This window comes from Populus trichocarpa, chromosome 5 (genome assembly GCF_000002775.5).
Source record: "Populus trichocarpa isolate Nisqually-1 chromosome 5, P.trichocarpa_v4.1, whole genome shotgun sequence".
Taxonomy (NCBI): domain Eukaryota; kingdom Viridiplantae; phylum Streptophyta; class Magnoliopsida; order Malpighiales; family Salicaceae; genus Populus; species Populus trichocarpa.
The window spans coordinates 20,407,619-20,469,942 of record NC_037289.2 but is presented as its reverse complement, the minus strand read 5'-3'; the positions used below and the strand labels follow the sequence as shown (position 1 = coordinate 20,469,942).

General features: G+C 33.3%; 7 protein-coding genes across 10 annotated transcripts; 4 read left to right on the top strand and 3 right to left on the bottom strand.

Moving 5' to 3' along the window:
* The first annotated feature begins 5,367 nt into the window (after positions 1 to 5,367).
* Positions 5,368 to 9,985, top strand: LOC7492493 (uncharacterized). The gene is made up of 3 exons (XM_002307488.4): positions 5,368 to 5,819; positions 6,563 to 6,727; positions 9,717 to 9,985. Exons 1-3 carry the CDS (start codon positions 5,520 to 5,522, stop codon positions 9,813 to 9,815), a joined length of 564 nt encoding a protein of 187 aa, XP_002307524.3. The 5' UTR covers positions 5,368 to 5,519; the 3' UTR covers positions 9,816 to 9,985.
* Positions 9,986 to 11,433: 1,448 nt separating this feature from the next.
* LOC7464782 (DEAD-box ATP-dependent RNA helicase 39) lies at positions 11,434 to 16,245 on the top strand. Its single transcript, XM_006383584.3, has 9 exons — positions 11,434 to 12,147; positions 12,509 to 12,604; positions 12,692 to 12,880; positions 13,061 to 13,201; positions 14,072 to 14,212; positions 14,303 to 14,445; positions 14,808 to 14,937; positions 15,165 to 15,213; positions 15,480 to 16,245. The coding sequence occupies exons 1-9, from the start codon at positions 11,608 to 11,610 to the stop codon at positions 16,001 to 16,003; spliced, it is 1,953 nt and encodes a 650-aa protein (XP_006383646.2). The 5' UTR covers positions 11,434 to 11,607; the 3' UTR covers positions 16,004 to 16,245.
* LOC7492492 (uncharacterized) lies at positions 16,185 to 16,988 on the bottom strand. The gene has a single exon (XM_002306688.4). The coding sequence runs from the start codon at positions 16,719 to 16,721 to the stop codon at positions 16,320 to 16,322; it is 402 nt and encodes a 133-aa protein (XP_002306724.2). The 5' UTR covers positions 16,722 to 16,988; the 3' UTR covers positions 16,185 to 16,319.
* Positions 16,989 to 20,813: 3,825 nt separating this feature from the next.
* On the top strand, positions 20,814 to 22,112 carry LOC7464781 (embryogenesis-like protein). 2 transcript variants are annotated; one of them, XM_052452763.1, is made up of 2 exons: positions 20,814 to 21,460; positions 21,827 to 22,112. In XM_052452763.1, exon 1 carries the CDS (start codon positions 20,911 to 20,913, stop codon positions 21,454 to 21,456), a length of 546 nt encoding a protein of 181 aa, XP_052308723.1. In that variant the 5' UTR covers positions 20,814 to 20,910; the 3' UTR covers positions 21,457 to 21,460; positions 21,827 to 22,112. The 2 variants fall into 2 exon arrangements, with proteins under 2 accessions (XP_052308723.1, XP_024456789.2); XM_024601021.2 differs by lacking the exon at positions 21,827 to 22,112 and adding an exon at positions 21,571 to 21,743.
* Positions 22,113 to 26,020: 3,908 nt separating this feature from the next.
* On the bottom strand, positions 26,021 to 30,337 carry LOC18099634 (LRR receptor-like serine/threonine-protein kinase RGI5). The gene is made up of 2 exons (XM_006383583.3): positions 26,935 to 30,337; positions 26,021 to 26,755 (listed from the first exon to the last, which is right to left on the bottom strand). The coding sequence occupies exons 1-2, from the start codon at positions 29,798 to 29,800 to the stop codon at positions 26,391 to 26,393; spliced, it is 3,231 nt and encodes a 1,076-aa protein (XP_006383645.3). The 5' UTR covers positions 29,801 to 30,337; the 3' UTR covers positions 26,021 to 26,390.
* Positions 30,338 to 35,922: 5,585 nt separating this feature from the next.
* On the bottom strand, positions 35,923 to 40,276 carry LOC7492491 (protein PIGMENT DEFECTIVE 338, chloroplastic). Of its 3 annotated transcripts, none has more exons than XM_052453370.1 (8): positions 39,281 to 40,276; positions 38,889 to 38,963; positions 38,734 to 38,805; positions 37,994 to 38,074; positions 37,785 to 37,882; positions 37,549 to 37,674; positions 36,695 to 36,745; positions 35,923 to 36,597 (listed from the first exon to the last, which is right to left on the bottom strand). In XM_052453370.1, the coding sequence occupies exons 1-8, from the start codon at positions 40,175 to 40,177 to the stop codon at positions 36,522 to 36,524; spliced, it is 1,476 nt and encodes a 491-aa protein (XP_052309330.1). In that variant the 5' UTR covers positions 40,178 to 40,276; the 3' UTR covers positions 35,923 to 36,521. The 3 variants fall into 3 exon arrangements, with proteins under 3 accessions (XP_052309330.1, XP_024456047.2, XP_024456049.2); XM_024600279.2 differs by having other exon boundaries at positions 35,923 to 36,594; positions 36,697 to 36,745; positions 39,281 to 40,275; XM_024600281.2 differs by lacking the exon at positions 35,923 to 36,597 and having other exon boundaries at positions 36,699 to 36,805.
* A 12,265-nt stretch (positions 40,277 to 52,541) lies between these two features.
* LOC7492490 (type IV inositol polyphosphate 5-phosphatase 3) lies at positions 52,542 to 61,516 on the top strand. Its single transcript, XM_024601598.2, has 11 exons — positions 52,542 to 53,948; positions 54,026 to 54,191; positions 54,289 to 54,348; positions 55,222 to 55,294; positions 55,482 to 55,586; positions 56,139 to 56,991; positions 57,647 to 57,831; positions 58,016 to 58,124; positions 58,407 to 58,549; positions 59,512 to 59,746; positions 61,145 to 61,516. The coding sequence occupies exons 1-11, from the start codon at positions 53,919 to 53,921 to the stop codon at positions 61,160 to 61,162; spliced, it is 1,977 nt and encodes a 658-aa protein (XP_024457366.2). The 5' UTR covers positions 52,542 to 53,918; the 3' UTR covers positions 61,163 to 61,516.
* The last annotated feature ends 808 nt before the right edge of the window (positions 61,517 to 62,324 follow it).

Sequence of the window (62,324 nt, the reverse complement as noted above, 5' to 3'; positions counted from 1 at the left end):
ATTATGATAGCTATGGCCTGAAATTATTTGATTGATTATGAACACATTTGAAGACTCTTCTTCCAGTTAAAAGGATAACGAGGAAACTAATTTTATTAATAATGGCGGCTATTGTTTTGAATAATTAAAAGTGTTTTTAAAATAACATTTAACATAAATAGTACTCTGTTTTCGTCCTTGCAAATCATCCCACGTAAGTATCCGGTCATCCAATGCATATAGTAACCTGAGCTGCACCTTCGAACATTTGTTTTTTAAGGTGTTTTTATTTTAATTTATTAAAATAATATTTTTTTATTTATTTAAATTTATTTTTAATATTAACTTATCAAAAAAATAAAAAAATTATTTAATAAAAAAATAAAATTTAATAAAAAATTAGATCAACCATTACCCCCAAACAAATCCATTATCTCACTATTACAAAATCATCAACTATTCACTAAATTATTTTTTTTATTATTTTAAATGGAAAATACTTTTTAGAAATTCAGAAAAACTAAAAAATATATTATTATTTGTTTATTATATCAAATTTAGTTCTTAATATTTTGTTTTGAATTTTTTTATTTTTTTCTTAATTTCATCCCTTAAAATTTAATTTGATTTGATTTTTATATTAATTTTGGTTCTTATTATTTTTATTGATATTTTTTTTCTCCTAGTATTTTTTTAATTGAAATTCTTTATATATCAGATTTGGTTCTTGTTATTTTTATTATTATTCATTTTATTTAAAATAATTTATGAAATCAATTTTTTTTTTCAATTTCATCATCTTTCAATTTTTTTTATCGTATTTGATCATTATTCTTTTAATAAACTTGGAATAATAATTAAAACATTAACAAGTTATTTTTCAGCTTATTTTTCATGACATAGATAAATACCGAAAATTATTTTTCAACTCATTTACCATAACACAACTAAACATTGAGAAATAATTTACTTTTTAAGAATTTATTTTACATGAAAATTATCAAAAAAAAAAAACTAGATAAAATGCAATTTCTTATCTCAGCTATGTACGTAATTGTATCTGTCAGAAAGACAGATTATAAGAAGAATGAACGAGGGAGAAGAGGTGAGACTTGAAGAATGAACTAGGGTGTGCCAGTACAGAAATACTAAAGGAAATAAATTTTAGTGCATTTTTTAAAATAAACCAAAAGATTTGAAAAAAAAAAAAGTAACAGTATTGTACTAACCCATTGTATTTTTTAATTAAAAATTTATTAAAATGATATTTTTATTTATTTTTTACATCAACTCATTAAAAATCATTTAAAAATACCCTAAAAAACATCAATTTAATATTTTTTTAGAAAAAAAATATTTTAAAAAATACACAATGTTAAATAAGTACCATGAATTGCACTATTTCCCTGAAGAGGGCTCTCTCCCTCTCTCTATCTCTCCCTCCCCTTCCAGTTTGGTCATCTAACTTTATTTATTGTCTCATCTTTTCAAGTTATATTGGGGTGATTTATGTGCCAAGTTTTTTCTCGTGGTATGTTTTCACGTATGAGAAGTGTCAAAAAATTATTTTAATATTAAATTAAAGATTGAGTTTTTTGGAATAAAATATTAGGTTGAAGTTAAAAAAAGAAAAAAAAGGCCCCACTTTCATTTTTTAAAAAAAAACTTAAATTTGGTCCATGAAGTCTAAGTTTATATATTTATTTTGTCATTGAAGTTTTAATATGTAATGTTTTGATCCTAAACTTTTATTTTTTTCATGTTTCAATTTTTTGAATGTTGAGGGAGGTGAGAGAAAATTGTTGAAAAATATTAGTGAGAGAGAAAGTGCTTGGATTACCATATTCCAATCACCAAAAAAACCGATCTTGGTGTCATTGAGTTCATCTTTACGAGGAGAGTTCAATGAATATGGTGTTAATTTTTAACAATGTTAGAAAAGTTATATCAAGGTGGTCCATAAAGTTTTTTTTAATTAATTTATTTCTCATTTCTTAAAGTCATTAGAGGGTGTTTTGAGGTTGGAAATTAATTTATTAAGGTTTATAGGGTGTTTTTTAAATTTTTTCCAAATAAAAACAAGTTAAAAATAATTTTTTGAGTAAAAACAAACTTGGACCTCGATTTTATGATCACTAGAGGTGACCGAGAAAATATTTAGCCAACAACAAGTCATCTATAAAAAGAAGAAGCGCATGACATGTTCTTTCAGAAAACAAAAAAAAAAAAAAAACCAACTAGGCGTACAAACATAGCCTACCGAGTCTAGTAGCTTTTGGTCTTTTTCTACTTTTTATTATTTTCATTTATTCAAATTTTACTTAATACCCTTTCTTTTATTTTTTAAATTACCTACTACTTTAAAAAAAGTAATTAATCATTTTTATTTTTATTTCGTAATATTTCAAATATTACTGTAATTGTTTTCCTTTTAAATGAAAATCCTTTGTTCTTAGGAACCATAATTAACTTCTAAAATAAAATAAAAAATAGTATGAGTATAATATTTGCACATACATCTATTTTTTGTTTTTTTTTTATTATAAAGATAAATTGATTTTAGTATTTAACTAGCTAGTTGCCCTGCACTCTATTGTGGGCCAAATAAGTTTTTTTTCTAGCAGAAAAAAAAAAAAGGTGTAACCATTAGCAATGTGTTTTTATAATTTTTTTCAATGCAATTATTTTTTTTTATCACGAGCCAAAGCCATTGTGGAGGGCTTAAAAAAATAACGTTTATAAAAAATAATTCCATAAAATTTCATGTAAAAAAATAAAATAATGATCAATATTTAATTAAACAACATAAAAAGGTGTAGCAATAGAAAAAAATATGGAAAAAAGTAATCATAAACGGATGTCTTAAAAATAGCGCTCGCTAATATATATATATATATAAACAATGATTTCATGAAAAAATAAAAAGGAATTTCAGTGGTATCCAATAAAAAAAATCAAATTATTTTCTAGTCAATGGACTAGAATGTAAAATGTAGAGAAAAGAAAAAAAATTAAAAAGTAAAGAGAAAACCAAAAAAAAAGGTTAGGTGCGTGTGTAGGATTTCATGCTTAACCCATCCAAAAAAAGCTTGGCTTACATGCCAGGTTTCTTTAATTTTTTTACATTAAAGTATGGATGACGCGTGGTTTGTTCCTTATTAAAAAAAAAAACAATATAGATGACCCGCCATTTATTGGCTTAGTTTCTAATGACTCTTTGGTTGCTAGAAAGTCGGCCCTAGTTTTTTTGCTAAAAAAATTAATTTTAGCATGTTTTTATTCAAAACATCTAGAAACACCATAAAAACCTTGATAAATTCACTTTTGGCCTTATATGAAATAAAAATCACCTAAAAAAATAAAATCAACCCCAAATAATAATAAAAATTCTCAAGCTTGGATATACCATCTTAGATGATGGGGGGGAACATATGGTGAAACTCTTCTCATTAAATGAAACTCGTTGATATCAAAATTAATATTTTTTGTGGTTAAAATTGGTGTCAGCCAAGATTTTCTCTCTACAACTGGAATTTGACTACTTTCTATCTTATCTCTCAAGCAAGAAACTCAAAATAAAAAAAATAAAGTTGTGTATCAAAATTAGAATTTTAAAAATATTGAGGGACGAAAAATATATCATTTAGAAAGTTGAAGGAACAAAATGAACTTTTCACCCTAATTTTGAAACGATCCACCTATTTTCTTCACTCTTTATATTTTGATATCCTGACTTTAAATTATATCATTTCATAACAAATTAACTTAAATTAGACATCGGATATAAAAGGGCAAATGTTTTTTTAAAAAATTGGTTTAGGGAGGAAAAAAAAGACATCGTGGTAATCTACAGTGTCTTGTGTCTCTGTGTATGACTATAATGATTTGCTCATGCTTTTTAGTATTTTCTATAATTACTTGTAATGATATTTTTTTATTTATTTTATTAAGTATAAACTCTATCTTTTATTAAAAAAATCATGATATGAAAACATATCCATAAAATCAATGGTTTTTTTCTTTTATATTAAAAATTAATTTAAAATCTTATCTATATCGTAATGTGGATTAGAGTACTTGACAATAACAAAAATCAGTAAAAAGTGTTTTGACAAAAAAATGACTTGAATCAACAAGTTATAGATTTCGGGTTGTGAACATGAGATGGAGAGCTCATTTGGTATGTGGCAACAATTGTTTTTCAAGATGTCTTTTGTTTAGAAATATATCAAAATATTTTTTAAAAAATTTATTTTCGACATTAGCACATTAAAACAATTTAAAACACCTAAAACAATTATTTTAGAGAAAAATAAATAAATAAAAATGTTTTTTTTTAAAAAAACACTTTTAAAATACAAAAACAAACATACTCAGAATCTTGTATGTCATTTAAAAAAAACATAGGATACCCTTAACATACTAGTTAGACCATCTTTCATGTTTTTTTTTGGGTTTGGTCAAAGGGCAAAGTTGCCAAAAGAATAAAAACTTTTTTATTTTATAATTGCGAATATGATTATGAATTAGGATTTTTTTTTTGTAAAAGCTGGCGAATTGACATAGGTTCAAAAAAAATTAACGAAATAACACAGTTTGATCATGTTGCGCTTCAGAAACGCGACATGGTCAAACTCCAATCTTCTACCTTAATCGGTCGACCAGTTGGATCCAATTGTATTAAACAGTCGACCATTTTATACAAAAACCATAATTTTATAAAAAATTTCTTCCAAATATGTTTTGAGTCAAAATATACATATTTGTCCAACTTCTTGACTAAAAAATAAACTCCAATTAAAAACTAAAAAAGTTATTGTTCAAACAATAGTGAGTGATTATGAGCAGTCAAATGTGAATCTATCATAATTAAATGAGGATATGCTCCAAACAGATTGCATGGATGACCTAGCAGATGCATTTATAGATCGGTGAAATAAGTTTAGGCTTGAGAGGAGGTATGATCCTGCCAGACCAAAATAACAGCTTAAAAAGACCATAACTTTTGATTCGATCTCTGGATTGTGCTCGAATTTTTACAAGAGTTTTCGAAGGCTATTTTCTCTATAGTAGCCACTGCATCACTACGTGTATTGTCAGATATTTAGATATAAAAAATCTTCTCAAAACCCCATAATTTTAACAATTTTAAGATTTTTCTTGTTATTTTTAAAATCAATTAACCGATTTCACTAACTGTTATGAACTGATTCCACAGTTTAACCATCTCGCATTTTAAAAATACAATAACTATGTTATCATGCTTAAGAATAATATATCTAAACGCAACATTGTCTAACTACACTAATTACTAATATTTTTAATTTACTGTCCTAATTGGCAAATTTATTCCCTGAATTGGGAAAAAACGCAACCCAAGCAAACACCCGTCTCTATTAATCTCTACACAACTCTAAAAGTGGAGAGGGAGGGGGAGAGAGAGAGAGAGAGAGAGAGACCTTCGGCTTTGGCCAACATCGCCAAAACCCAACAGTCAAAACTCTTATCCCTCATCCCTCTCCGCCCCCATCACCGCAGCTATGTCTTTGGACTCTCACATAGAAAAGGTCCTATGGACCAAGTTCCAAATCTCAAAACGAGTCACCGAACTCGCCTCTCAAATCACCTCCGATTTTTCCTCTGTTTCTCCCCCTCCACTCGTTGTGGGCGTGGCCACTGGCGCTTTCTTGTTCTTGGCTGACTTGGTCAGGCAAATCCAACTCCCCATTTCCGTTGATTTCATTCGTGCCGAATCATACGGTTCTGGCACTGAGTCCAGCGGAGCTCCCCGTATTTCCCTCGACTTGAAGCTCGATGTTAAAGAGAAACACGTCATTCTGGTACCTCTCCTCCTTCGACTCGTACAACTTACTATTCCTCACGTCTCGAGGTTTTTTTTTTTTTGATATTCTTAGCAATAAATTAATGTATTGGATGTTAATTTTGACCACAGTCGTGTAGGATTTCATTTCTGAACGGATATTCCGCCTAACCCCCAAAATTATTGTTCTACAAGTATTCAACTGGTAGAAAATCAAGTTGAAAAGGAATCGGAATTGAGTTTAATGAGACTAAAAGAATTAACACCATGGATTAAACCTTGGAAGAGATATTTTATCAAATGAAGCGTTATCATGATCTTTCCAAGAAAGTATGGTTCTTTTGAATTAATTGATTCAATCACATGGTATGGAAAGTGATCCTCTCATGTCTTAACTCCGGAACAGATTGGCTTTATTAAAATCAAGTTGCAGGATGTTTTCTCTTGGTGGACATGTGCAATGATCCATGTTTTAGATTAATCACTGCTGTTCAATGACACATTGTTTCTGTGAAAAAAAAAAAAACACTCAGGATATGGGATGTTCTCATTTCCCTCCATACGCATATGACTGATCTGTAGTTAGACAAAACATGAATAGTAAATGACACGTATATTTTAATGGAAAAATTATTAAAATCATTTTACATTTCCAAGATTTTTTCATTAATGATTTTTTTTCCTGTTATAATTTATCAGGGATTGTTGATTAAGGCAATGCTGTTTTCTGCTACTTAAAGCTTTACTATGTTGTTGTCTCAGGTTGAGGACATTGTAGACACAGGAAACACTTTATCTTGTCTCATTAAACACTTGGAATCCAAGGGAGCATCTGCTGTATCAGTGTGTACTTTCCTTGATAAACCAACCAGAAGGAAGGTGCATTTTGAACTATTGGGTGATGGAAAATATTACCAAGGATTTGAGGTACTCTCCCCTGTGTGTTATATAGATTAATGAAGATTAATGAGTAAAGATATTTAGTTTATCATCACAAAAACATTCTAGAGTTTATATATATTTAAAATTATAAGCACGTAGAAGTATAACTAATGACAAATATGCTTTCAACACAAAAATAATAATATAATACTAGCATACATATTAATTATATATTCAAACTTGCAATTAATATAAAATAAAAAATCCTAGCATGCATACTAATAATAAAACTAACTATGCTTAAATTAAAACAAGAATGATACTTACTTGTTGAAGCACTTTAAAGCAATGAATCTTTTGTTGTTGTCAAGAATAAATCATTTGTCCTTAAGGTTTTCTTGCTCCTTACTTGTGCAACTAGGATGTTTGCAATATGTTTTTCAAGATTTCAACATCACTACCTTGATTTATATGTATTTGTAAACAAGGTCTTTGAATTAAAGATTATGTAACTCAAATATCTCTCAACAAGATGAACCTAACCTCTAGATCTGGGAGGAAAATCAAAGCATAAAAGGAGAAGAAAAATACTAAAAATGAGGTGAGGAAGAATGTCTAAAATCTAAAAAATTCAAGTTAAAAACTCTTCATTCACCCTTTTTTTATAGTAAATTTTGGAAGCTAAAAGGTTGAAGAATTAATAAGAAATAATTCTCGCCATTATCAACATTTGATTAGTCACCATAAATCAATAATTAAATCTAGAAAAACCAAGGGTTATTTCAGATTAATTTCTCATTCACCCATAATTTGTTTAAATCATGTTAATTAAAACAAATTTTCAATAATTCTTCACATGAATGAAAATTGTTTCACCAGTTTAAAAATGACTCAAAGACATATTGAAGATACTGATTTGATAGATTACTACATTAGGATAAGTAACTTTTGACTTTGAACATTTCTTAGTGAAATACTATCGGATTTACTCGGCTAAATAGTGAACGCAATCTTGAACTATTTAATATTTTTGTGTAAACCAAGACAATAATACTCACATAGTTCTCTACCTAGAGATTTTCTTTGGTTCTCACCGTTGTGTTTATTTTGATATTGAACAACTCTTGGATTTATGAATGCTTTAAAGAATTTAGCCTTTATCGAAATTCTTAAAGAAACAACCACATTTTTCACTCATATAGGTGATTTTTTATTAAAAATATTTTATTATACTCCACTTGGTGTACCAATATATGAAAATCATTAAGAACCCAACTCATCATTTATCACGCGCTAAAACTTATTTTATCATAGAAATAAGCAGGAAATAATAATTTTCTAGTGTTACCGAGAATGTTATATGACTTAGTTTTTCATTTGAACCTAGATCTTGAAATCTTTAACTAGGTATGATTACCATCATTACATTTTCATCTTTTAAAGGCTTTAAACTCATTCCCCTCGATGAATTATATACAAGTTCTCTCGATAAATCTTTGGTTTGCAGATCCACACTATTTTTCTTTGACTATACATAGTCAATGAAAATAATTTTATTCGATAGCAAGTGCATAACAATATTATGTCTATGACGTATATGTTCTAGACTTCCCCTTGTACTTTGTGCCCTTCCAATTGTTGACTAACTATTGCAATGAACACAAATAACTAACACTGGTTTTGACCAACATAAAATATCCTTTAAGAAATTTTGAATCCATTTGACTTCCTAACCAACTTTATCAAGAGCAATAGATCCTAATCTATCGTGGATCTAGCGATTCACATTTGTTTGGAGGATCTTCATGACACAACTGCTCCACTAAGTATGAAGACATCCATTTGTGGATTCAAATCCTTGGTGTCAGATATCCAATTAGCATCACTACTCATTTTGGTTTAGATGCACTTCTAAAAAAGGTTTTTGAACCAAAGATTATATAACTCAAATATCTCTAAAAAAGATGATCTTAAGCTCTAGATTTACAAGGAAAATCAAAGCATAAAAAGAAAAAGAAAAATACTTAAAATGAGGCGAGGAAGAGTGTAAAACATGAAAAAAATTCAAGTTAGAAACTCTTCCTTCACCCCACCTCCTATTTTTATAGTGAATTTTAGAAGCTAAAATATTGAAGGATTAATAAGAATTAATTCTCACAATTATCAACCTATGATTTACCACTCTAAATCAAGAATTAAATCTAGAAAAATCAATGATTCTTCGAGTGGGAAAACCAAGGGTTCATTGAGATTAAATTTTTATTTATCTATAATTTATCTATTCATGTTAATTACAACAAATTTCCAACACCCCTCTTTCTTATGTGGTTCCATTGAACAAATTTTTCTTTGCTAGATTAGGTGGAAGGAAACACCTCCAACCCCTTGATGTAATCCTTATTGATGACATTTGATATTGAATGTTGAGAAGTATTTTTGAATATTTAGTTGTGACACCTATTTCACTGTTCCATAATCGGAACTCCTCAACCTGATTGTTCTCGTTTCTCCATTAGTTGCAAAAACCACGAGTTGCTTTTGAAATATGCTTGTTCTGTATCAATTTTTTTTCCTTCATCTTGTATTTCCATTGGAACAATTTCTCAATACTTTCATTTTAATTTGCTGTGTCAGAGCTTTCTATTCTAAACAATGTCTTTCACATATGGGAGCAATTGTAACTGTAAATATATCTACTCTGCTTGGATAGAAGTGGAACTATTCGCTGTTGGATGAGTGGCATTTAGAAACTGTGCCTGGATCCAGTGCTGGATTAACAGTCTGACTCTTAGATTAATTCTCATGTTTCAAATTACTTCTCATGTTTCAAATTACTTCCTGAAACCGGGAATGCCTTCCATTAGAAACCAATGTTAGCAGGGACTGTAGCTGGCTCATCATCAAAATACTAGTTGTTTAGTCTGCATATTAATGTTACATTAGCGTTGGTATCAACTGCCGCATAAGCTTAATCTTACATCCCTTCTATTTGTATTGAGTTGGAAATGATTTTTTCCCTGGTTTCTTTTTGCAGTGTCCAGATTACTTTGTCGTGGGTTACGGAATGGACTTTGCTGAACTATACAGGAATTTGCCTTATGTTGGTGTCTTGAAGCCTGAATATTACAATTGAGTTGATTCATCGTCAACAATGGTGGTATAGAATTCTGGAGGTCAACGGTTTTACTCTGCAAAATGTATGCTAAATACTTGCAGATATTGTTAATTTTTGAAATTACAGAGCTATAATTTCTTGAATAAAAGGTGAAGTTTGCAGGATTGTACAAATTCTTGCACCTGCTATTTTGGGCTTTTGGCTAATTTTCATAATTTTTTATTACTCTCACATTTTATCCTTGTACGCACTATTGAGCTCATGGTAAGCAAAGTTACTGAGCTGGAGTTTCCAGAACTTGATTTAGTAATGTACGAGCGATGATAACATGAATCAAACATTGGATAATTTGATTAATTTGTGACTGGAGATAGAAGATTGTATAATTTTATAGGAAAAAAATTAAAAATCACAAAGTTTAAGGTCCCATAAACTAATATTAAAAAATAAAAAAAATCAATTAAAAAAAATATTAAAGAAAAAAAACTTGAGTATTTGACTAATCTATTATATGTGAAATTAGATTAATATTGAAAAGCTAATTTTTTTTAAAAAAATAGTAAAAAGTTCAAGACTAATAATTCAATACTAAAATATAAAAGTAAAAATAAAAAGAAAGTCAAGAATTTTTTTTTTAATCAACCAGGATTAACTAAGGACGTATTTAAATCGAATTAATATTTAAAATTAGTTACATAAGTTATGAAATTGATATTAGTTTATAGAAGATAAATACAAAAAAAGGAACCAAAATTCTAAATTATAAAAAAATAAAAAACAAAATAAATAGCAATTAAATAGCATGTTTAATATTTTATTTTTTAAAAATATTTTAGTTTTTTATTTATTTTTTAAAAAGTAAAAAGACCATAAAGCCTTTATTAACTAGACAAGTTTTTCTTTTTAATTATAAGAATAATTAGTAAATTTATTGTGCAATAAAAATATAGCAAAACCGATTTGCCATTGTTTAATATGAAATCCCGGTTAAAAAATTATTTTATCTTTCTTCTTCAGCTGTCACCATGAAAGACAAAAACATCATTATACTACACACGTCTTGTTCCACAGTACAACACCGAGTCTCTTTAGGTTTTTTTTTGTTGTTGATAATGTAGTAATCTGATGCTGATGAGCCCGAATTGATTCAGCGCTGCTTTAGCAGTGCCTTCAGCTGTGTAAATAAAGATACTTTGTGGCTGGTGATCCTTTGCTTGAATCATACAAGGAAGAACGGGAAGGAATCAAACTTTGGTAACGTGCTAAATCAAGGGTTTTTAGAAGTTGTTGAAAGGCTCGGGCATCTGAACACAATCTTTAGCATTTTGAAGTATATTCTCAATTTGGTAGGGGAGAGCCAAAATGTTCTTAATCCAGAGAGTAACACCGTCTAGCTTGATCAGTTTAAAATTGGGCATGCTCTTACTCGTCAAGTTACCGGCCTCCACATACACACAGATTGAGAAGAATACTCTGTTTCTTGAACCCTAATTCAGTGAAAATCACAGTAACCAGTAACGATCGTTTTAGTTTTTATGCAAATACAACATTACTCCAAGGGCAAAAACGAGAAAAAAGAAAAGGAGAGGCCTTTTTAAAGTTCAAGGGCTGCTGGAAACTTTGATTACTAGCAAACAGCCTGTGGCCACCATACGACCTGTCGTGTACATCCTCAAGGGCCAAGTAGACATTTCCGTCAGACCCACTCTATCCGTTTATCAAAATCCATTGTCAAGGAGGCGAAGGAAAAACCTCAAAAGCAAACACATAAAAACCTCAAACCAAAAACCCACAGAAAATCCAAAACAAAATGCAAAGAACCATGGCAGCTGCAAGCTCTTCAAGAACTCTACTAAACCTCTCTCTGTCTTCTTCGACCAAACTCTATCATACCTTTCTAAAACTCCCTAAAAAACCCTCTAGGGTTTTACTAGGGTTTAACTTTAGACCCTTGTGTACTTTGTCATCAACAACAGCAGCAACTGAACGGGATGAAGTAAAACACTCAATCCTACTAGAGAGACTGAGACTTAGACACCTTAAAGGCTCTAAAAAACCCCAACTAACCGACACTCAAACACAAACCGCACTAAAACCAGTTGTTCTTATCGAGGGTGAAGAAGAAGAAGATGGGTTTAAGAAGTCTAAGAAAGGGAAAAAGATTGCGGGTAGTTTTGAGGAGTTGGGATTGAGTGAGGAGGTTATGGGGGCTGTTAAAGAGATGGGGATTGAGGTTCCTACTGAGATTCAATGTATTGGTATTCCTGCTATTTTGGATAGTAGAACTGTTGTCTTGGGTTCCCATACTGGGTCTGGAAAGACTCTGGCTTACATGTTGCCTCTTGTTCAGGTGTGTTTTTATCTCCATTTTTCATTGATTGATTTGCTTGTTGCTTTGATTAAGATTTTGGGTTTTACTTTTTTTTCTTTTTCACTTCTGGGTGCATTGAATTTTGGGAAGGTTTGGAGGTTTGGTCGTGTTTTTGGAATTGCATTGTGGTTCAATGCATATTGAAATTGTTGAAATATGGATTTTGTGTGTTTTCTTGTCTATTATTTTAACATTTATAGTTCACTAACATTCATTCTTGGCGTCGACTACTTCGTATGCTTGTGTTCAGAAATGGTAAACATAAAATCGTGTGAATTATGTTAGTCTTTTAGGTGTTAAATCAAAAAGAAAATTTCTGTTTATTTTGTTTGTCTTATAGTTGCTGAGACGGGATGAGGCCTTGTTGGGTAGGCTAATGAAGCCCAGGCGTCCACGAGCTGTTGTTCTATGTCCCACAAGAGAACTATCTGAGCAGGTTTATTTTCCATGCTTTCAGTTGCATTTGGACCTTTCTCAACCTCGGGCTTTGCCTTTGCAATTCATAACAATAAATGGGTTTTAGGTTTTTCGAGTGGCAAAATCTATTGGTCATCATGCACGTTTCAGGTCTACTATGGTCAGTGGGGGTGGCCGTATGAGACCCCAGGAGGATTCATTGAATAATCCAATTGACATGGTAGTGGGAACCCCTGGTAGGGTTCTTCAACATATTCAGGATGGGAACATGGTTTATGGTGACATAAAATACTTGGTGAGTATCTAAATCCTTTCATTTATTTTCACTTTTCTAGAACAAGTGATTGTGTTTCAAAATTTTCAATATAGTTGTTTGGACCACTGCTTGAAGATACAGTGAAGAACTCGCTTATGGCAGCTTCTTCTTGCTGCAATGACTTTGTTGCATTTTATGATGTTGCTAATCTTTTAGTAGGTGTTGGATGAGGCAGACACCATGTTTGATCGTGGCTTTGGTCCTGACATTCACAAGTTTTTAGGCCCACTGAAAAATCGCACATCAAAATCTGATGGTCAAGGGTTTCAAACTATTTTAGTCACTGCAACAATGACAAAGGTATGCAAACTTGGACGATCATCTTATTGAATGAATGGAAATCCGTGTGCTGTTTTCATAACCTAAAATAATTTTGCTTTCCGTTGCTTTTACAATGAGTGCACAGAGACACAGACACACACACATGTTTTGAGACTTATCTGAATAAGCAGGTCTTGTGGATGCTGGCATGCTAACACATCAACAAATTTTCCTATATTTGTCGTTCCCATATGCAGCGGGAATGAGAATGGGCATTACTTCTTTGTGGTGTATCTAAATGGCTTGTTAACATGAGAAGTTGCTTAAGGGTGACTCCTGTCTTGTTCTGCTAGATATCTACCTAGACCTTTTGACTAATTACTACTTACATGTGTTGCTTCTGCTGTATTAAAACTAGGGAAATGCTACAGCAAAGGATTACATTTACTTTACTGAATTCTATTTTTTCTCTCTCTTCTGGACCTGATGGGGATGGATGAATTTTCTCAAGCTACTTCTGGAATTTCCCAACATTTTGAATGTTTTCCTCATTTTATTCTTAGCTTCCACAAATCCTTACTTTGTTCCAAGTCAGCATAATTTAAGGATGTAGCATCTTATCACCTTGATCCTCTTATGCGATTAAAGTGGGTTGATCAAGCTCTTGATAAATCCTTGAAATTTTCAGGCTTCTAGCTTTTATCAACAATCTGTTTTATATAAACAAATCCATATATCAATGGGCATGTGTGTTTAGGAGCACACACTCAGTTGTCTATATGTGCTATCAACATCCACCTTCAGTTTGGTGAATGGTTATTTATTTGTTAGCTGAAAATCATTGAGCTTGATTGTGTACATAACTTTCTATTCAAGGAATTGGATAGTTGATCTTTAGAGGTTTTGCAGGCAGTTCAAAAGCTGATTGATGAGGAGTTTCAAGGAATAGAGCATCTGCGCACGTCAACACTCCATAAAAAGATAGCATCTGCTCGTCATGATTTCATAAAGCTTTCAGGTTCTGAAAACAAGCTGGAAGCATTGTTGCAGGTCAGCTGTTCTTGTTCGCTGCTGTTTTTTCCTACCAGATATTCTTATACACAATTGGTGATGTTTAGTTAGGATGCCATGTGATTGCAGGTTCTTGAGCCAAGTTTAGCGAAAGGAAATAGAGTGATGGTGTTCTGTAACACTTTGAATTCCAGCCGTGCTGCAGATCACTTTCTTGCTGAAAATCAGATCTCCACTGTCAATTACCATGGAGAGGTGCCAGCAGAACAGAGGTGAGATGATCTAAAATGTTTTTTTGTCCCCCTTCTTGTATCTGCAATCTAACTTATGCGTATGATACAATAGATGCTGATTTTTATAAAAGCACTTGACTTGCCTGTTTTTCATCCAAAGAGGAAAAAAGAATGCGCTAGGTATTGCGCATTCATCTCCATCTATCTGCATACATGTAATAACAAATTTTTACATGTTTACTTGATTGTCTACCTTCTATGAAGACTTTCAATAATGACTGTTTACAAATATTTCCAACCATCAAATCTAGATATTTGATACTTTCACTGCATCATTGGTGTGCATGCAGGAATGTTAGCCTGTAGTACTTAACAAACTGTGTTTTTCCTTGTGAACTCAGGGTTGAGAATCTGAATAAGTTTAAGAGCGATGATGGAGATTGCCCCACATTGGTCTGCACAGACTTGGCTGCTAGAGGACTTGATTTAGATGTGGACCATGTCATCATGTTTGATTTCCCCTTGAACTCTGTAAGTAACTTTTTTTTCAGTGTCAGTTGCTAACAATTGAAAGTCCAATCCCTATGGATGCCAAGTAACAGTTTTTATTACATTTATCGGGGTTGAATCTTGTTAAATCCCAGAGGATGTTTGGAGGAGGGGAAGGACTGCCCCTATGGTGGTGCATCGATTATTACACTGAAAAGTAAAAAATAAACAAGTCTAATCCATGCATTTTTTTTCTTTGACCATTTTAGATTGATTACCTACATCGCACAGGAAGAACTGCTCGAATGGGTGCAAAAGGTATGTGTCCTGCAATTTGCTGAAGCAATGTGGTATACTCTTTAAATGTTGAAAAGAAATTTGAAACTGGCACATTAAGATCTAGTTGTGCAAAAAAAAAAAAAAAAAACAAACTTATGAGCCAAAACTTATTTTTCACAATTAATTGTCATCTCATTTGAATTTGCAAGTGGAAATATGAACCCCACCCTTAAAGAAATTCTGTAAATTTGTGGCAATCACCTTTTTCTGGTTTTAGATTTGGATGTGTCTTCTTGGTGTTACAGGGAAAGTGACAAGCTTGGTGGCTAGAAAGGATCAACAGTTAGCTGCTCGGATTGAAGAGGCAATGAGGAAGAATGAGAGCTTGGAATCCCTCACTGTAGATAATGTTAGAAGAGACATTGCTAGGGCTCGAATAACCGAACAGCAGGGGAAGAGTGCAAAATTGATTAAAGCATCCAATCAGAAGAGCAATAATAAGTCAGCAACTGATAAACCTCCCAGTGCGCGGACCAAGGCTACATCTTCGGTGATGAAATCTGGAAAACCATCCACCAGTGCACGGACCAAGGCATCCACCAGTGTGCGGACCAAGGCTACATCTTCGGTGAAGAAATATGGAAAAGCATCCACTCCAGCAAAATCTGTCAAGGCTGTTAAGGTTGCAAAACGAGTCAAATCCTCCAGTGCAAGCTACTCTAGAAAAACATCTCCAGGTGTGAAGAAGCAAGTGGGGAAGCTAAGAGTTGTGGCATTTAGGGGGCGGTCTTCTTCATCTAACAAGAAAGAATCATTGAGGCCCAGTTGATTCTTGTTAAAATAAAAATCAATTCATATCAAGCGCTAGTGTTCTGGTTTGCTTTCCCTTCCGCTAGTCTCATATTTGTGATGATTATTATGAGGGAATATGTTGGCTTTTTCTCCCCCATCTTTCCAGGGAGCACTGTTCTATTTTTGCCTTGCAGCTGTTGAACAATGCAATCACTGAGTACATAAACCGTAATTTACTTTCTTATTTATAGAAAACTTTCTGCGGACATATTAATTGAAGCAATTGTGTAAAATTACAAACACTTCGGACAATTCAAATATCAATGCCCAGTTTTCAAAGCCCACAATTTTTTTCACTTCCAGGTGAGGAGTGGGCGAGGATTTTTGGCAGGGGTGACAACGTTTCCATCTGAGTCATAAATGATGACGCCTGAAAAATCAGGTAGCTGACACTTCCAGCCCATGAGTATGTTCTTCCTCCAGACTGAAACTACTTGTTCACCACTGAACATGCTGTCATCACGACTGCCTGCATGGATGCCATGTTCTCCTGTGCCCAACATCGTATCTACAGTGTTGAGTTGTATAACAGGATCGTGGTCACTGGGCCCATAACAAGCACTCCAACGACGCCATTTACGAGAATGAGAAGCGCACATGAACAAGGCAAATGCACACAAGAGAAGAGTCACTGCAGGCAGGCCAAGTCCTGATGAGCTTAGCGGTATTTGTTTCAAGAGAAGCTGGCGTGCCATGGGATCGAATGTTTTGATGCTTGGTTCTACGTGATTGTGTGAGAGTTTATAAAGGCTGATTTTTGCCAAATGGGGTAGTTGGATTTGAAGGATTTGTTAGGGTTTAGATTGAGACAATTGACCAGAAAGTGGTGTGTGGTTTTGGTGACCTTTTACCTTTGACCTCCACCATTCCATGCTAATCAAACCCTGCAAACATGTCACATTATTCTTGCATACCTGCCAAGAACAAAACAAAAAATATAGCCCAGGTCCCATTTAGGGTTTTTTTTTTGTCATGGATTTATTCATGGGCCATTGTGACATTCACAAGGCCCAAAGATCCACGCCTTTTCAATATTTACTAGCTTTGGTACCCGCGCGATGCCGCGGGTCATTTTTTTTGCATAAAAAATATTAAAAAACAATAAAAATTTAAAAATCTTGGGTTTTTCTGCAAAGTTATACCCAATAAGTTTAAGTGAGTCTGGCTGTAACACCGGATCCAAAAATACTGGATGTGGGTCTGGCTATAAGGTCGTGTCATAAAAGTGTGATAATTAAATAGATTAATTAAAAAAACAAAGAAAAAAAATCAACATGAAGTAAAAAACTAATGAAAAAAAAAACATTGAATTAATTGGGTCAACCTTTTAAACCAGGTTATTCCGTAAAACCTGAAATTTGCGTCATGAAAGTTTGATAACTAAATAGAAAAAAAATGACGGGTTTACCTAGAATTAACCGGGTTAACCCATCAAACCAAGTTAACCCGTCAAGCCCAGGATACGTGTCATGAAAGTAAGAAAGTCTGATAATTAAATAGAAAGAAAATTAAATAACTCGTCAAATCAGGTTAACCCATCAAACCCGAGATTCGTATCATGAAAATCTGATAACTAAACAAAAAAATTTTAACATTAACAAACTAAATCAAACAAAAAAAATTCATTAAAAAAATAAAAAGAAAAAACAAAAGAAAAAAAACAGTTATATAATATAATACAATATAATAATAATTATAATAATTATAATTATAATGAAAAAACGCGGGGAAAATTTAAAAAAAAAAAAGTGGGGAAAGCTAAAGCTAAAGCTAAATTCTCAACCAACTCAATATTGAAAAAATAAATTTAACAAAGATAATTTTTAAAAAAAAAACATGTGGGGGAAACACTGTAACCAAACAAAAACCATGTAAGGAAAATACTATAGTAATTCATAGTATGATAACTAAATAGAAAAAAAAAATTAATTAAAAATAATAATAAAAAAAAACAAACAAAAGACATAAGCCTGTTACTAATGAGGAAAAAGAAAAAAAATCTGAATCAACTGAGTTAACCCGTCAAATCAGGTTAACCCGTCAAACCTGAGATTCGCATCATGAAAGTTTGATAACTAAATAGAAAAAAAAAATCGATGGGTCAAACAAAAACAAATTAACAAACTAAACAAAACGAAAAAAATTATTAAAAAGGAAAAAAACAAAAAAAAATTCAGGTCAACTCGTTAAACCAGGTTAACCCGTCAAACCCGAGATCCATGTCATGAAAGTATGATAACTAAATAAAATTAATTAAACGAAAAAAAAAAGTGAACATTAACAACCTAAACTAAACGAAAAAAATTAATTAAAAAAAAAACAAAAACAAACAAAAGACATAAGCATATTACCAATGAGGAAAAAGAAAAAAAATCTGAATCAACTGAGTTAACCCGTCAAACCCGGGATTCGCGTCATGAAAGTTTGATAACTAAATAGAAAAAAAAAAATCGATGGGTCAAACGAAAAAAATTGATTAAAAAGGAAAAAAACAAAAAATTTCAAACTAAATTAACAAACTAAATTAAAACAAAAAAAGTTCATTAAAGAGAAATGCAAAAAAAAAAACCATAGGCGGAAAAAAAAAAAGGAAAACAAAAACGATAAAAAAAAAAAAGAAAAAGTCAAGTGTATCACTGTGTGCACAGTGATACATTTCACTGTGCACTGTGTGCACAGTTAAAAAACAAAAGCAACAAAAGCGAAAAAAAAAAACTGCTGCTACAGTGAAAAACCCACGCGTTTTAGAGTATTCTACTAGCTTTGATACCCGCGCGATGCCGCGGGTTATTTTTTTTTATAAAAAATATTTTAAAAAATAAAAATTGAAAAATCTTGGATTTTTCTGCAAAGTTATACCCAAGAATCTTGGGTGGCTGCAACGTCTGACCTAAGAGTAATATTTATAATATTAATAATAAAATTAAACTTATATGACCCAGTAACACCAGACCCAAGAATATTGGATGTGGGTCTGGCTATAAGGTCGTGTAATAAAAGTGTGATAATTAAATAGAGTAATTAAAAAAAACAAAGAAAAAAAATCAACAGAAAGAAAAAAACTAATGAAGAAAAAGAAAAAAAATTGAATTAATTGGGTTAACCCTTTAAACCAGGTTACCCCGTAAAACCTGAGATTTGCGTCATTAAAGTTTGATAACTAAATAGAAAAAAAAATAACGGGTTTACCCAAAATTAACCGGGTTAACCCATCAAACCAAGTTAACCCGTCAAGCCCAGGATACATGTCATGAAAATCTAATAATTAAATAGAAAGAAAATTAACTTTAACAAACTAAACTAAATGAAAAAAAATAACTCGTTAAATCAGGTTAACCTATCAAACCCGAGATTCGTATCATGAAAATATGATAATTAAATAAAAAAAAAATTAACATTAACAAAACAAATTCATTAAAAAAATTAAAAAGAAAAAACAAAAGAAAAAAACAGTCATATAATATAATACAATATAATAATAATTATAATGAAAAAACGTGGGGAAAGCTAAAGCTAAAGCTAAATTTTCAACCAACTCAATATTAAAAAAATAAATTTAACAAAGATAATTTAAAAAATAAACATTTGGGGGAAACACTGCAGTCAAACAAAAATCATGCAAGGAAAACACTATAGTAATCCATAGTATTTTTTTTTCTTTTTGAAAAAAGCTACAAAGTTAAGTTCTCAACCAACTTAATATAGAAAAAAAAACCGAGATCTGTGTAATAAAAGTATGATAACTAAATTAAAAAAAAAAATTCACATTAACAAACTAAATTAAACAAAAAAAATTCATTAAAAGAAAAAAAAACACAAAGAAAAAAGCAAAAAAAAAAAAAAACCCCATAGGCAAAACGAAAAAAAAAAAGAAAAAAAAAAATCAAGTGTTTCACTGTGTGCACAGCGACACATTATATGTAAAAAATAGAAGAAACAAAAGCGAGGGAAAAAAAAATAAAACTGCTATAGTGAAAAACCCACGCGTTAAAAAAAAAACATGTAAAAAAAACAAAAACAAAAAAAAGGAAAAACTGCTACAGAAAAACAAAACCAAAAACGAAAAAAAAATGCAACAGAAAAAAAAAACGAAAAAAAAATTGCAAAAAAAAAATGAAAAATAAAATAAAAAAATAAACATGTGGGGGAAACATTGCAACCAAACAAAAATCATGCAAGGGAAAGACTGTAGTAATCCATAATATTTTTTTTTTCTTTTTGAAAAAAGCTACAAAGTTAAGTTTTCAACCAGCTTAATATAGAAAAAAAACTGAGATTCGTGTAATGAAAATATGATAACTAAATTAAAATTTTTTTTTACATTAACAAACTAAATTAAACAAAAAAAAATTCATTGAAAGAAAAAAAACACAAAGAAAAAGGCAAAAAAAAAAAAACTCATAGGGAAAATGAAAAAAAAGAAAAAAGAAAAAAAAACACAACAAAAAAATCAAGTATTTCACTGTGTGCACAGCGATACATTATATGTAAAAAAACAAAAGAAACAAAAGCGAGGAAAAAAAAAACTGCTACAGTGAAAAACCTATGCGTTAAAAAAAATATAAAAAAAACAAAAAGAAAAAAACTGCTATAGAAAAACAAAATCAAAAACAAAAAAAAAGCAAAAAAAAAACGAAAAAAAACTGAAAAAAAAATGGAAAAAAAAAACTTAAAAAAAAACGAAAAAACACTGTCCCTAAAAAAAAAAAAAAAAAAAAAAAAAAACGCTTTAGCTACAGTGAATTTCCTACGCGTTTTAGTATATTACTTAATAATATAATATAGCCTAGGCCCAGTCTATACCACTGGGATTTGAGAGTTTAGTATTTACCAGTTCTTCTCTGTGTCTGCTCCCTTGCTCAGTGAAAATCTCGAGAGCAAAAAATGCAGAAACAATTACAGATTTCTCTGTTCAAATTGCTTTTGACACACCCTTTTGAACATTCTCCAAAACCCACAAATACACTTTCCCACAAATATCTCACGCTGATTTCATCTCAACTCGTTCCCAACTCAGTCGAATCTCCTAACCCCAAATTTCTCCACGCCCCCATCTCAAATCTCCACACTTTCACACACCCTTTTAGACTGAGCCGCCGAAATCGGTCCCCAACTGGCCACACTCGAAGACGGCACAGTACTGAATCTGGAAGTGGGTCGGTGCCCGAGTTAGATGTAAACAAAGAAGTTGACATGATAAACCTCAAGTTTGCAGAGGCAAGAGAGGAGATAGAGATGGCTATGGAGTCGAAAGAAACTGTCTATTTTGATGAAGAGGCAGAGTGTGCAAGGGCTGCAGTGAAGGAAGTTATGGACATGTTTGAAGGGCTATTAGGGAAATTGCAAGAGAGTAAAAAGGCGGCTTTGCAAAGGTCGATGGGGCTCAAGATGGAGCAGTTAAAGGCCGAGCTTCAACAGTTAAATGATTAACGAGGTTGGTGACCACGGGGTTTTAGCTTAAATTCTGTTTGGAACGTTCCATTTTCTGGGGTTTTGTAATGAATTATGTTCTCATTGAGAATAAATTTGATATTGATGTTACAGGATGAAGGGCTTTGTTATGGTAGATTGGATTTTTTTTATGGTGGGGAGTAGAGATGCTTTTGAATAATGGATTAGTTCTTCAAATCTAATGATGTTAATGGTGCTAATAGCAAAACTCTGTTACCTTCTGACTTCGAAGATTTTTTTACGCAACTTAGAATCAGTTTTGACAAGATGAGGCCTATACAATGAATGGTCATGTGCTTCTCATAGCTTGTTTAAGTAAGTTATATTTCTCTTATTATGGATTTTACAGATTTTATTCTGAGCTGGTGAGATATTGCTGGTGTTGAGCTTTGAATGCACCGATGCAGTTGATGCTATTACATGTATCCAAATTCCATAGAGTAGCTTCTTGCTCTTAAGAACCTGCCGAAGATTAGGATGGAACGTAAGCATAAAGATTAGGAGAAGATGTTATGTTTGTCATCCCTCAAGCTATTTGCGGTTTTCGTGACAACGAGCCAACTTCACACGTAATTGATTAGTTAGTTGGTGGTTAAGATTTTTATTTATAAATAATCTTTTTAAAATAAAATATATCTGACGATTATAAATATTATCCGAGGCATCTAGATAAACAAATTTTTAATTTCTAATTTTTTAAGATAAAAAATATATGAATTTTAAAGTATTAATTAATTTAAAATTTAAAAATAAATATCTTTGTCTCTTGATTTTTTTTTAATTATTTATTACTTTAAGTTATTTTATATTTTTCTTATAAATATACTAATTTTATATTAGATAGTTTTTAAATTTTCTGATTATAATTGTTTTTACAAATATTCAAGTTTCAATTATTAACTTAGTTCTTAGATTAAAAAAATAAATTAAATACTTAAATATATTAATTAACTATTATCGTAAGCACTCAATAATCTTTAGCCGTCGGAGTGCTCTGAAATTCCCAAGAAATACTTTCCGCACCATTAAAGTTCTGTTACGACTCTCCTGGATTAACAGGCGCTAAAGATGCGTTTTTTTTACTTGTTCTACAGAAGACTGTGAAACACTGAATTCTTGGAATTTTCTTCAGGCCTGACTACCTGAGGTCAACGGCTCGCGTTATTCTTTTTGCACTATCCCTGCCTCTTTGTCCCAGTTGTCTTCCACTTGTAGTTTTGACAATCCCCTGCTGTTGTAGTATGTTTATAGGAGAATACTAAATTTCAAACAAAATGGATCTAGACCCCCTTGCCATGCAGAAGTCCCTAAAAAGAGAGTGAGTTTTTGGCAGGGACTCAACAAGTGGGCTTATATCTCTAAATGTTCAACGAATATGGCAGACTATAAGCCACAATTCCTTTTGAAGGATTAGGAAGGTCTTCAACCGTCCTCTGTCCTCTTTTCTATGTTGCAAACCAGGAAAGCTTGTAGAACTTAATCTGTCGAAGCCCAAAAATATGGGTGATTAAGATGAAAAAATGCAACTTGTAAGCATGCATGCTCCTGAAGCCCTTTACAATTTCATGCAATAATAGCAAGAAGATATGTTTAAATCTCTCTTTGATGGGTCATAGACTGCTCAATAGCTGTATTTATGTTTTCGTTTCGAGGCAGGTGGATCCATACGGGTGTTTCTAAAGCTTTTGATACATCGGCGTGGAGTAAATTTAGTTCATGAATGGGGCCTTGTTTTATTAAGAGTGATAGATATTGCCAGCAACATTAAAACTCTTTCAATTTCCCTTGCGCTTTCCTTCGCCAACACCTGACTTGTTCGAGGAACTAGAGGCTTCATCTCTTTACTGCATTTTTCATGTTATTGATTTCCTAGTTGATGCTGAAAGGACTTGCTTACAGCTGATACACAGTGACCTCCTGATGCTTTCACACAATCATGTTATGGAGTATATGTTTACCGTTATCATTCTCTGTACTTTTAATACTGGTTAAAGTTGAGATGTAGAGGGGAAAGAATGAAGACCTCAATTTTTGGAAGTCAGCAATGCCATTGTTGTTTTGACGAAGGACTTTGTCTGGTAGATTGGCGTGGCATAATATATAGTAGGTTTCTTTAGTTATCTGGCATTACAGTGTTGTGTCACTTTGAAATTTAGAATGTTCTTCTGGAACTAGGTCCACGGACTAGTAAGTAATTCGTAAGTTGTTCTTTGGTCAGTGACTAGAAGTTTCTCTTCCTGGAAAGTATATCTAATTCATGATACAGTATAGTGTGCCCTGGAAACTCCAGTTCAACACAATAACGGATATCCACTTTCTTTTCTTCCTTACAAAGATAGTGGCTCCTATAGATAGAAATTGACTTGACCTTCTAATATCTACATCTCAGTGATGTGAAGTTGAAAATACAGTGTGGGGATCATCTTATATTGTTGGATATTCGAGTGAACAAACATACAATGGAATACGTTGGTTTTATGATGACATTTCATAGTTTAGACTTCTTACAAATACTCCATTGCGTCAAAGGAAGAAAAGAAATTGGAGAAATGTGGAGCTAAAATCTCATTGCATTATAAAAGTACTTTTCAACATGCTTCCCCTACTTCTAATTAGTGTTCATGGCAATTCCTGTGTTGTCTCTCTGTAAGCTACCTGTGTCTTCTGTTTCTTTCTTCTAGAACACAGCTTCATAATAGAACTCGTCATTTTTTTTCCTCCTTCTAGAACTCAGTTTCATAATAGAAACTAGGAGAGCAGAAAACGTGAATGCAGGTTTGAGATTTTTGTCTTGAATGTGTATGTTGCTCTCATCTGTTCCTATTAGCTTGAATTTGGCATTACAGAGTTTTAAATAATAAGAGGGTTTGAAACAAATCCATTGACAGGTCTTGATGACCTTGTTGAAACCGATTAAGAGTACTTGCAAAATGCGATCCTGGAATGGCTCACCTCACAAGCATTTAATCAGGAGATCGCATGCTGTGAAACCTCAGGGAGGGCTGGCTATTCTGAAGAGTGAATAATGTCTCGTGGCATGTTATGGGAATTTGTTGAATGTATTGTTAAGGCTATCTATCATGGTGCAATCTGACGATGTAACGTGGTGCATACGAGGAGAAGAAAGTGGGTGGGGGGGGGGGGAAAATGGCGTTGGAAACAAATAAAATTCATGTGAAGAAAAGAAATTCCATTAGGGAACATTGGCAAATGGAATAATATGGCTTTTTGGGACAAGCTTAGTGGTTTAAAAAGAAGGCACTGCGAAATTGAACTCATATTGGAAGGTTCTTAGTTCTAACTTCTTTATGATATTTCTTTGATTGCTATGTTTCAGGACAGCTTTTGGCTAGTATGGAAAGTAGCAAGTTCTGCAACTCGATGGCACCGGAGGCCAAGTCCAAGTCGAGAAAAGCACCAAATGGAACCACGATCGGATAAGTAGCTAAGTTCCTTTTATTTAAGAACTAAAACCGATTATCATGGTTTGTAATGGGCCAAAGAAGACGCCAAAGGCGCGGTTGCGGCCATTTTGACAAGGGGATTTTTTTCCCATTTCTTGTCAAGAAAAGGACATTGATTATCATGTGGAGAGCATGGGAATGATTGTCTTGTCCACCTTTTTTCCCCTTTGGAACAATTATATTAGGTTCACTTCCCATTGCAGAGGTTCCAATGCAAATGCACGATGAATGTGGTCTGCCTTCATCATTCTCTTTCGGATTGCTCTGGTCCATATTATATGGGGTTGTAGAGATTGACTTGAGTGAAAAGAAACAAAAAGGGAAGCTTATTGAACTAATCATGGATCTTTTTATTTCTTTATTCCCGTCACATCAAGGTACTAACATGTTAAGGTTCTGAATTTAAGTTAAACAACGGATTCTTCTCTCTTTACCAGAAAAAGAAAATAATCAAAAGGGGCATTGAGCAAGAGGGATATGGGGATGTTGTTGTGATGAGTTGCTGATTATATCTTATTCGATCTTTTTTTTTACCAGTACTTTTGAAACATGGGAAAGGGGTGTGGACCAAGTGAAGAATAGTGAGATGGGAGAGACAAATTCTTTTGCCTGTTGAGGCACGAGAAGGAAGAGGAAAGCATGGCCTGTTGCGCCTGTTGAGGCACGAGAAGGAAGAAGAAAGCATGGCCTGTTGCTGTCTGTCTGCTTTTATCTGCATCATAAGCCCTACATTAAAAAATATGCATGGGGTCCTTCCGAGCCGAGTAGCTATTCCACTACTCGTAATAGGTAACGGTTCTCTTTTCCTAACTCGAACAGTAGAGGTACGGGCCAGACACGATCCTATCACCTGTCCCACTTTTGGACATCCTTGAATGTTCATATGATTCTGAAGATCTATTTTGCATTTACTTCTGTATCAAGTTCTCTTGCTGTTACGTGAATCCTGCTACTTAAATATGTCAGAACTTGCTGTCAAACTAAGATTGAAAGTAAATCTGCTTAAATATTTGTAAGCTGCCAGCTGAAATTTCTTTGTATAGTGTAGTCTTTAACTCCCAGCTGCCAGAGGGCAAACGTTGGATTGAAGAATACTTCTAATTCTATGGAGGGCAGAAGCTCCAGATTACATTTCACAGAAATTCAGGAACATGAGTAACATTAATCAGGGCAAAAAGGAAATGCATAGAGTTGCATGTAAATAAAAAAATTGTTAATCGGAAAAAGCAAAGGATGAAGCAAATTCAACCACATTGCTGTTTCTACCACTGTACAAGAAACCCCAGGACCACCAGCTAAATGCAATAACACTACCCAAAAGCTCTATTTTCAATTTTCCCAGTAACTCTCCTCTTTTGTCTTCTTGGGATTGAAAAGAGAACCAATCATTGATGTCCTTGGAAGCCAAGAAAAACACAAGGACAAATTATTTCAACTTTGATTTGATGACTATTTTATTAGAGGTTGAGAAGTCTTTCCCCATTCTTCTGGTGGACTCTTTACTTCCATTAACAATGCCACCACTTCCTTCATGGTTGGCCGCTCTGCTGGCGAAGAGTTCACACAGAACATTGCAATCCCTAGTGTTTGCAGCATTTCCTGCACCATTTGGTCTGGCAAACCTTGAAGCTTCGCATCTAGTATTGATACTGCTTGTTCAAAGCTTCCCATCTTTTTCTTCACCCACTCAACTATGTGTAATCCATCTCCTACTTGAGGCTCAACAGCGCTGCGACCACTTATGATCTCTAGCAAAACCACTCCATAACTGTAAACATCACTCTTTTCTGTGATGTTCATGGTGTATCCATACTCTGAAATGATCATGGAAATTTGTAATTAGCAAATGAAATAAAAATTCTACATAGAAACGCACACCACAAATTTCCTTTAGCATATTAATCCATGAGGTTAGAAGACAGATTCTGTGTTTCAGACAACGCAACTAAACAAAACATACACATATGGGTTCTGGGAAATCAGGGGTACTTGCCTGGGGCTATATAACCATAGGAACCAGCAACTCTGGACATGGCATGATGATAATTTGGAGAGTTCATCAGTTTGGCCAGGCCAAAATCTGCTAAATAAGCCTCATACTTGGAATCCAGAAGTATGTTATTGCACTTCACATCTCTGTGAAGAATTGCTGGCACACAATCATGATGAAGATAAGCTAAACCCTGAGCTGAACCAACAGCTATCTTGTACCTTGTTTCCCAATCCAGATTCCTATTCCCCTGCAGCAGCTGCTGCAAATTGCCATTTGAAATGTAGTTGTACAGAAGGAGCTTGACACTCCTATTCGAAGCATAACCTAAAAGCTTCACAATATTCCGATGTCGAATGTGTCCAAGAATTTGAATTTCTGCAGCAAAAGAATCCACTGGATCCTCGTCTTGCTTTGCCTTCCAAAGCTTTTTTACTGCAATCAACTGCCCATTTGGCATGTCAGCCTTGTAGACAATTCCAGAACAGCCTTTCCCAATCACATTCTCATCCTTCAAGCAATCTAGGATGTTATCAATGGTGAAGTTGAGCTTCTGAAATGGGATAAAAGTCCATGGATAAGAGAAATCTTCAGCTCTCGATGACGTGGCTAATGCTCCAGAAGATTTCTCCATCACATACCTGTGGTTCCGCATGACTATAACCCAGGAAGCAATAACAATTATGGTCACTGAAGTGAGAATAACCGAAATCAAAGCTATAGTTTTGGCTGATTTTAATCCATTTCTTTGATTAGTTCTAGGCGAGCAAGAATATCCATCTGTGGAATCACAAAGTCTTGGGTTTTGAAGGTATGAATTTGAAGATAGAGTTCTAAAGAATGGTGTTACAGGAATAGGACCTGAGAAATTGTTGTAGGAGATATTAAGGGAAGTGAGGCTAGTAAGGGAACCAAGAACCTTGATCTTTCCATAAAGCAAATTATGGGAAAGATCAAGTGACTGTAACTGTGTCAAGCTGGACATCGTTTCAGGGAGTTCACCAGTAAATCCATTTGAGCTCAAATCCAAACTAATTGTTAAGCTCGTGACATAACCAATTTCAAGTGGGATTGGACCAGAGAGGCTGTTGGAGTTCAAATCAAGCAGTGTTAGCTTCTGCAAGTTTTGAATGGACCTCGGGATTGCCCCTGCAAGCATATTGTTATTGAGAATGAGCTTGTTCAAGTAACTGAAGTTTCCAAAACTCCATGGAATTTCACCTGTGAAGCTGTTCCTGCTAAGATCAAGCTGCTCCAAGTTTACAAGCTCTCCTAGCTGAGATGGTATCTCTCCAGTAATGTAGTTTTTGTGCACATCCAACAGCTCAAGAACAGTGATGTTGGCAATTTCCAAAGGTAGGCCACCAGAGAATTGATTCATATACAAGTCAAGAAATACCAAATTCTGCAATTGGCCTATTTCCTTAGGAATCTGACCAGAAAGCTGGTTTTCTCCGAGCCTCAATCTCACTAAAGACTCACAATATGCAACACTGCGCGGCAATCCACCTGATAAAGAATTCCCTAGAAGCAGAAGTTTGCTCAATTTCTTCAAACTGAAAATCTCCTCTGGAATTGAGCCTGTAAGCTTGTTTCTTGAAAGATCAAGAGCATATAACTCAGTGCAGTTTCCAAAGGAGGCTGGTATCGTACCAGACACTGAATTTCCCCACAAGAAGAAACTTTGCAAATACTTCAAATCGCCAACCTGCCATGGAATTGTACCTGACAATTGATTCTTATCAAGCTGAAGAGCTGTTAAGCCTGTACAGTTACTCAACTGCCAAGGAATCGGACCAGTAAGAGAGTTATCGGACAACTGAAGCTGCTCAAGGACCCCTAACTTTCCTAAATCACGAGGTATTTCACCGGAAAGATCATTAGCTGAAGCATCAAGCACAACAAGTGATGAACAGTTTGAAAGCTCAGCTGGGATTGCTCCAGAGAGTGCGTTTCCCCATAGAAGCAAACTAGTAAGTTCTTGCAACTTACCCAGCTGAGGAGGGATTGAACCGGTAAGCTTGTTCATGTGCAAGTACAAGTTCCTTAACTCTGAACACAAACCAAGTTCAGGTGGTATAGAACCAAATACCTCAGTATCATAAAGAGACAAAGTTTGAAGATTGATCAAGTTCCCAAATGTGGGTGGTATTTGGCCTGAAAGACCGGTTGCTGCAGCACCAAATGTTGTGAGATTGGTTAACAGTCCTAACTGTGTTGGTATCTCTCCTGTTAAATAAGGATTGCCACCAACTCTAAATTCTTGGAGCGAGACTAAAGAACCCAATTGTGATGGTATCGAACCATTGAAGAGATTGTCTTGCAAGCAAAGAACTTGTAAAGAAGTAATGTTTGCAAGTTGTGGAGGCATCCTACCAGATAACTTATTGGAGTTCAAGTAAAGAAATTGAAGAGAAGAGAGCTGGCCAATTTCTTGCGGTATAGGACCTGAAAGAGAGTTTGAGGAGAGGTCTAAGAGTCTAAGATGAATGAATAAGCCAAAAGAAGGAGGGATTGATCCAGAGATATTAGTTGAGGAGAGGTTGAGAAGTTGTAGAGAGGAAAGAGAGGATAGCTGCGAGGGCAGTGAGGAAAGATTAAGGAATGTGTTAGGGAGAGAGAGGGAAATAACTCTATTTTGTGGAGAGCATGTAATGCCTTGCCAAGAACATGGAGTCAGGCTTGATGGGTTCCATGAGGAGAGGATTGATGAGGATGCTTTTGCTGATGGGTCTGCCGCTGAGATAAGAGAAAGAAGGGCTTCTCCATCAGAAGATAGAGAGGCTACAAAAAATGTTTTGGTCATGGTTAACATTATTATCAAGAATGAGCAAAACAACAGAAAATGTGGGGTTGGCTTCTGATCCATCTGAGCTATGACGATTTGAGAAATCTTGGGTTAACAGAGTGGAGTCTTCTTGTTAAGTCTTGGTTATGGTGATATAAAGGTGGTGAAAGAAAGTCCACTCTAGGAGACAACATGCATGTGAGAGAAGTTCCTATGGAGGCTTGGATGCTTGAGTTTTACACTATAGTGATGAAACCGTGCATGTGAACAATACAAAAAGAAAAGTACCATTAAATCTTTGGTGGAGGATCTGTTAGATACAGTCAAAGTGAAGAAAACGTTACCAGAAACAATCCCTCTCTGATATTAATCGGCAACCAAAACTGGTGGTGGCTGGTGGTGAGTATGGTGACGTGGTGGTGGTGCTAATGTTCACAGAATGAAGATGCGTGTATATATATATATCATCAAGATTTTTGTGTTCAAGTTCTGATACCGTACATTTCATCAATGGTCGGTTTCTGGGTGTATGTTGATGGTGGTTGTGGCTGTGTTCATGGTGTTTGAAGTACACTCTTCTTCCGGTTGCCTTTTAAACAGGCAGTACTTATTTTAGTGCAGTTTACATGGGCGCTTCAGTTTCTTTTTTAATAGCCCAAATTGTCCTTATTGGAGCAGCCGAAGCATTTTGTGGTCAAGAGTGGTAGTGTTGAACTTTCGCTGTTCTGTGGTAGAGTTTTTTTTTATTTAAAAATATATTTAAATAATATTTTTTTTATTTTTAAAATAATTTTAAATAAAAAAATCAAATTTTAAATAAATCGTATTTTAACTGCAACACCAAACACTCTACCCAAGCCAGGTTTTAAATAAAGTCAATATAAAATTGACTTGGTATGGCTAATTTAACCTAAAAACAGTAAAATCTTAATTTGTTTTTTTTTTAAATTAAAATTAGATCAGCTTGTTCGATATCGGGTTTAAAAACTTTGTTTGTTTTTATGCTAACATCAGTTTCTTTATCCTTATATATACACGTGTCAGCATTGGGGACATGCACAAGTCGGTGGGCCATTAGTGATGGGGCCCAATAGCTGACATGGAGAAATCGTGACTGTTAAATAACTCAGTATTAAATGCCAGCTGAGCTTTGATTAATGTCGTAAGAGAAAGATGGATCGAAGTAATCCAACGGGTAAGATTACTTCGAAGTGGGACTAATGGCCGGCATGGCTGACACGTGTGAATAACAGTTCAACAACTACTGAAAATTAGACGAGAGTGGCCAAAACACCCTTCCCGACAAGACGAAAGATGAGGAAATTTTTGGACATGAACGTGGGTCAATCCATGAAGACAAGATTCGAGAGTTTCAGAGTCAATTATCCATTTTAACCCTAAACCAAAAGAAATAAATAAATAAATAATAGTAAAAAACAAAAAACAAAATTGTAATGGTAAGTGAGTTTGCCTAGAGAAGAGAAGAGTTTGATGATGATGAGGACGAGAGGAGGAGTGAGGCAGCTTAGGAGACTGTGAAAGGTAAAAAGGGTTTGGAGGAAGCAACCAATTTCCTTTAGAATATGGCGGAAACCATATGATCTTAGACGTGGTCTGTGTTATATAATAAAGGGCTAGGCTTAAGAGTGGCGTGGATATAGAGGAAATCTTATTGGAGCATCTTGTTGTCAAGGCCCGAATATTTTTTTATTTTTTATTTTTTATTTTTTATTTTTACCGTGGTGAATTTAAGTTATTTGGTTACCGAGGAAGAGATGGTGGGTCTGTTTCGGGAGTGGGGCTCTAAAGATTAGGTAACACAGAGGGTCACATGAGGGAGGGAGGGAGAGAGAGATATGGATTTGGAATAAATTAGGGCACAGGTCACGATTAAGGTTTTTATTAGGGCTTTAGGTTTTGGCTGTGTATCCCACAATTTAGCCCCACGAGAAACTTCACTCATTAATGTTCTGGAAATTTTACCGTGTTACTGTCATTATTTTTTAAAATAGTTCTTTATTTTAAAATAATATTTTTTATATTTATTTTTAATTTTAGCACATTAAAACAATTTAAAAAAACTAAAAATATTAATTTAAAAGAAAATCAATTTTTTTAGTAGATGTTGTTTTTTTAAATGTTTTTTTCTTTAAAATAAATCAAAATAATTTTATTTTATTTTTTAAATTTTATTTTTGATATCATCATATTAAAATAATTTTAAAAAATTAAAAAAATAAATTTAAAATTAGTCGTGTAAACAACATGATCTAATAAACAAATAATTATTTATTTCTCCAAAAGAAATTAAATTATGTCGTAATTATTTTTGAAATCTAGCAAGGTGTACTTACTTAATTTGTTTTCACTGTTTAGGATTCAAATCTTGGATGATGTCTTCATAAATACTTGTAAATCCAAAATACATGACGTGAAGATAAATTATGTTGTTCTTGATGTGAGAAATTAAGGACGCCTAGGATACTTTACCTCAAAATAATGAAAAAAAAATTGAAAATGTGCAGTTAGACTATATATACAATAAAGATACCATTATATATAACCTCAATAAGTTAATAATCTCATTTAAATAATATTTTTACTCGATCCGGACTTAAATTTAAAGTTTAATTGATAATAAATTTGCATTGTCCTAATTAATAGTATTATTTTATAAAGATTTAACTGTAGTTCTTTCTCAGTTTTTGTACACCTCATGTTGCTCTATGAAGAAATTGAAGTTAGGGTTTGTGGCCTAGCAGTTATGGTAGGGAATTGTTTTGTTTCTTAGCATTTAGGTTCGATTTTTTATGTGTATGTTTGTCATCTTTGTGGTGTCTTACCTGTCTATTGGGCTTACAGAGTGTTCAGTGGATCCGGAGATTAGTCATGGTGCGTGTAAGCTGACCCGGACACCCCGGGTTATAAAAAAAAACAAAAGAAAAAAAAAGAAATTGAAGTTGGGTTTCCTAACACATGTAAAACCCTACCCTCTAACCATCATTTCTCCCTTTTGCTATAGGATTTAAGATAAGTTAAATGTTAATGAAGGGATTAATAAGTTAAAATCTGGATTTATGGTCCATCGCCACCATACCTCATGTTGCATGCTCTGTTATTTCTAATCATTGTCATTGCTCTTAACACAAGTATTAACAATCTTGTCATTCATGCCACAAATATATGCTAAGGATCACACACACACACACACACACACACACACACACACACACACACACAGAGAATCACACAATAATATTGAAATATTCATTTCACAACCTATTATTGATTCTTAATTATGTTATACCCATTGTATCAAACATTTTATATTACTGTAAAGAAAAATATTTAAATCTATATAAAAACTTCTTCAATTGACATACTTAATTTTTCTTATTATCAATCATAAAACATTCAAGATGTTACATATAAATATTTAAATCTATATAAAAACTTTTTCAATTAACACACTTAATTTTTTTTATTATCAACCATAAAACACTCAAGCTGTTACATATATATATATATATATATATATTTTTAATTCTTCATATATGTATCTTATTAAAGTCAACAACGACTATTTAATTTAGCTCTTTACAACCAGCCAAACTTTGTATTTAGCATTTTTTACTCTATAAATACTATTTTTTCTCTTGAAGATTCATTTATTATCCATTATCTTTTTTTTTTGTTGGCTTTTTCTTGCTCATTGTATTTTTTTTCTTTGGCAAATATATATGGTTAATTTATCATCTTCCTTATCGTGAACATGGATACCATGTACGTGCCTCTTTAAGAACATGCACCTAATTTGAATCCTAGTAGTGTTCATGAGTAATATCTTGTAAATAACTGCAATCGATATTAGGCGCAAACTTTACCTTATTTAAGCAATTTTGCATTGTAAACATGAATTTCAAAGAGAGAATAGAAAAAAGATAAAAGAGAAGAGAGAAATATATATATATATATATATATATATATATATATATATATAATAACAAAAAAATAATTATAAAAATATAAAAATACCCTTGATATTTGTTTTGAATTTTTGTTTTCAAGAATATTTTAGTTAATTTATTGTGCTTTTGAAATGAAAAAAAAACTTATTTATCTTTAATTAATTTGATAATAACTAATATGTCAAGTAAAAAGATTTTAATGGTCCTAATTTTAAGTATTTTAATGGGAAGAGTAAAACCATGAAAATACTATTCCAGTATACAGTGTTTTGTAATACAAACCAAGCATTTATTCAAGCAACAAGCCATAATTTTTTTTTTTTTTTTTTTACTTCACAGGGTTCAAAATGAGAGGTATTCAGGGTTTGTTTAAAACAGACACCAGAAATTCCTCGTTAGTGTTTCACTTGAAATGTAGGAGCTAAATCTGAGATAACAGAACTTAAACTTCCCAACGAGGTATATATGCATACAAACAAGCTCCCAAGTTTTTTAACATTTTTTATTTTTTTAATTTTTTTCCATTTTTTTATACCTTTTTTATATGCATACAAACAAGCTCCATATATATATATATATATAGAGAGAGAGAGAGTATAGGATCGAAAGACTTCATATACACTATTTATTATATAACGATAAAAGAAAACATGATCTATGTTTACATTTCTTAAGGTTGACGTAACAAGTTCATGGCGAGAAGTTGATGTCCCGTAGACTTTCATTGCCCATTACATACGTCGGAGATATCAGCTGAATCCTTAAGAATCTGATGAGAGATTCCGTATTTAGTAGAGTGAGAATGGATAACACACAGCTGTACAAGACTTGGATTAAAAAAATGGAACCAAGTGTTAAAATAGTATATAAAAACTGCAGTAGAGAGGTCCAGCTAGTCCCCTGTCAAAGGAGCAAGGCTCGCAGAAAGGGGTCCAAGATCACACTTTCAATTCAAGGCGCCGTTCCATGGTGTGTTTTATTATGAAAGCCATGATTAGAACGCACAGATTCTGAAGTGAAGTGCCCTTGAACTTGCCTGTTCTACGGAGATTAATTAGCTTTTCCCCATCTCGTATCTTTCCTTGATTCGTCCCTTTCATCATGTGCTTGGATGATCATGTCTGTATAAATACACACAGTGGAGTTCATCGATCCATCATGAAGGGGCCAGGAAGCAACTGTGAGTGTGAGTGTGTGTCCACATATATATATATATATATATATATATATATATATATATATATAGTAGTTTTAGTGATTGTAAGCAACTTGAAGAAGAAACTAGAAAGAACACGGATTCCTGGCTTGGACTCCATTAAAGAAGCAACTAGCAAGAGTTTAGGCATCGAGATGGGTCTGCACTCTGCAGAGTCACGGGATGTAAGGAACGTGCAATATTTTTTTAGCAAGTGTAATCTGGTACTTTCCTTTGGCGCAAACAAGGAAAAGCTATCGGAAAGGATATCTTGGTCCCAGGCATCTTGAAATAAATAATTTGTACAGTTCATAGAAAGTGTTGGTTCGAATTAACAAAAGAAAATAGGAGAGATGTAAACCAATTATCCGTAACTAAATTGGACAGATCTTTTATTTCAGACTAGCTAAATAATCTTTGCATATATTCTGTAATTTTCTGTTAGAAATTAAATTAATGCAGGGGATGGTACAGGCTGCAACTGTAAGAGGTCTTCCCTTTGTCGTTCCTTTTGTTTTTCCATTTTCCTTAAGGTTTTTTTAACCTTCTAACATAATGGAGGTATCAATCCTTGAACATGATTTGTGGGCAGCTAATCATGCAGCAATGGTTTTTACTACCACAGAAATTGACCTTAAAGGTTTTCTTAGTACTTTTACTTTAAAATTCCTGGAGCCCCAAACCCTCTTTAACTAGGACATCTCAACTTGGATATGGTTTACAGACAATACTTGAAAGCACCCACTGCTTGTAAACAAGAGAAAGACATCCTTGTTTAGTAACAGAAGAAAACATGAAGACAAAAATAGATACGGTAGGGTTGGTAAGGCCTCGTAGCTTTCTGCTAAACGAAGATTGAATATCGGGTATTTCCTTCTGGTCATCAGCAAAAGTAGAGCTTAGTTAAGCTACCACCATACCATGGAGTCAATGTAACATTAATTGCTAGGCAGAAAAGCAGTTATCTCGAGTTTTTTTTTTATGTTTTCTAAGCAAATGGAATCTTTCATAGCAAACTACATGGAATTAAACATCAGGAGTAAATCAACTGGTCCAAAAAGTTAAGAGCAACGATATATCTATGTTAAAAAAGACTAGACAGACGAACAGGCTAAACACAGCCTCATCGGGCTAATCCAATGTAGCTGGAAAGCGACTACCTTTGAGGTGCCACAATACGCAGGTGCCTATGAAGGCAATAATATATCAGTCACTTGACATGGTGAGCGAAAGCACCATTTTAAACTATGCTTGCCCTTTAGAAGATCAAAAAAATATGGTGCTAAGAGCTATGAAAAAGAAGAATTGAGGCATATCACATGTTTGTGTACAATAATTGGACAGAACTACGTACTTCCATGCTGTTGCAGACTTTCCAATCTGATTTTGAAACTGAAACACAACTCACAAGCCCAAAACTTTGATTTCTGTAGCACAGACAGAATAATGGCCTGTTAAGAGTTCTTCCCCTTTTCCATGATGAGGCGTTTTTAAGTTTTGGTGAGAGAAGAACAAGGTCCAATTCCTCCGCAAACTTAGTCCAGTCACTCCCTTTCAAATTTGAACCACTTCCAGTTTGCATATAATGCTGCCTCAATGTCAGAAGATAGGGTATTCTTGCTTGAAGGGATTTCTGACTTCAAATTTGTTGAACTCGCTTGTAGATTTTGCTGGTACTTCTTTGCCATCTCTTCTGCCTCAGCAAACACTTTCTGTCCAGAAAAACATAAATCTCACCGATGAGACTCATAGTTAATCTCATATAAGACTCAATACCGTAAGGAAAATGAAGATAAACCAGAAAAACTCCTGACCTCCTTGTTTGATACAAACAGACCAGGCTCACTTTCAAGGTCAGCAATACTGCATGGTAAAGACAAGCAAAGGATATTGTTATCAGCCTCTTGGTGCCGCTATTTGGAACTTGTACAAGTTAAAAAAAAATGAAAAAACAAAAAAGATTTAGTACAAATCTGCAAATAAAGAAACTCTTCAAAAATGTTGGATGTTAAGGTAAGCAACAATCAAACAGTCCCATTTATGGAAAAGTAAAACTCATAATTTCTTTCAATCAAGTACTCTCCGAGCTTCCTAGCAAAAGAATATTAAATGTGACTGCAAGCACAGCTGTGGGCTATATAAATGAAGACAGTGCAATATCAAACGAAGTTAGATTCAATGTGTAGAGGGTGCAATATCAAGAGTCAATCATAGTGATCCAGTAATTCTGATGGGCTAGTTCCACTAATCAGAGATCCATAGCCCCACAGAAAGTCAAAATTTGCTAATGGGAACTAATAGGTAAACACTAAGAGGAAGGATAACACAAATAAGAATAAGCGAAGGCCTTCACATCCAGTTTCTAAATGCATGATTCATTTAACAATTACATTGCAAATCTATGATGTTCGGAGAAAAAAAAAAGACTCACATTCTGAAATATGACACTGTATGTGTGTCCTATTTAGATAGCACTCTTTGTTGCCCATTAAAAAGAGAGAAAGAAAGTCCTGGCATACATCACTCTTGATAGTTGATTGAGGGAAAAAAAAGGTTCTGATAGTTTCTTTCTATCATTGGACTGATCAGGATTCTGAAAATTAGATGCCTCAAGCAAGCATGGGATGAAACAGAAAAAGAAACCCAGCAGTTGATTCCTCAATTACCTGAGAGATATTTTGTCAGGAAACATTGACTTTACAACTAGGACTTTAACCTTTTCATCAACTTTAAGCAAGTCACTGACAGATGAAACACGAGTCCGTGTGATATTTGAGACATGCAGCAGCCCGCTGAAATGCATTAGTACATATTAGGACACTTCTTTACTAGTGAAGAGCAGTAAGTTGTGACATTAATTAACATAAATTCAGAATGCGACAAAAAAGTACAAAGAACTCACCTACGGTTAGTTTCACCTATTCTTACTTGGGCTCCATATGGAAAAAGTTTCTTAACAGTTCCTTCAAGAAGTGTTCCCTCCCTGAGGTTTATCATTTCCTGCAATATTGTATACAAATTCAGTGAGCTTCTTAATTAGAAATTAACCAAAACCAAAATCACAAACAACACAAAGCAAAAAGTGAAATAGAATGCCACAAGGAAACTGACCCAAGCTTCCCTTTCACTGAGTATCAACTCATTATTAGACTCGTTTATTCGATTAATCAGTGCATATATTTGGCGACCCACCTGCACCATAAAGAAACCAGTAATCCACAAGAATAATGCACAAGGGGGGCAAAGAAAAAAAATTAACAAAATTCATAGATGATGAATATAGTCAAGATGTAACCTAAGGGAGACCAATAGCAAGACAGTTGATGAAGTGGATAAAGAGGAAGAACCTTTTAGGTGCATTGACAATGACTACTATCAAATCCAGGGTTAAATCTAGATAAGTCATCTAATTATAGAAACACCGATGCCTCGCCTTGGAAAATTAATCCATACAGGTGCCTTAGATAACTACAAACATGCACCAGGCTTTGAAATATCATTGCAAGGAGAGTATAATATGGGTTTCTCAAATCACAATTGCCTAATGACATGTTTGCTACAAATATATCAGAACTAAACTAGGCCTTCAATAACGTGTAGCACTAAACAAACACTAAACTTCTCCAACCACTGAGTACAGGTGACTTCTTATTTACCAAGCTCCAGGTAATACATAAATGTAAATCCAGAGGCAGAAGATTGTGCATTTTATACAGTTTTATTCCAGGAACAAGTTCTTGTAATTGATGCAAGGTGGCAACAATATTGAATGATTAAAGAACAAGACCTGACAAAAACAAAAATAATAGAAGTAACTCAGGAACCAGAAATTCCAAAGTATTGCAGCTTACATTTTCTTTCAACTCCTTGAAATTGTTTACTCTATTCAACAACTCAGCCTTTGGCAGGAAAGCCCGCAATCCCTGAAAAAGCAAATTCCAAAAATTTATCATTACTACACATGCAATGCATTTACACACAACTAAAACACAAAAGGTACACAAACCTCAATTCTCGTAAGTAGGCCCCCAGTATTCCATTCTGAAATTTTAACCTCAATAGGTTCATTCAGATCTTTGATCTGCCTGGCGCAAAGTAAAATGTCATCAAGAATCCTCAATTTCAATGTCAATTTCAACAAAAAAAAAAAACCGAACCTGATTATTTTATTTTAGAAAGAAGTTGCAAAGAAATGCATGGAAAAGGAACTATTTTATTATTTCACTCAATTACAAAGGCAATCGATGAATTTTCTCTCAGAAAGAAAAAAGCAAACAACAAAAAAGGCATTCCTATTTACGTCCGAAAACTCATTTTGGAAAACTTGTGAGAATTTTAGCAAGAAGCAAGTTCTGCACAAAAACAACAAAGTGAAAAAGAAAAAAGCGAGAAAAGAACCTGCCTCACTCGTTGCCAAGCTATCCGCCGGAAAAGTCGTCTAGTGGAAAGCAGTGGCCTTCCACTCAGTGTCCTTCCAAGAACCTCTGAAAACAACACAGTTCCAGTCTCCACAACAGGCTTCCCTAACCCTGGTGGGCCCCTGCTCATTGCAACATCATCCTTAACAATTCCCATCTTCCCTTTAACCATAAACTCCTTGGCATCCTTCTTCGTATCACACAACAAAAACTCGAACTCTTTGTCATACAAAGGCAGCACCTCCTTTGTTAGCATCGTACCCAACAAATCTGCCCCAATATTCACATCAAGTTTATTCTCATTACCAGAAACCACAACCCCAACCACAAAATCACCAGGTTTTGGGTTATAATAATCCACATTAATCTTCCTAGCCTCCTTATCTTCATTATCCATGTCAATTCTCTCCTCTACAACACCTGAATCACCATCATCCTCACTCACTCCATCCAATGAATCATTAGACTTAAAGAACTTCAAAAAAGGCGCCAAGGCCTCATCTTTACCAGGTTTTTCAGATTCCTTAACAGCTTCTACATCTAAACCATTATTAAAAACCACTGGAGATGGCTTATTTAACAATTCTAGCTCCTCATTCTCTTGAATTCTATCATCCTGTGCCTTTTCAGGCAGTTGGGTACTCGAGAAATCATCAAATGCATCATTTTGAGAGCATAATGAAATGTGGGCACTTCTCCAAAGTGGGGGGTTCTTGGCCGAAGTGCCAGAAGTACAGAATGAGTGAAAACACGGAGATTTTGGACATTTGTTTTGATGGACTATGCTACTTTGCGTGATAACTAAGTTGTTGCTATGAGGTGGTAGTGAGGAGCTGAAGATAGTGAGAGACTTACAGGGTTGAAGAAGGGTTTGCATCTTTGATTATCCTGTTCCTTGGCACCTCATGAGCTTACCTCTCTCTCTCTCTCTCTATCTCTCTCTCTCCCCCCTTCAGGTTTTACTGGTTTGTTTTGGTTTTATCCACTTTTTAGTATCCTGTGTATTATCATGTTCGGTTCTTCATTGGGCTGAAAGTTGCTGTGAGGCTATGCTCGGTGTTTATGCCTAAGCAGGCTGGGCTTCCCTGACATATGCTACTGGTTGGTCTAAAAAGCCTCATAGAATGAGATATTGACACGTGATTTTAATCCTCTGCCTTGCTAATTTTACACAAAGGTTCTCATAAATCATTTTTCTTTTTCTTGTAATGTCATTGATTAAAATTTCAAAGAGTGAAACCTACTCTCGTAAATACTTCAAATCCAATATTTTAGATTTTTTTAAAAATATATCTTTTGGCATAATTAGGGCTGTTCTTTTTACTCTCTTTTTTTCCTTGCAATGTGTCAATAATTTTTTATTGGTAAAGAGAAAAAAAAAATTATTATAAAACCAGCTTGTTTGATCAACCTAGAAACTCGTTTATTCATGGTCTGGCCTTGAATAGGATTAGTGGGAAAACTCGGGTTTTTTTTTAAACAATGTTGTTCTCGGTTGACACATGTCAACTTGCTTGATCCATAATCCGAGTCTTGAATTAAAACAATTTTAGTTCGGGTTTTCTAACTATGAAATAATAGTACATGTAAATGGGTCTAGCCTGCTAAAATTATTCATTTGGGCCTGAGCTTGAAAGAGTTTTGCTGGGCTATTCTCTACAACAATTGTGCTTGAAATGGGCTTTTATAGTCATCTATTTGGGCTCAAATACTTTTGTATTTCAAGCCTTTTGGTTTGTGAGCTTAATTTCCCTGAAGTTCAAACACAAGAATGAGTAGCACACCCTCAATTTCCCATTTGAATCCCAACTTAATTTTTGTCGGTTTGGTCCCACATTTTAAAAAACCTTTTCTCCGAAAAACACTAAAAGACATTATTCTTTTATTGTGGCTCTCGTCTCGTAGCAACATGGATTGGGACGCTATTAAAGATATTGATCTTCAGAGTGTTTTTTTATTTTCATGGGAATTTAATTCGTATTGTTGAATTTATTAAGGATAAATCGGTCTTTACATAAAATTTTAGAACAGTATAGTGATTTTTTTATCTTTAAAAGTAAAATGACATATACCTATCATTTCAGGGTAATTTTGGCATTTCAAATTTAATTGTGAACTTATCTTTGAAAGACCAAAAAAAACAAGAAACAAGTGTGTAAGGGCATTTATGTATTTTTGTTTTGGTGTTTTAGATAATTATCAAATTGAGACAAGGATTGTTGTGTCTTTTGCTAGTTATATAATATTATTTAAATTATTAAATTAAAAACACATGGGACTCTAGAAAAAAAATTGTGGCAGGGAGTGCAACAAAGATGCGTGGCCAAATGGTGGCTTAAAAGGTGGCGATAGATAGAATCTTCTTGGTGGTGCCCACCTGACCAGGCAACGCATGTTTTTTCTCTGTCTCTGTTTCGCCATCAACGACTATTTTTTTTTTTTTTTGCACATCCCTTTAACTAGTTTTATCTTCAAATTTGTTTTCTATATTTTAATTAATATTTATTTTATTTAAAATAATTTATAATAAAAAATTATTTTTAATTTCATCTCCAGTTAATTTTTTTATATTTGAAATTTAATTCTTAGAAAATTTAATTCAACCCTTTAATAAGTGTTTTTTTCTTCAGATTTCATCCTTAGTTTTTTTATCAATATCTTTCTTATTTAAAGTAATTTATAAAATTATATTTTTTTCTCAATTTCATCTCCCAATGAATTTTTTATATTTTTAACTTGGTACTCATTCTTTTAATTTATATTTATTTTATTTAAAATGGTTTATATAATTAGTTTGTTTTTCGATTTCATTCTCCTTTGATTTTTTTCCTGTCGAATTTTTAGAATTTATTTTTTTATTTTAATTTTATTCTGCAATTTTATCCTTCAACATTAAATTTGTCAGGTGATGACCGTCTTGATTGAGCACAGATCTATAGTTTAACGTGTTGCGAGTTTGAGATATTAATTCAGGGTTAGGAGGTTTGCCCGGATTTACTTGGTTTTTTCATTTCTTTTTTTAATTTTTTTTTGTTTCATCATCCAATATTTTTTAACTCTTTCGATGAGACTTTTCTGACTTTTTAAGAGTATTACAAGTTGTCTCGGGTTTTTTTTTTATTTTGGCTAGATCTACCTCTTTTAAAAAGGATTTTTTAAAAAATTAAATTAAATTATTTTATTTTATCTTTAAATATTAAATTGATATAATATTGAAAGAAAAAAATAATAATAAAAGAGAACAAACATAGAAAAAAGAGCAATGACAACTTGCTAACTTATAAAAATGATACGCTTGTCAATGTGGAACATATAAAATTAAATGAAGAGTTTTCTAACTAAAAGCTCTAGGATATTTTTGGTAGTATAATAGCAGTTATTTTTTTAAAAAAATTTGTTTGAAAAATATATTAAAATAAAAAAAAATATTTTTTTAAATTTATTTTTAACATTAACACATCAAAATAATTTAAAAACATAAAAAAATATATTAATTTAAAATAAAAAAATAAAAAAAATTTAAGTTTTTTTAAAAATATTTTTTTTTAAAAAAAAATAAGGCTCCGCAACTCCTGAACATTCAACGACCACACCAATCAGAAACAAGTTTATAAGAGGAATGGGTTGACTCTTACTATCTAAAAAACACATGCGATGTCTGAGAGCTTGACATTAGACTTGAATTATATATATATATATATATATATATATATATATATATATATATAGAGAGAGAGAGAGAGAGAGAGAGAGAGAGAATGAGATGGTTCATGTAGGGGGGGTGATAATGTGCTACTAAAGGACAGACAAAACATCTAAATTATTTCATAAAATGCAAAATTGAGACAATTGCAAGCTTTTCAATGGTATCATCTAACGATTATAAATAGCAGCACCAAACATGATATATTAAATAAAAATGTATCGGTTCTCGTGTTCGTGATGGTATTCTTGACTTCTATACCAAAAGGGATCCAAAACAATTCTTGAGACTTGACTTTTTTGCACCAGTGAAGAACGCATAAAATACAGAAACTGCTGGTGCAAAACAGCCAAGAGATCACGTACACCTGCAGATACTCTTTTTTATATATATTTTTATTAGGGAACCGGCACCAAGAAATTAAGATTATCTATCCTTCAAATTTTATTCAGGGCGTTCATAATTCAATACATCAAACTATAAAGTAATGTCAGGGTGTTCATCAATATTAAATCACCGACAGGAATCAAAATCCTCAATAAATGCAAGCTCGTATTTAAGTAAACAGGAAACATGCCACCCCTTCATTTCCCCCCTTCCACGTCGCAGTTTTGGTGCGGCTGCAATGGTGAAGACGACAAAAACACTTGTCCAGATTTTTCGTTGCCTATTGACAATTCAGTGGAAATTTAAAACATTGCTTTCGATGCAGCTTAGAGACTGTATCTAACATGGATGTTCAGATGTTGTTTCAGAAGCGTGGTGTGAATCGTATTTAATAAAATTTTGATTTTTTTTAGTTTAAATTTAATTTTTATATATATTTTTAGATTGTTTTGATATGTTAATGTTAAAAATAAATTTTAAAAAAATATTATTTTAATATATTTTTAAATAAAAAATATTTTAAAAAACAGTTATTACCACACTCTCAGATACAAACTCAATGTTTGGAACGCGGTTTAAACAAGAATTTAAATTTTTTAAAAAAGTAATTTTTTATATTTTTAAATAATTTTTATATTATAAATTTTCCCTACTTTTATACAGCTAAGAATCTAACGAAAATTATTCGTCGTCATAGGTCTTGTAATAATGCTCCTTTTTTTGCCATATAAAAAACGAAAGAATAATAAAGAAAAAAAAACAGTGACACATCACAGGCATGATACTGGCCATAGAAAGAATCCTATGGCAAGAAAATATTTTTTTAAAAAAATCATAATGTCCCTCCGGACCATGATCTTACCCGTCTCTATGGATATATAGACACGTGTAGTCTCTCGATTGATCATCGAATATTAATTAGATTTCATGAGGTTGACGGTTTATGTCTTGGGAATAAATTAAAGAGGCTTGGCTATTTTTATTTTTTTTATTCTTATAGTTCAATGTCACCTGATTTATATTAATTGTAAGAAGGAAGGCATAAACTGACAAATTAAAGTGCAAGTGTGGCTTTATTATTGGACCTCTTGCTTAATACCTTGAACTAAGTATATCTATATGTGTAATAATTATGAAACTAAAGAAGTAAACCCTAAGATTACAAATTAATAACTAATTCCTTTGAAAATAATAATTGATTGTTAACAATATATTAGGTGGCAAGTGATAAAAGTTTGGAATCAAGGGATTTGCTTTTCATGTGGTTGCTAATATGATGATCATTAGAGGTTTACATGATCATTAACTTTAGAGCACGTGAGATTAATTGAGGTATACACAAACTGATCCGGACATCCACGTTAATAAATAAATAAATAAAATTAGTTGTTGTTTCAATCCATTTGCCATGCGCACAAAGCACCGCATATTGTCGATCGAGATAATCATGCTTCTAGTATTTGCACTTCATCACAGAAATTTAGGTAGATGAGATCAAAGAAATATATTGATTCAATTTTGTTCTGGTAGTCTGGAGGAGAAGGAAAACGAAAAAGGACGCAGTCTCCTGAGAAATTGGAAAAAAAAAATGAGAGTACAAATTGATGTGGTTTTTTATCAAAAGAAAAAAAAGTTCACGTTATGGATAGAACGAAAATTAAATGAATTCTAAAAATCACTTTCTACCTATCAATTTTGAAATTATTTTTTTTAGTTTAACGTGGGTGTCCGGACTAGTTTGCGCGCACCTCGACTAATCTCACGGGCCCTGAAGTTAACGACCATGTAAGCCTCCAGTGGCCATCATATGAGCAACCACAGGGCTCAAACTTGAGATCACAGAAGGAGCAAATTTTTTAGTCCCAAACTCTTACCACTGGGCCACCACCTAGATTGTTTCAATTTTGAAATTATTAGTTTTGGGGGTGCTTGTAAGAATAGTAATAGTTGATTTTTAATTTATTTATTTTTTAGAAATATATTAAAAAATTTATTTTAAAAAATATTTTTAATAACAACATATTAAAACGATTTAAAAATATAAAAAATTAAATTTTTTTTTAAAAAAACTTTTACAAATTTCCATTTGAACCGTACTCCTAAATAATGGCTTCATGGATACAACCGGCATCTCTGCTTAGAAGACATGTTCGGCAAACTCATAATAGCATTTGAGAATCCAGCTCAAATGGTGTTTGGTAAAAAAATAAATTTTTTTATTTAAAATTAATGTTTTTTTAATATAAAAAATAAAGTTTTAATTTTTTTTTAAAATAAAAAAAATATTTTTAAAAACAAACAATAGATATATAAAAAACGTTACCCATGCCAAACGCATCAGTATCCATCATGACAACGTGGCACGGGATTCATAAACACGTGTTTGGTGCTCCTGATAGTTACAACGTTAACGATTGAGAAATTCCTTGCTTAACAAATTTTAATCGTGCCTTTCCTTTTTTTTCCATGATAATTACGCGTGAACCAGAACAATATTTTTTTCCTCATGTAATTTCAATAGCATATCTTTTACATTAATCTCGTATATTAAGATTAATTTAATAAAAGTCTTTGGACACTAACTCCAAAAATTAAATTCAAAAACTCAAGAAAAAGAGAGCACCTTCTTAACCATCAAGCCATTTAATATTAATTTATATTAAAAATGTCGTGTTACCCTCTATTACCATGGACTATATATTATACATGCGCTAGCCATCAATTCCCATAGCTAACACATGTTTAATGCCTTGAGTCCATTGATTTTTTTTTTTTTTAATTTAATATGGCCGGACCAACTTGCACACAATTCATTGACTTCTTGAAAATTCAGAACAAGTTGCTTGTTAATTACTTCACGAGGGGGCTTCCAAAATGTTACCTTTTGATGGGCAATTCTCACGCTTTTCAAAAAGTCATCAATACCGAGGAAACCGACATGCATCCTAGCAAGCGGGTAGATTCAAGATAGCGTGGGGTGTTCTGATCAATTCGAGGACACGTGGAACATGATAAGATAATTTATTTTTTTATATATATATTCCATCAATCAAATTGTCAAATTTATGTTATCCCGTTGCTCCAGCTTTTATTAAAAATTGAAAGGAGAACTCACTAGTGATGTTTTATTTGGGAGGTCGTCGAGCATGGATTGTTATGGTCATTTCAGTATAAAATTGACAATTAAAATATAATTATCATTAACAAAAAAATATTTGTGTTATGGTCCAGGACTGAAATTCTACTGGGGAATTCACTTTTCACGAGTACTACAGTATTCGTGTTTGTTACTGTGATATACATTATTATTATTATTATTATTATATATTTTTAACATGTACACACTAAATTTATTATAAAAAAATTATAAAAATCATGGTTTACAGACCCGACCCGGTAGCCGGTCCGGTTCAAGACATGAGTTCCGGGTTTTGGCCAGGTTACCGGATCGTTCAGGTCAATTTTTTTTTTAAAAAATCAAAACTACATGTAAAATAAAAAAAAAATTAACGGGTTGTAACCGATTTTTTTGACCGGGTCTTACCGGGTCAACCCGCTAGGCCACATCGGGTTTTTCTTTTCCATGTTTTTTTTCAACCCGGCCCGATTCCAGCTCCGATTCAGCCGGATCCCGGATCGATCCGCCGAGCTGGGTTTAAAAACTACAACAGAAATCATCAAATATATATATATATATATATATATCAAACTATAAATCGTCAAATAGAATTGGGGTGCATATTGATTGCAAAATGGAGTTAAGAAGCCCAAAAGTTAATAAATGAAACAAAATGTTCAAAACGGCACACCCATGTCGAATGAGATGCTGCTTGGAAAAAGACGGAGCAATTTTTTACTAGCAGACATCATTTTATAAACAGCCAAAGAGAGGCCGTCTTTCACTCCATCTGTAGACACACGACAGTGCAGAGAAAGCTCCTTCCTTAGCCATTGTAGGCCAGCACCTTCTTTCTGTGGTAAAGAAGTAAAGCTCCTGCGTTAGCCATTGCAGAGACAAAAGTTGCAGTCGCAGACAAGGAAATCTACCTCACCCATAGTGAAGAGCTCCAGGTGAAAAACAAGAGGCTATCAGCCGATCAGGTATGTATGATCTGTTACATTTCTTATATATGTAATTCCTTCGTTACTTCAAAAACTTTCTTGATTTGCAACCCTTCATTTTTATATTTTTTTATACGTCCAAACTGCAAGTTCTGTTTATGATCTGGGTATAGTTTGCTTGTTTTCTTCATAGTTATAAGACACGAGGGTTCGACCCAGCCGGGTTGACTCGCTGGTATGCGGGTCAAAAACAAAGTGCCCTTGATGTTGTTTTGCTAAATAAAAAGATATCAGTTCGAAGTAAGACCGTCTTCTCGAGGCGTCCACCGAGTTGATTTATCAAACTAAACCGGGTTTTATAACTATAATTTCGATGACTTCATGGTGCGATATTGACTCAAGGGTGAGATTAATTTACTGGATACGATTTTAGGAATTCAGGTCAAAAGTCCCTCTTTTTCTTTCATTCTCCCTCCCTCCCTATTCATAGCAAAAATAATAGGAATAATGGTGCCCTGGAAAAGGGATGGATATTTTCATGATTTAATTGAACTTAGATATGTCAATTAATGTCCGAGAAAATCGATTCCGGGGGCATGGCAAGGGAAAGGATACCTCATCCTTGTAATACCGATTAGGGATTAACTCGACATGTGATCTAGATTCTGATGTATATGATTCAGAGTGTTGATTTAAGGTAATTTAATTTTTATTTTTTTTAAAATTAAAATACTATTATTTTGATAAAATTAAAATACAATTATAAATCAGCAGAAATATTTTATGATTTTAATTCTCTAATGTCTTTATAATTTAATCTTTTTCTAATTTCTAAATTATTTCATATTTTTTTCTTTATTTTAATGTAAACCATTTTTAAAAAGAAAAAAAAAATATTTCTTATAATCTTTAATACAAATGATATATTTGAACCTTTTAGTTAGGCTAGAAAGCTTGATCTTATCAAATTATTTTCAAAGATTCTTATCTTATCAAATTTTTAAAAAAATAAGAATTAAAAGAAAAATTATCTTTTACCTTGGGTAACGTGAAGAGAGAAGTTGATATTTGATTGGATTTTTGAAGAAGACAACTGAAATGACAGGGGAAGAAACCTAATTGAAATTAATACTATGTTTTTTTCCTCGCTTGATCATAGCCCCGAATGCACTAATTAAGTCAGGTATGGATGTGACCACAAATTTACATTATAGTAAAAGTAACATGAATTATTACAAAAAGTCAAAAACATCTTCATTACTGGAGCCCATTCATGTAATTTAAAAGGCGGATCATGCATGGGTTAAGGGAGTTAACCCTAACTTAGTCCCTATAATTTGAAAAAATCAATCAAGTAGTTCCCATGATCTCGAAAACCATATATGTACTCTATATATTTTTAAACATGCTTATAATTTAATTTTTTTTCCAAGAATATTGAGTTTGACCGCAACGTCGGTCCAAGAGCAGTGGGTTAGAACATTGGATCCAAAAATCTTGGATCCGGACACTAGACTGAGAGCCTGGGATCTTGTTGTTATGCCTGACTCGAGTGTTTGAGGTTTGACTACTCTATTTGACCGAAACACTTAGGGTATGACAGTCATGCCTGATCCCGGTACTAGGTGTCTGATAGCCATGTCAAGCCCTAACACCTGGGGCCGACAGCCTTACCATGAACCAACAAAATCCGAACTGACTATTTTGTCTCTAGTTATTATTTCAATGTCAAATGCACTTCATGAAAAAGACAATTTCATCCCCACTGCATACTTAACAAGTTTTTTTGGCAAGGATAACTTCATCATTACACTGCTTCAATTCACAGTAATTTGTGTCTAACTCAACGATGAGAGAGTCACTGAGCCCTTTTAATATATTTTAATATATTATATAATAGGGGACTATCTTATCTGATTGCTATAAAAAAAATCCATCCACAATATAAACATATAAAATATTATATTTTAATCCAAAAATTTAAAATATTTAAATTATGTTAATTTTATTTAGAAGAAAGAATAAACATGATGAGATCTGAATTCATGATTGTTTTGTTAGTAAGATTTTGATATTATGTCAAATAATTATTTTAACTATAATTATTTTAACTAAAAAAACTTGAGTTATTAGATAAATTTTTAAAATATAATTTATATTATTCTAAAAAAAAATATCTCACAATACAATAATGACTAAGTGGTTGTTTGGTAGTGTGGCTGCGGGTGAACCTCACCCGCAGCCACACTACCTAGTGTTTGGTTAAAGAAAAAGCAGGGTATTTTGCTGGTAGAGCCCACTGATATTTGAGGCTGCACCGCAGGTTTTGAGAAGCAGCAAAATGCTGCTTCTCATGCTGCTGACCCAACGTTAACAGTGGAGCCATGCTCCACTGCGCACTGTTCACTAATTGAACAGTTAGTTTTTTTTTTTTTGAAAAACTAGTGCGCAAAGTTTTTGTTTCCTAAAAAACTAGTACAGTTAATTAATTGCACTCGTATTGTTCACGTGAAATATATATATATATATATATTTAAAAAATTAGTTTAACGTAAATTAAATTTATTCGTACAGTAATCTCAATTTTATTTCTGATAATATTTTACTTAATTTTATTGCACGCAGGATAAATCATGATAACTGTAGTTATTGTCGAATGAATTTTGTACATAATGAAATTGTTGATTTTTTTTTAAAAAAATTGTGTTTTACTCGAAAAACTAGTACTTAATATTATTTAATAACACTACATAAATTAGAAGGATATCGCATAATGAAGTAGCATTTGTGAAATTTGATCGCAATTCCAATTATGTTATTGCATTAAAAATCATTAGTATTAATATATATATATATTTTTAATTATTTTATAACCTCAATTTGAAAATCATTTTTTTAACCAAACACATTAAACTACTTTTTCTTCAACCTCAATTTCAACCACAGTTTTAACCAAACACCTATTTTTTCAAACCAACCTCAACTAAAAGTACTTTTTATAAAATAATTTTTTTCAAACCACAACCACAAAAATTACCGCAATACCAAACAAACTCTAAAATAGTAAAAAAGAGAGAATGAAACCGACTTTTTTTTGAGAGGATGGAGGCTTGGCCGAGAGGGAGCGAGCGGTCTCGGTTGCTGGGGGTAGCGACGAGCTCTCTTAGCTTTGGCAGCAGTAATTCAAGGGGAGATGAGGCCTTTCTAGTTTCTATTGAGAGAGAAATGAGCTGAGCGAAAATGGGGGGGAAAAAAGGGGAGGGTAGGAATTTTGATTTTGTTTTGCGATTGAATACGTTCGGCTAAATTCTGATAATCTGCAACAGAAAATCGGTCGCAAATCCATTGCCAGTTACATGTACCTGTCGTGAATCCTGACTTTTTCATATCATTTTTATTTTATGTTAAATAATAAATAATATTCGGATAATAAATATTTAAAATTTTATAGATAAAATATAAATATTTAAATTTTATTTTTAATATAGTATAAATATAACAAAAACCAAAATAGTGGTTACTCCTGGGAATAAGCAAAATCAGGTGCCAGTAGATAGAGTACTTTTTATTAGGGGACCCTTGGTGGATCATTTAAAAACGGTGTCGTAAGCAAACATCCGTATTGTGACAATAATTGCCTTTTGTTTTCGGGTAAACATCCATACTGTGCTCACGTGGTTTCAAGCCGGTCCAGAGAAATTCAAAGAGTACAGTATCCTTCTAAAACTTTTATTGAGGCTATTTTGGACAGCATATATATATATTCTACTATTTCCATGCATACTTTGATGTTCTCCGTCAATTATAAATGAATGTTTTTGTGATGACATTATCTTTCTTTCTTTTTTTTTTAATATTTTTTTGATATTTTTAGATTATTTATATTAAAAATAAATTTTAAAAAAATTAAAAAAAATTATTTTAAAGTAATTTTTTAAAAAACATTAAAAAAATAGTTATTACTGTACCAACATTGCTTTATTAATACGTGAGTGATAATGAATGTCAAACACTACTTAAGAAGGTGTTGTCCCTCGAGGCAGGTGTGGAACTAGGGGGGGTCAAGCAGGGGCCGGGTCCGGCAAAATATTTAATTTTTTTTTATTTAGTATTTAAATATGAAATAATATAATATTTTTTATTTTAAATAAATAAACTTTTTAATTATTTTGTAATATTAATTTTAGCCTTTCCTATTAAATACTACTGTCTCCCCTGCCTCGAGGCATGGGAACTTGATTGTTATTGGTCAGAATAAAATATCCTTTGTGACGACCAACTTGTATATCATGTGTCTCCACATGTTCTGTCTTTTAATAGTCACTCGCTTTTATGAATAAAATAGGATTTTGTCTTTTGTTATTGGCATTGTTGGACACCAACAAATTATAGGAACTATCCTTCATGAAGTAACTAAATTGCTAAAATAGATTTTGCTTTCCAACGACCCAACTACCAGGCCAAAACATTAATTTAATATTTATTTATTTATTTTTATTAAATTTGATAACATCATCTTTGGCTGAATTTTCTTTTCTTTTGGTTACTATAATTATGCTGAAAAATATTTTACTAATATCATACACTACCTACCGGGAAAAGACTTTTTAATTATATTAAAAAAAAATATATTTTTTTAATCATGTTGATGATATTTTTGAATGTGTTATGTAAAAGATATACAAAATATAAATGATATAAAAATATTTGTTAATTACGTTGTCTAGTAAAAAATGTATTTTTTTATGATTCTGTCTTTTAAAAATCATGTTAATTTGTTTTTGTTTTAGGATTTTTTTTATTAACGTGGGTGTCCATGCTAGCTTGTATGTACCTCAACTAATTTTACGAGCCTTGAAGTTAACGATCATACAAACCTACAGTGACAATCATATTAATATCCACAGGTCTCGAACTTGAGATCACAAGGGAGTAAACCCCTTGATTCCAAACTCTTACCACTAAGTTACTTACTAAATAGTTGTTTTAGAACCTTCAATCTTTGACACCTTCGCTCGCAACGAAATGCCACATAACTTCGCGATCCTTAATTACGAAATCATGCAGGTGGTTGAAATTGATTTTTAAAGTGTTTTTTAATTAAAAAATATAAAATTAATTTCTTAAAAGTTTTTTAATTATGTTGATGTTTTCTTTTTAAAAATAAAATTTTTTAAAAGATATATTTTTAATTAAAAATCAACATTCACTTCTTCAATAAACACACTGTTTCACGAGATTTGCCCTGCCTGGGACTTTGTGGCTTTATTCAATATAAAACAAAAAGAAAAAGCTCACGCCTCACGGCGGATTAGAGAACATGGAAAATTAGCCATGAAAATATTTACACGCGCGACAGCCTTTTCGCAAGTGGGCTGTTGTTAATACAACCAAAAAGTTTCGTGTAAAGTGACAACATCATAGAAGGCTCATTTGCATCTTTTATACTATATCCTTAGCCACTAAGGGAATGCTGGGATTCCAAGGGATCTTTTCTTTTTATTTTTTTTATAATAGGGATCCTTTTTATTTTAATCATGTCCTGCTCAATGATCATGAATCATGATCATGATCCCTCTATCAAATATATTACTTAATAATATATTTTTATTTTTTAAAATTTATTTTTAATATCGTTACACTAAAAAGTCTAAAATTATAAACATTTAATTTTTAAAAAATTAAAAAATCTTTAAAATCATCTTTTGAACGAAAAACAAAAACACTCTACAATAAAGCGTAAGAAGTTTGAGGTGATCAATTAGTGTTTTCCACGAAGTTAATCTACATTATAACATAAAAAATGTTAATTTTCAATTCATTGATGGGTTTCCACTCTTTGGGTGGGAAGCTTACATAAGAACCCCTGTGGGACGTGATTGGTTAGCGACGCCCCTTTGACGCCGCCGTGCTACGGGTACCCCGTCCCAATTGGATGGCTAGGGTTTTCTTCGTATAAAAAAGAACACATTCATGGCTTAAATTTTTCCGGACAAAGATTATCATCGACATTTTGTTTTCACCGGGACCATCCTACCGTGGGGACACATACAGTTCACCCATGAACCGGAGCCTAAAACACTCTTTCATGGCTTAAATTCCAAGCGTTGTTTTGTTTAAATTAAAATGCCATGTGAATTTGTAACCATAAAAGTAGGCGTCGTGGAGCTGGCGTACTTTAATTAAAATTTATTTTTTCCGAGTATTACCTCCAGTTAAGCAATTAAGCTCCACAATTGGGTTGATCAAGCACTCGATTATTTAATTAAGTAAATTAATCACACTACCGTTATTCGGAACGAAATAGGTGGTTAGTGGTTAGCTCTTTAACTTAACCTGCGCATACTCGCTCTCCCTCCATTTCTCTTTAGCCACTGCGATCTACTTCGATCTCTCTTTCTAAACTCCTTGAATACTTAGCTTTTTTTTTTTTTTTTATGGTTTCTAACATAAAAATCCACAGACCATGAATTCTCAGTCGAAGCAACGACCAGAGGTAATTCTCTCGTTTCCTTTTTCCAATATTTTGATTTGGTTAAATTTAAATGGAAACTGAGAGTGAATTTGGGGCAGATAAGTAGAGCTGAAACGTGTTGTTCTTTGGGTTATTGGTGCATACAGCTCTTTTGGCCAAGAGTGGTGGTTCGTAAATGGCTAAATATCAGCTCCAAAGACTCCGATTACAGCGCCGACTCTGAAGACGATTACGCTTCTTCTGATTCTGCTTCCGAAACCAATGGTAACGCCAAAATTCCGAACTCTCTAAACGTGAGAAAGAATTATTGAGTTTTTTTTGTCCTGGTTTTTGAAGGAATTTTGCTTGTGACTTGGTGCAGAGTTTGTTCAATGCCAGAGAGAATCGCGATTTGGAGGTAACAGAGGGGAGGATGTTCAAGGTGATCTCAACTTTATTTGCTTTTTATTACTCCTCCTTTTCTTTTAAGTTTTGAATTCGCAGCTGGAATCTTGATTCTGGCACTTTGAGTTTAAATTAATGGGTATTTCGATAGAAGATATAATTTTAAATTTTAAATTAGTGGGTATTTTGATTCATGATTTAATCTTGAAATGGTTACAAGCTGTTCATAGAAGCATTTGATTCTTGAAGATAGTATAAACTGTGCCTTTTATTCTGTATAGAATTTTATTGATTTTGGAATGTAGAAATATTTTTGTTTTTGTTGTTTGGTGGGATTATACTTTATGGTTTTGGGGATTTTAGAATTCAATTTTGGCATGTAGCTTAGTGAATTCCATAATGACTCCTTATGCTTACTTTCTCCTATAAAAGCTGGCATATGTAATTGAAAATGGGTGATGACGCCCGCTATATTTTGACTCATAGTTAAATGTAGGTAGGCACTAATGCATTTGCTATTACTTTATTTTGGTATTTGAAGAAATCTTCAAACCATGGATCCTGATGGTTTGTTGTGGTGGTCCTTTTGGTTTTCTTGCTTTTCTTTTCAATTTTATGCTTGATTCAGATTGTGGTACACGCTTGAGGTGCCTGCATGACAATATTCCATCATGGCATCAGAATGAGTCAATATATATATATTTTCCTGATTCCACTTAGATGCACGGGCCTTGTTTTCCAAATGTTATTAAAAAAGTACATAAAAAATGAAGTCAGCTATTTCCCTGTTTTGGAAGTGAATCAGTTATGGCTGCTTCAAACTTGAGTCAGCATTGTTGAGAAGTTTCTTTATACTGTATTGCTTTTTTTTTTTTTGACTTATTTCCTGGACAAATATTTTAAACTCCAGATGCTATTCCAAGGATAAGGAGACGAAAGTCAGAGACATTTAGAGCACAGTATATAAACATAAACGAAATCAGGTCCTATACCCTTCCCTTGTATCTTGATAACTTAAGAGTAAACTCTAGTTACACTGATGCTGAAGATTGTTGTTTTGTTTTTTGGTAATCACATTGCGATACTTGATGCTTTCTTTTTTATTGGAAAAAATTCTGTTTCACCTACTGGTAACTAAGTAAATTGAATTTTGACAAAATTCTTTGTCAGAATATGCGTCGGGACATGGAATGTTGGAGGAAAACTTCCACATGATGACCTGGATATCGATGACTGGATTGATACTGATGATCCTGCCGACATCTATGTGTTTGGGTATGTGTTTCCCTGCACCTCCTCCAATGTTGAACTTAGTTTATTTAAAGGTAATCTGCTATTTAAGACCTGAAAAAGGTAATATGTTCTCTGCCACGCAGTCAACGTTAATCTTATCTAAGACCTAACATCAATACAATTAAATATCAATCTTCATTGATACAGTTAAGCCTTACTCTAGCTAAGAAAGAATATGATCAATTTCAAGAGAACCCTATATAAATCAAACAGCGTTATTGATAACAGCCAAAGAGAGAGCATTAAGTATGAACCTCTAATTCTGCCTTGATGGAAACTGAAATTTCCACCCATAATTGTATGTGCTCATAATTATATGTGAATGATGTGGTTTCATATCCCCTTAACATAACTCCAGCAATTTAATTTACTTATTGCCTCAACTTGCTGTGTGTGTTGTTTGTTCTTTCTCATGAAATGCATAATTTGTCTTCCTAGATATGTCAATTGTGGTCTCAAACTGGTTCTTTGTTTTTCTCTGTTATATCCAAGTGATTTCACTTGAGAAATATGACAAATGCTTCATTTTTACAGGCTCCAGGAGATTGTACCCTTAAATCCTGGGAATATCCTTGGTGCTGAAGATAGCCGCCCAGTTCCAAAGTGGGAAAACATTATTCGTGAAACACTGAACAGAATTCGACCAGCAAGGACTAAGGTTAAATGCTACAGTGATCCTCCATCCCCATCAAAATTCATGCCATCTGAGGATGTGCCCACCATAGAAGAGGAGATATTACTTGAAAGTGATAGTGATATTGGTGAAGAAATTCATCCCTTGGATGAAGAATTCAAAGGTTTTGATGAACTCAATGATATATCAATCACAGGTGACATAAGCGTGAATTCTGGAGTTCCAGACGGTACTGTTAGCGAAAAATTACGTGAGCAAGTAGAGTGGGATTTACAGAAGCAATTTTCTTCTCCAAAAAAATTAGATAGATTAAATTGCTTGCGGACAGAAGATTCTGCAGGAGATGTAGAAGCATTGGCAGCTCCTCGAAAATTAACTAAAATTCTTAGTGGTTCTGAAAGGCTTGGCTTGAGCTGGCCAGAGCCCCCTTTAAACTTGGTATCTCAGCATGTTTTGCCAAGACCAAATTCCTTCAAATCAGTTAAATCATTTAAAGCAACCAAGTCTTTTGGAGGATATAGTTCTTTTAAGTCTGTCTCAAATGAAACACAATCAGGATTGGCTTTGTTTGCCGAGCTTGACTTTGAAGCTCTAATGAAACGGAAAAGAAGACCATCATATGTAAGGATAGTGAGCAAGCAGATGGTTGGAAGTTTTCTCACTATTTGGGTTCGTAGGAGCTTGCGTAAGCTTATCCAGAACGTAAAAGTGTCCACTGTTGGTGTCGGTGTTATGGGCTATATTGGTAACAAGGTCTGTTTCCTAACCTAATTTTACTTGCATTTTGGTCATATTTTTTCTTATGCTACCAGTGTGATGGTTCTCATATCACACACTGTGACAAGTGAGAGTTCCTTTCATATTTAGATTAAGGTCCTGTTTGTCTTTGTGGCCACGCAACGCTTTTTACAAAATTTGAATTTGTTTTTGCTTATAATTATTTTTTTTGGTATTTTTGGATTGTTTTGATGTGCCGATGTCAAAAATAAATCTTAAAAAATGAAAAAAATATTATTTTGATGCATTTCCTTGCAAAAAGTACTTTGAAAAACAATCGCTATCACAATGTCAAATACCACCTGAATTGGCTTTCATGGTTGAGCATGTATAGGTTAATAGAATGCGAAAGCTTGTCATGCTCTCTGAAATTTTTCACTGTCTTAACATTGTTAGGAGATTGCAAATCTCATTTTAGAGAAACTTTATTAGATAATGTTATGTGAAATCTTGTTTCAGGAAAGCTAAATGCTTAATTCTTGCTTCTGATGTCTTGTAATTGTTATCATGCCTAGAAATGGGTGAAAATATTTTCATCATTTTTGTTTTGAAATGCAAATATGCACTGCATCAAATCCTTTTTCATTTAAGGTAATCCTTCACATAAGATGACAGTTCTTCAATCTTTCAGGGATCAATATCAGTCAGCATGTCTATATATCAGACATCTTTCTGCTTTGTATGCACGCATCTCACATCAGGTGAAAAGGACGGGGATGAACGCAAAAGAAATGCTGATGTTCATGAAATACATAGAAGAACTCAATTTCGTCCCCTTTCCAGTGTTGGGCTTCCTAAAAACATCTATGATCATGAGTGAGTATATGGCATCTAAATACAAATGCAACATGTCTTGTTTTTGCCCCATATTAGACATCCTTCATACTTTTGAAATTGTTCTTTTCAGCCTTCGGGAAGCTTCTTGTTGCTGGTTGTTTGCACATTTTTCACTTCAGTAGAAGACTATATACCATAATACTAATCTGTATCACTTCTGCAGAAGAATTATCTGGTTGGGTGATTTGAATTACCGCATCAACTTATCATATGACAAAACACACGAACTCATCTCTAGAAAGGAGTGGTCCCAGTTAGTGGAGAAGGACCAGGTACCTAAGTGATTGTTAATTTCTTAAAGAAAATTATGTTATAAGACATCAAAGTATTTTCCCTTGTGGGTGATTTCATATGTGTGTGCGTGCATGTTCACACCTCCTAAGGTGAATTGTCTTAACTTTGAATTTCATTTTAATAGCATTGTTATTTTGGCTATTTTTTAAATATTTGAAAACTACGGGACTGCATATTTGTGGGTTTCTACAAGACTCAGTTAACTTAGTTGCTAGGATGCCACCGACCTGTAAATTTTCCTTGACATGTTACCATGGCAGCTTGTACGAGAACTAAGAAAAGGCCGTGCATTTGATGGATGGTCGGAGGGTACATTGAATTTTGCACCAACATATAAATATGAGATAAATTCAGATAAATACTTTGGAGAAGATCCAAAGGCTGGAAGGCGTATTCCTGCATGGTATGCTTCTGCATGATTCAAGTAGTTATAATAGTGTTTCCACTTATCTGCTTAGTTCATGTTTATTAGTTCATCTCCTGCAACTGTATATTTTATTGTTTTATTGTGTTGTTTTAGGATTATATTCTCTGTTGAAATGAACCCTATTCATGACTTTGTATTTACTGCTACGAGGTTTAGACGGTTTTTTCCCTCCATTTGTTTGTTAGTTGCATTCAGTATCTAGGATTATCATAGGTAATGTGGCTTTTGTTGCTAGTTGGCTGTTCACATTATCTTTTAGAAATGATGCGTACCATCCTTACTCTTGTGTCTGGGGTATGTTGTGGTATCATGTTAGATTTTTCTCTTCGTATACCATTCATTTTATTTTTACTTTCTGAGGCTAAGGTTTAGTTTGAATCCTCTTAAGATTCAAAGTTTCATTCACTAGTATTTTTCTTAATTCCTTTTAGGTTACCATATCCCTATTAGCTTTATGAAAACATACCAACTGATACACAAGCATTCCAAATGGGTGAAACTGCAGTGCCCAACTGGTGGTGTTTGGTGGCCGTCCCAGAATCTGTCTTTTGTCTATCATTCTGGTAAAGATGCTGGAAGATGACCATGTATAGGAATGACTATCGTATCAAGACAAAATAAGTTGCGAATTACTTAACCTTGAATGGCAAAAAGATCATCAGCCCTTCCCTGCATCCTTTCTCCCTCTTTACATTCACTTCCTCTTTCACCCTCAACTTTTCTACCACTAATGTGCTCGCTGTCACAGCCACCATTATTCCTGAACCCCCCAGAGAAAATTGAACATGGTGGATTTTAGAATATTATTCAAGTAAAATTTTATATTCTTCGCGTAAATTCTTCAACTTTCAACTTTTTGCTTAATAGCATGGTTGCATTATTGTGTGATTATCAGTATCTTCTATGAATATACACCAATGTGTGCACTAATCTTTCAGGTGCGATCGCATCCTTTCATATGGAAAGGGAATGAGGCTACTGAACTACAGGAGGACAGAGCTAAAACTTTCAGATCATCGACCTGTGACCGCCACATTTATGGCTGAGGTTGAGGTGTTTTCTCCTAGGAAGCTACAGAAGGCACTCACATTAACAGATGCAGAGATTGAAAATGAGGAAGTTGTGGCAGACTTGGGCATTGATGTCGGAATGAGCCAGTTGAGATTGGAGCAGGTGAGCACTAAGTTATGTTTGTGAACTGCATAAATGTTAACTGGTTGATTCTATGTTAGGTCTTAAAGGGTGCAGTATATAGCATTTCTAGGAGTGAAGTATACAGGGAAAGGAATCTAGAGTTTTTAAACCTTACTCTTACACGTAAAAAGACCTTAAATGAGAAATGCTGTAGCTTCTTCTTTGCATACAACTGCTGATTCTGATTGAAAACAGTCAGGGCTGTTTTCTTGGTCATCATAATGCCCCTGTTTAAAGCCCTTATGCTGCTGGAAGACATTCTATGAACTCATTTCACTGCAGTGTTATACATCTTTTAGCAATGGTGGTGTGTTTTATTGAAGTTGTCACACTCTGAAAACTATTATTTGTTCATAATTTAGATTAAAGTATAAATTCTGTTCCTTGCAATTTCTAATAGAAGTTAATGTGCGAATTCAATTATCATTTCATACCTTTCATTATCTAGGGCCTGGTGATAGCAGGCTAGTCAAGCAATCATTTTAGATGACATGAGTCACTGGGGCAGGTTTAGGCATAACTATTGGAATTTTAGATGACTTTGGGACTGGGTTGTGGCCCCTAAAATCTGAGTGGTGCATGAATGGGCGCACTTTGGTGAGCTTGACTTCTATTTGGTTTCCTGTCGAGGCCGGGCAAGGTTTAAATGGTAATAATCTGATCTTGAATCAGTACCAGTTTTATGCTTTAAAACCTCAGCTAGATTTCACTGGCCGTGAGCAAGATTGTGACTAGATAACCCATCAACTACTTACTTGAATTGTGTTGTTCTCACATAGAGATAGAAATAGTTGTATCAGGAATTTAAGACCTAGTATCTAGTGTATACACTATACAGTGAGTGGTTCCTTTGCTCAGATTTAGATATCGCGTTTAGTTATGATTAGCCTTGAACTTGGTATTTTGTATGTCTAAAAAATATACCAGGCCTAATTTTGTGTGCCCACCACATGATCACACGATGCTTAATTTCAAAATGCTGAAGAAAGCTTGATTGAAGAAAGCACTTTTTTGATCCTTTATGATCCCTCATATCTTGAAATATCATTTATTCAATTGTTGCCCAGCGAAAACAGAATCCTGGAATTCTTCCTTGGAATTTTTGCTTGAAATGGTTGCAAGGGATTATCGCTATAAAATACTTATACCCCTGTGGAAGCAATTCAAATGTTTACCTACTCAGTATATTTTAGCATCAAAAGAATGAAAAGAAAGCATAAAAGTTAACAAGAAGAGGAAGAGTTTCATTTATAGATTATTTGAGGGCAACCATTTACAGGCCCTTGAGTGGCCATGAGTGTATCAAATAGTTTCTTCTGCCCGGCTATTTTGGTTCTATATTGACTTAATGTATCATTTTGACCACAACTTTTACAGGATATCACTTTTTGGTAGCGTTGAGGAGGACTACCCTGTTATAAAAGCTGAGAGTGGCATCCTGACAACTATGCTATTACTACCCTACCTTAGATTCATTCATTGATTTTGTTATTTTTTGCATGATATTGTGCATTGAGCTTCCTGTGTTAATGTGTTCATAGTAGGGGTCTTTTTTTTCTTCAGAGAAAACATAGGAGTCTTTAACTGTAAGATTAGTTAGAATGCGCGGTGGCGTATACATGTGCCATGATGTATGTTATATGTATCAGAGATCAATCCACGGGGTTTATGAAGGTTTTTAATGTTGTAAAAAAAAGAACAGTTAATGTTTTTGCCAGTTGCTGCTGCTATGTATACGTGTGTTTACTACTTTACCTTGGTTAAACTGAAGAATGAAGAGCGTATCCTTGTTGTGAGCATGTTGCTCTCTCCTACGTAGAGAAATTTCTTCACACCAAGCAATAGCAAGTTGGCTGATTTGACTGTGCTTTGCTCTATTCTCTGTGTACTGGAATTAATTATCTTAGTTTGATAAATTTTTTTTTGAAAATATATAATATTTTTTATTTTTAAAAAATTATTTTTAATATCAAGATAATAATATAAAAACAATAAAAAAATTAATTTAAAAAATAATATTTTTTTTAAATACAAAAACAAACTCACTTTTATTTAAAAAATTAATTTTTTTGAACTCTTTTAAAATGCAAAAAACAAACTTCCTCTTAATCATCTTCTTATCATTAAAATCAGAGGGGTTCGATGACTAAACAAGAAGTTGACTGCATATATATATATATACTAGTTACATGACCCGTGTGATGTTGCGGGTCAATTTGTTTTGCATAAAAAATATTAAAATTTAAAAGTGTTAGGTCTTTCTGCAAAGCTATACCCAAGAGTCTTGGGTTTGGCTGCAACGTCTGATCTAAGAGTAATATTTATAATATTAATAATAACATTAAACTTACATGACCCAAGTTTAAGTGGGTTTGGCTACAATACCAGACCCAATAGCATTGGATGTGGGTCTGGCTGCAAGGTCGTGTCATAAAAGTGTGATAATTAAATAAATTAATTAAAAAAAAACTAACAGAAAGAAAAAAACTAATGAGAAAAAAGAAAAAAAATCTGAATCAATTGGGTTAACTCGCCAAATCAGGTTAACCCGTCAAAC

Bases quoted from the DNA above. Each gene is read 5' to 3' on its own strand.
- LOC7492493 (XM_002307488.4), top strand. From the start codon at position 5,520: ATGTCTTTGGACTCTCACATAGAAAAGGTCCTATGGACCAAGTTCCAA. The intron at 5,820-6,562 runs GTACCTCTCCTC...TTGTTGTCTCAG, and splicing joins AAGAGAAACACGTCATTCTG to GTTGAGGACATTGTAGACAC. The intron at 6,728-9,716 runs GTACTCTCCCCT...TTCTTTTTGCAG, and splicing joins AATATTACCAAGGATTTGAG to TGTCCAGATTACTTTGTCGT.
- LOC7492492 (XM_002306688.4), bottom strand. From the start codon at position 16,721: ATGGCACGCCAGCTTCTCTTGAAACAAATACCGCTAAGCTCATCAGGA.
- LOC7492491 (XM_024600279.2), bottom strand. From the start codon at position 40,177: ATGCAAACCCTTCTTCAACCCTGTAAGTCTCTCACTATCTTCAGCTCC. The intron at 38,964-39,280 runs GTTCTTTTCTCG...TGCGCCAGGCAG, and splicing joins CTTGGCAACGAGTGAGGCAG to ATCAAAGATCTGAATGAACC. The intron at 38,806-38,888 runs GTTTGTGTACCT...TTGCTTTTTCAG, and splicing joins GCCTACTTACGAGAATTGAG to GGATTGCGGGCTTTCCTGCC.
- LOC7464781 (XM_052452763.1), top strand. From the start codon at position 20,911: ATGCAGAAACAATTACAGATTTCTCTGTTCAAATTGCTTTTGACACAC.
- LOC7464782 (XM_006383584.3), top strand. From the start codon at position 11,608: ATGCAAAGAACCATGGCAGCTGCAAGCTCTTCAAGAACTCTACTAAAC. The intron at 12,605-12,691 runs GTTTATTTTCCA...AATGGGTTTTAG, and splicing joins CAAGAGAACTATCTGAGCAG to GTTTTTCGAGTGGCAAAATC. The intron at 14,213-14,302 runs GTCAGCTGTTCT...ATGTGATTGCAG, and splicing joins AGCTGGAAGCATTGTTGCAG to GTTCTTGAGCCAAGTTTAGC.
- LOC7492490 (XM_024601598.2), top strand. From the start codon at position 53,919: ATGAATTCTCAGTCGAAGCAACGACCAGAG. The intron at 55,295-55,481 runs GTCCTATACCCT...ATTCTTTGTCAG, and splicing joins ATAAACATAAACGAAATCAG to AATATGCGTCGGGACATGGA. The intron at 58,550-59,511 runs GTATGCTTCTGC...CTAATCTTTCAG, and splicing joins GGAAGGCGTATTCCTGCATG to GTGCGATCGCATCCTTTCAT.
- LOC18099634 (XM_006383583.3), bottom strand. From the start codon at position 29,800: ATGGATCAGAAGCCAACCCCACATTTTCTGTTGTTTTGCTCATTCTTG. The intron at 26,756-26,934 runs GCAAGTACCCCT...TGATCATTTCAG, and splicing joins CTATGGTTATATAGCCCCAG to AGTATGGATACACCATGAAC.